This window comes from Salarias fasciatus, chromosome 2, assembly GCF_902148845.1.
Source record: "Salarias fasciatus chromosome 2, fSalaFa1.1, whole genome shotgun sequence".
Taxonomy (NCBI): domain Eukaryota; kingdom Metazoa; phylum Chordata; class Actinopteri; order Blenniiformes; family Blenniidae; genus Salarias; species Salarias fasciatus.
The window spans coordinates 18268943-18324440 of NC_043746.1; the positions used below are offsets into that span (position 1 = coordinate 18268943).

General features: G+C 44.0%; 3 protein-coding genes and 1 non-coding gene across 4 annotated transcripts; 2 read left to right on the plus strand and 2 right to left on the minus strand.

The window, feature by feature from the left end:
- The first annotated feature begins 645 nt into the window (after nt 1-645).
- nox1 (NADPH oxidase 1) lies at nt 646-7705 on the plus strand. The gene is made up of 13 exons (XM_030105783.1): nt 646-778; nt 917-1012; nt 1669-1779; nt 2259-2343; nt 3415-3560; nt 4065-4258; nt 4345-4471; nt 4558-4650; nt 4730-4971; nt 5351-5513; nt 5680-5826; nt 5926-6050; nt 6786-7705. The coding sequence occupies exons 1-13, from the start codon at nt 734-736 to the stop codon at nt 6910-6912; spliced, it is 1701 nt and encodes a 566-aa protein (XP_029961643.1). The 5' UTR covers nt 646-733; the 3' UTR covers nt 6913-7705.
- Nucleotides 7706-7707: 2 nt separating this feature from the next.
- cstf2 (cleavage stimulation factor, 3' pre-RNA, subunit 2) lies at nt 7708-20557 on the minus strand. Its single transcript, XM_030105798.1, has 13 exons — nt 20443-20557; nt 20126-20204; nt 19312-19481; nt 19109-19245; nt 18054-18173; nt 17765-17887; nt 17432-17543; nt 11403-11502; nt 10322-10521; nt 10014-10138; nt 9637-9720; nt 8250-8392; nt 7708-7953 (listed from the first exon to the last, which is right to left on the minus strand). Exons 1-12 carry the CDS (start codon nt 20537-20539, stop codon nt 8267-8269), a joined length of 1473 nt encoding a protein of 490 aa, XP_029961658.1. The 5' UTR covers nt 20540-20557; the 3' UTR covers nt 7708-7953; nt 8250-8266.
- Nucleotides 20558-25618: 5061 nt separating this feature from the next.
- Nucleotides 25619-25691, minus strand: trnav-uac (transfer RNA valine (anticodon UAC)). Its single transcript has one exon. It is a non-coding gene; the product is annotated as a tRNA-Val (tRNA).
- Nucleotides 25692-25824: 133 nt separating this feature from the next.
- bcorl1 (BCL6 corepressor-like 1) lies at nt 25825-54896 on the plus strand. Its single transcript, XM_030106774.1, has 12 exons — nt 25825-25895; nt 41285-41368; nt 41470-44061; nt 44285-44414; nt 44751-45242; nt 47867-48054; nt 48284-48550; nt 48644-48810; nt 49380-49525; nt 50338-50415; nt 52843-53017; nt 53296-54896. Exons 1-12 carry the CDS (start codon nt 25854-25856, stop codon nt 53654-53656), a joined length of 4722 nt encoding a protein of 1573 aa, XP_029962634.1. The 5' UTR covers nt 25825-25853; the 3' UTR covers nt 53657-54896.
- The last annotated feature ends 602 nt before the right edge of the window (nt 54897-55498 follow it).

Sequence of the window (55498 nt, forward strand, 5' to 3'; positions counted from 1 at the left end):
ACTGCTTAGAAGTGACTAAATAATTTAACCTTTTTGACAAAAAATGAGCAGACCTAACTCAATTAAATTGGTTTACACAGAATAATTCAATTATGCTTGGATCTAAAGGACCAAAACAAGTTGGACAATCTCAGATATATTGCAATGTACAGATGTACTTGATATGAGTTGGGACCACATTTTTGAATTGAATTTGAATTGTACTCATCCAATGAGCTTTTTTTTTTTGAGTGCAAGGTTCAAAAACTTTTTTTTTTCCAGGCTGATTATTGATTATCAAATCTTCACAATGTGTATTAATAATGAATAATGATTATCTAATTCAACCGGCTACACACCCACACATAATCTGCTGGTATGGATGGAAAGGAGAAAATATGACCCACAATAAATGAAGATAAAACTTTATTCGTCAGTTGAACGTTGTTTCATCACCGTCCATCGGAGCTGCCCAGTTTCCTGTACGCCGTGATTCTTCCTCATTCCTGGAGAAAGCGTATCCACCCCTCGGACTTTCCAGCCTGGAGGAATGCCGTCGTTCAGCTCCGCGAGGGCAGACTTCCTCCACAGGTGCAGTCTCTCGCTCTCTGCGGGCTTTGTTTCCTCGTGGCTCATCATCACGTCACACCTGTGGAGGGGGCGTGGCCTGAGCTGCAGCTATAAGGATCCTGCACAGGTGTGCTGGAGACACGAGCAAGCCGCAGGCGACGGGAGAGAAAACACAGCAACCACCATGGGAAACTGGATTATCAACAATGGATTCACATCATTTATGTTGGTGAGTTGTTTTTTTTTTTTTTTCATTAATTATTGTTGTGTACTTTAAGAACAATGACAAAAAAAAAAAAGCAGTGAAATGATTTAAGCTCGTCCATGGACTTTATGTGACAGAATCCTGCTCCTGTTGTGTTTGCAGGTGGTCTGGATGGGCATCAACATCTTCCTTTTTGTCTGGTTTTACTTGTTCTATGATCTGGGGGATCAGTTCTTCTACACCCGTCATCTGTTAGGAGTGAGTACAGACTGGTGGTTCAGTCATTTCCTTAATTTACTGAAAAATCAAAAAGAAGCCAGAATACAAGTAGAAGGTCTGAATTTAACATTTGCGCTGAGGAAAACTGTTATACTTGACATTTGCAGTGGGGAGATGTAAACATACATTGACTTAATTTAGCTGTACCAGCTGGAGTTTAATGATATCCACACATAAACTGCCTAAATTCACATTAACAAACATTTTCTAAATGTCAGTTTTGGGGCTTCCACCAATAATTGCCTATCTTCCAGTTATTGGGGAGTTCCATACTCATAACCCCTGTGATTTGGTGCCATGCTCTGAAAAAATGCATTTAAAGAGAAAGATCCGTTTTTATGTGATCACACATAGTGTGGTGGTATTCTGAGGAGGGGAAAATCCTCCTTGGATCAGAAGCAAATTACAAAATTAAGGGAGGAACACTTCCCTTAAGAGTTAAGAGAATTGACCCTAGATACTGCTTTCTTTCTATACATCTGAGCAAACGGCTTTCCAAGTTTGATCTTAAACCACATCATCATACAAATGACTTCTTATTGTTAGTGAAGCAATAAAGCCCTCAGTGCAGCACAAGTTCGCATTTCGTTACTTCAGTGGTTTCCCTCCTGAACGTGTCTCCTTGTTCCCTGCAGTCGGCTCTGGCCTGGGCCCGAGCTCCCGCCGCTGTCCTCAACTTCAACTGCCTGCTGATTCTGCTGCCAGTGTGCAGGAACCTGCTGTCTCTGATCCGAGGCAACTTCGTGGTATGTTTACTACTTTACTCACATTCACATTTCCCGGCAGGGCGAGGCTCATTGAATTCACTATCATTTAAACATCAAGTCAGTTGAAGGCTCTCAACCTGTCTGACTGCCCTTTAGGAAATATCTTATGTTTTCACCAACAGTTTTTTTTTATTATTGTACAGTATTCTTATGCTTAATGTGCACCTGTTGTACTAAATTCAACCTCCTGTGTTGCTTCAGTAAAGATTTTGACTAGTTTCCTTTACTTTTTGGATCAAACTTTTTTCTTTTGTTTTGTTTTTAATAAACGACCTGACTGTAGTCTCCAATGCTCACGGGATAAATAGTGATCTGGGTGATGCTGTGAACTGCACAGCTCATGGTTTCCACCTCACCACTCCCATCACTCAGGTCTATCGCCTCACACAGGTTTGGTCGGTTTTGAAAAGATGTCTTTGACTTGTTTGACTTTTCTCCTTTCCCTTATTTGTTTTCAGTGTTGCAGCAGAACAATGAGGAAGCAAATGGACAAAAATCTGAGCTTTCACAAGCTGGTGGCTTACATGATCGCCCTGATGACAGGTGAACTGATGCATGCATTTCTCACCGTTTCGTTTCCAAAACCTTTACAGGGTATTTTAAAAAAAAAAAATGGTGAAAGATTTTAACACTGATTTAACACTGATACAGAGTGATTATTGGTTTTTTCCTTTGTGTTTTGATGGCGGCAAACATGTCTATTTGTCTGTAATAAAACACATTTGATAACATTAAACCATTTAAAATCACAATTTTTAGCTTGCAAGTTTTACTAAAATGCAAATATACACCTGAGTAGATGTTGATCCCTCAATATATTATATGTTAAAGGCCTACAGAGACACTGGTTAAAGAAAAAAGTATTAAAAAGGGACACTGGTCACTTTTGTGTACAGTGCATATATCGGGTCTGGTTTAATAAATTGTTACCCAACTGATGATGGCTAAATGTGCACGAAGGCAAAGTACACCCTGAACAAACAGGCTGATATTAAACCACAGGGTAAATGCACAGATACGGACAACCACACATACACACATTCTCGCCTATAGCCAGCTTTACCAGTCAGTCTAACACACGTGGCTGAACTGTGTCAGGAGAAAACACACACATGCAAGAAATAGAACCATAAATCTGTATTTTATTTAATCTTTTGCTATTATTATGGCTGTGTGTGTAGTAGTAGAGAAAAAGAAGCTGAAACCATCCACAAATGCTGCTTTGCAGAGGTGCGTCCGCTGCACTTTACACCGTGCGGGTCTGTCAGATCATGAGCTTATCAGTGTGAGGAGAGTCCACCGGTCACTTGAGAAAAGAAACATTTCCCTCCAAGCTGACTGAGAGGAAGTGTAAAGGAAAAAAATGCAAAGAGATGGAGTATCGGGCAATATAAAGTTTTCAATTAACCTCAAATGCATGTTTTTGGACTGGGAGCAAGTGTGCACATACCAGACAGGCTGGACTCGAACCAGGGACTATATTGCTGTGAGGTAACAGTGCAAACCACTGAAGTGACCTTCAGCCTCCTTTATTCCGTGATGACTCAAATGTTGTTAAACTTCTTGCTTCATCAGTTGAATCGCAGCTGAAGTGACGCGTTTCTGTCCTGACAGCCGTTCATATGATCGCCCACTTGCTGAACGTGGAGTGGTACAACAACAGCAGGCAGGGCGTCTACGACGAACTGAGCACGGCCCTGTCCAACCTGGCGGACACCGACAACACCACCTACCTGAACCCCATCCGCACAACCGACCTCGTAAGTCCATTCACAAGAAAACCATTGTGGTGAATTAAAGAGAAGCGCCTGAAGGAGAATTCAGTGGAAGTGAATGGTGTGTTGTAAAATAGTATTTCAAGTATGTGTTAGAGTGCAGAGCTTGGCACGCTTGTGCTTTTGATGAACTGAAAAACAAAGAAGCTACAGATAATCTACATGATTGCAATTAACTTCTGGATTTGGTGGAATGTTAATTATTTAAATATAAAGACTTAACTTGGTGCTTTGGAATTTAAAGTATTGCTCCAGACAACTGAACAGTAACAGTGCTAACCTGCAGGCGTTTGAACACTTAATTTAACAGAATCTACAACTTGGTTGTTAAAATTCCCACAAGAAATTGCTGACAAGTCAACCTCAAGAAACTCTGCTGATAAGGGAAAACTTAACACCTAAAATCGGCATCAGCAGAGTCCAGGTCTTCTCGGTTTGATCGTCTTCGGCCTCCAGCGTGTCTCACTCTGGCGCTCCCGTGTCTCTCAGGACCCGCAGCAGATCCCCACATACTTCGTCTTCACCACCATCGCCGGCCTGACGGGCGTCATCATCACCCTGGCCCTCATCCTCATCATCACCTCCTCTATGGAGGTCATCAGGCGCAGCTACTTCGAGGTCTTCTGGTACACTCATCACCTCTTCATCATCTTCTTCGCTGGCCTCGTCTTTCACGGAGCCGGGTACGGGACTGAATTTGAGTTTCTTTCCTTAAATTCAGGCTTTGTTGTTTATACGGATAGGTTTCACTCGTGCCTCTAATCCGCAGACGCATCGTGAGGAGTCAAACGACAACGGATCCGCCGCACAACGCCACCTTCTGTAAGGACCGCATTCAGGACTGGGGACGTATTCCTCAGTGTCCCGTCCCTCAGTTCGCTGGCGGTTTCCCACAGGTTGGTCCTCTGAACTGCTCGGAATCGAAAAAGCTTGACTTCACCTGTTGAAGCTCGATAATCTCGGGTGTTGTCGCTTCTTTCAGACCTGGATGTGGGTCATCGGTCCGATGATTCTCTACATCTGTGAGCGTCTGCTGCGTCTCATTCGTTACATGCAACACGTAACCTACAGGAAGGTGCGTGCGATGGCGGTCGGCTGCCCCTTCAGTCCTCCTGTTGATATCCCCTCGCCAACTTTAGACGCTTTGCTTTCAGATCGTGATGCGGCCGTCCAAAGTGTTGGAGCTGCAGCTGGTGAAGTCCGGCTTCAAAATGGAGGTGGGGCAGTACGTCTTCCTGAACTGCCCGTCCATCTCGCAGCTGGAGTGGCACCCGTTCACCATGACCTCTGCCCCCGAGGAGGACTTCTTCAGCGTCCACATCCGCTCGGCCGGGGACTGGACCGACAAGCTCATCGACATCATGAAGAACCTGCCAGAGGGAGCGCAGGGCCCCAAGTGAGTGCTTTCACGAAGACGATAACCTGGAAAGCATTTGAAATGTCGGACAAGGCCAGAATGCATATGACCCTAATCCAAACAGCTTCACACATGAATCCATTCAGACTTTGTCATGTCCCTCAAAGAGCTGGAAGCGTCGTGGCGTTGCATTTTCTCGTAGTTAAGTCAGTGACTTGTAGTAGTACTTGTAGTACTAGTTGATTATCTAAAACACACACGTGGCAGCCGTTGGCAATACCGCAGTACTTAACGTCTTTACATGTTTTTGCAACCTGTTTTCTTCTCGGGACGCCGTGGTGTTGTAGGTGCCATTCATCTATTGTCTCCTCTTGTTTACGTGCGTTGATAAACGGAATAATGGACTGTCTGTTCTCAGGATGGGTGTGGACGGGCCTTTTGGCACCGCCAGCGAGGACGTGTTCGATTACGAGGTCGGCATGCTGGTCGGAGCCGGTATCGGGGTCACGCCTTTCGCCTCCATCCTCAAGTCCATCTGGTACAAGTTCAAAGACTCCAACCCTAAACTACGCACCAGAAAGGTAAGACCCAAGAACTCATCAATCTGTCACTCTGACACTTGCCGCCTGTTGATGGCTGTCAGATATGACCTACTTTGTTTTAATCATCAACCGCTCGCCAGCAGCGCGGCCGAGCCCCTGTGAGAGATGCATCGTGAACATATTTTCCTCCGTCTGTTTGGTTCAGATCTACTTCTACTGGCTCTGCCGTGAAACCTACGCCTTCGAGTGGTTCGTCGATCTCCTCCAGGGGCTGGAGAGAGAGATGGAGGAGCGAGGACTGGGGGATTTCCTCACCTACAAGCTTTTCCTTACCGGCTGGGATCAAAATTTCGTAAGCGTGTGACTCAGCGGTCAATGCTCCGACCAAAGTCTACAAAGATGAAGAGAGGAGATTTCCTTATTCTCTCTGTTCTGCTTGATTTCGTCACAGGTGCCTTACGTTGGGACTCACAATGACGAGGACACGGACGTGATCACCGGGCTCAAACAGAAAACTCAATACGGGAGACCCATGTGGGACAAGGAGTTCGAACAAGTCCGCAAAGAGAACCCCACGTAAGAGAGCGTCTTCAACAAGCCTTCGGCCCCCTGCTGAATATCCACACCTCTCTTCTCCAGCACACTGTCACCAGCACCACTGTACACACTCGAGCTGCAAAGGATTAATCAGATTATAAACGACTTAAAGTATCTTTGTGTAAAAGTAAAATTAATTTCCCTCCTGCAGTGTTTAGTTACCTCATGACCGAATGAAGAGAATACATGAAGTGTATCTTAAAATGTACAACGAAGCGCAAAGTGGGGTAAAACATGTACCGCACGTTTCTCATTTGCTAAGGAGTGAATTTCTGAAAGGCCCTTTTTATTTATTTTTTTAACGAGTTGTTGGAATCCATAAACAGAAGTGTGCCAGTATGTCCGTACATACTGGCCTGTACCTGTTACTTATGAATTGGCTATTTGTTTTTAGAGCATTGAGTACAATCGTTCTGTATGTATGTTTAAAAAAAAAACCTTTTTTTTTTTACGTAACTAAGCCACATTTTTATTTAGGTTACTCAATCATTTGATTAGCTTATAAAACTTGTACAATGTGAAAAGCTTTTTTAACCCAAACTTGTATCTGAAATTTTCATTACCATTTTTTTTTGTTTTTCCCCTTAATGATTTTTTTGTTTTGGAAGTTCAGAATCAGTTTTAAGCAAATTGTAATGGTTTAGAAGACTCTAAATGATTTTGGACAAAATGAGCTGCTTGTTCTAATAAATGTTTTGTCTGTGCTGTTCTCAGGTCTGTGGTGGGAACCTTCCTCTGCGGACCTGCGGCTCTGGCGACAGTCCTGGAGAAGAAATGTGCCAAGTACTCAGACATGGATCCTCGTAAGACCAAGTTTTACTTCAACAAGGAGAACTTCTGAGCAGAGTCGATACGAAGGCACCGTTTACCGTTTTTTGAAGGATGGCTGTTTCTATGACTTTACTGCGCCTCTTCTGAAAAGAGAAATGGCTTGTTTCTTTATCAGCACTGCTCAGGGACAAACCAACACGGAACCATGAATCATACCAGCTTTACCCTTTGACCATTCATTAACTCAGACTTTACCGTTACTGCTGTTCTGTTCTTTTCCGTGTAATAACAGGGTTTCTGTATGTCAATGTTGCTTTTTGCACATATTTTAAATGAAGTACAACTGCACTTAAATGCACTTCCATTTGGAAGACTTTTTTATACAATTAGTTACTATTAAAATATTAAATATCGACTTTATATCTTAGTCTTTTTATTCAACTACTCATCCAAAATATACTCCGAAGAGATCAAATCATGTATATTTGTTTTTTCTGTCTTCAGAAATGACAAAAACTTACTATGGAAATTCTGGAAAAACGAGAACAAACGATATGTAAATAATGTACAAAGCTTGTGAGTGCAATGCTACTACTGAACTGGAGAACGTTGGAACAAGACGATGCAAACCTGGTTTTACGGGATGACTAAACGCCTTTCTTGGAAGGACACAATTAGTCATTCTAACCTGTCGAGCTCTCGAGTATTTCCTTATTGGAGTGATAAAGGAAGACCTGCGGTCACGTAGGCTGCGATGAGTCACCCTGTGGATACGTGACAAAGGCTATTTTATTTCCAAAGTTACTGTACCTGTTTTACTTGTGTCTAATCTGGAACTGTTAAATAAACGAATGATAAATGGAGACATTGAGTGTGGTTTTTATTGACGAAAAACTTTTTCCATCACTGTAACGATGACAGGCTGGTTTTGGTGGAGGAAAGACTTGAATCCGTTCGAGACCAGCATAGCATCCTCCCAAATGTGTTATTTTTGACACTGAACCAGCTTCACACTAATACAAAACAAATTATTAAAACAAAACTATACACTATTCCGGGCTGAGATGTTTTCAGGCTGGTTCGTGGTGCTTTTAGCTCGATCCACTGGCTCCTGGAAAATGGGGAGAAAACAATGTTAAAGCTGCTCGATTTAAGATCTGAATTCTTCTGATGCGACAGTGATTAGCAACCTGAGCCCCCTCTCCAAACACTGGCATTAATATATGAAGTGAGACCCTTCAAAATCTAAATAATAGACTGTATCATGGGTTTTGTCACTTTATTCAGATTTCATTTCACAAATGCAATATTGGACAACTTTGGAGCAGGCAAAGCCCTCGGTGCCCACATGAGAGGGTCCTGGACCTCAAGTTGGAAACCACTGATCCTAGATGTGAGGAACTCCACCTTTGCTGCTCGGAGCGTCACGGCGCTCCTCCTGCGGTCTTCTGGATCTGCTCTTTAAGGATGAGGATGCTCTGCCGCTGCTCCGGGGGCAGCATGGCGATCTGTTCGGGGGTGAGCTGCAGGACCTGCATGATCAGGGCAGCCTGGGGAGCAGCAGATGAACGAGTGTGAGAAATGATCCGGCTGATATTTGTTATGTGAATTGAAGAGGTTTAAAAAAAAAAACTGATAAAACTGGAAATGTGTTTCATCTCTTACAAGACCATTAAAGGGCAACTCCGGTTTTTTGACACCTGGACCTTATTTATAGGTGTGTGCATGCTCATATACTCACTCAGACAAACATTGTGCAGCTCGGAGTCCTTCAGAAGTTATTTAGATCCAAACGATGTAGCCGCACTAGCGGGGGTGCCACAGCAATGGAGCGTTAGCGCGGGACATAATCTCTGCAAAGTCGCTCATTTCGGCTGTATTTCTTCATCCATCGCCAGTGTTATCATAAAGTCAGCTCATCTACCGTCTTCAGGTGGGTCAGCTGAAGAGCTGACAGTTTTCGTTAACTTAGCCACAATTAGCTCGGATGGGAACGTTGCGGCGCTCCTCTCCCCAGCAGAGAGGCACTTTGAGTCGGCCTCGGCTGTCACGGTGCCCCGGCGTCTGACTTCCAGGGGCTGAGTTGGAAAACGGCCCTCAGCTGCTCCACGGAGGCTCCGGACACCCGCGAAGACGCACGGCTCACACGCGGCCGCTGGGCCGCTGGATGTCTCTCCTCGCCGGGAGGATGCGAATCTCTGCTCCCCGGCGGATGCACGCTCCACGCCGGCCGCGGGACGCACGACGGCCCGCCACGACGGCCCGGAGCTCTCTCCTTGCCGGGAGGAAGCATATCTTTGCTCCCCGGTGGATGCACGCTCCACGCCGGCCGCCGGACGCGCGACGGCCCGCCGCGGCCGGAGCTCTCTCCTCGCCGGGAGGATGCGTATCTCCGCTTCCCGGCGGATGTGCACTCCACGCCGGCCGCGGGACGTGCGACGGCCGGAGCGCTCTCCTCACAGGGAGAATCCAGATCTCCGCCGCCCGGCGGATGCGCGCTCCGAGCCAGGCCGCGGGACACCGCCGGAGGTCCCCCTTCCGACCGAAAGGCAACCCAGCGCCGATGGAGGAAAAATACAGCCGAAATGAGCGACTTTGCAGAGATTATGTCTCGCGCTAACGCTCCATTGCTGTGGCACCCCCGCTAGTGCGGCTACATCGTTTGGATCTAAATAACTTCTGAAGGACTCCGAGCTGCACGATGTTTGTCTGAGTGAGTATATGAGCATGCACACACCTATAAATAAGGTCCAGGTGTCAAAAAACCGGAGTTGCCCTTTAAGGTGAAGCCTACCTTCTCCTGGTCTTGAGTGGAGACCTGCCCCTGCCCCGGGCTGAAGCCCCCTCCTGATGGGGGAACACCAGCGATACCAGGACCCTGCAGGACAAACAGCCTCATTTATATCTGGATCATGGTTATCCAGTCTGAACAAAGAGCACTTTTATACTTCTTCAAGTCACATTTTCACAACATTTCTGTAGAATCTGATTAACGACACCTAGATATTTTGACGCATGTCTCAGAAGGAGAGATCGTAGATAATCAACACGTTTGATATTCACGACTAGAGAGAACTGAAGTTCTGCAACAGTAAAACTAAAATGTAAAGATCCCGACAGTAACTCCACCATGTGCGTGCGGTGGACGGAGGATGTTGGTGGAGGGCTTACCGGCCGTGCGGCTGGATTTGCGTTTGGACCCAAGTTGTGAGGGACGGGTCCCGGCATGCCCGCCGCAATGGGAACCCTCTGCACCGCCACCGGGCCGCGGGCGTCCATCGCTCGCGGGTCACGACCTGCAGGGGGAAGGAAACGGACACCGTTCACACTCCAGCTCCTGCGAGTCACTGTGTGAAGGAAGCAGGCGGCGTGGATGGATCGTTTGACGTGAGGAAGTGCATTTTTCCAGCTCAGATTGCTGTGAAATCTAAACACACACACACACGCATACACACACGCATTACACCACCAGTGGCTACCTCTGGTCTCCATGGGCGGGGCCCGCGGCTCCATCATCGGGGGCCCTCTGGGGTCGCCCATCATGTTCCGCGGTTCACCCATGGGTGGGCCCCTCATGTCCATCGGGGGGCCTCGCATGTCTGGAGGAGGGCCTCCTGCCATCTGGGGCATGTGCACGGGGGGAGCCTGATGTGGCGGAGGAGCTCCCATGTATCCCCGGCTACGGGCACACACACATTCTGAGCATCAGAACTTGAAATTTTGATCAAACACACAGCACAGTGCAGAAGTTTTTTACACACGCCTTAACAAGATCCTACTATCCCATCATGCAACACTAACAAGAGAATCTCTCACTGCCTCCAGATTAAAGGTGAACACATGCAAGCACTAAAAATGCGTCGCTAAGGTGACAAGAATGAAGTTATTTCAGGTCAGGAGAAAGTCATCGGCAGAACTGCAAGAGGAGATGGACGTGCTATCACCAAATTTAACTATTTAAAGGTTTAAATAGGGTCTCCCAGCCTGCACTGAGGCTCTTTTGTGTAACTAATGATTTCTGGTACGATGAAGTGCTGAATAAAAGCTGTGAAAACGTCGAAGCTGCGCTGAAAGTGACGAGCCACGTCGTTCAAAATGGGAAACAAACGTCTCTTGTCTTGCAGAGGATGTATAAACCATCAGTGCAATAATCCCAATCATGAGCCCGATGCCATTAACTATTAATTACTATCTTAAGATGAATTAGGAGTCCTGAAGCAATGGCGCCGACCGCAGACTTCTTATTTTAGCGCCACGGAGTCTGTTTGGGATTTCCAGGACGATGAGCGTCAGAATACATCTCCTCTGTTCTTTATCTTCGGGGATGGAAATCAACCTTTATCGCTCTTTTCGTCACCGCTGTCCCGACTGTTTGTGTTCAATAAAGTGTTTGTCTGGCTTTAATTCGAGGATCTGCAGAATAAACTCTACTTGTTACCTTTTTAACCACCAGTCTCAACAGACTGAGCTTCAGGATTACAGTCATTGTCTTGAGCGGCACTCCTTAAAGGCACACCTTGTGCAATTATTATGCTTAAGCGATTGTTGGGAACGCCTTACTTGGGGTCTATGACCTCTCCGGTGACGGACAGCAGGGTCCCTCCTCGGGGGTCATTGGGCCCGTCTCCCAGCAGGCCTCTGGGGGGGATGCCGCCCGGTCCTGAGGGGAGGACAGCAGACGTTCAGCTTAATCAATACAGGCGCCGCTTCGTCTCACGGATCTGAAGTGTTTCCTGAGTAACGCAGTGAGAAACTGGCTGAAAGGTGAACGTCTGCTCTGAGGAGATAGGGTCGATCAAAACAAGCTAATCACAGCAAACTCAGCAGAACCGTAACAACGTGGTTTGTAACGTAAGAGTGAAAACATGACGCTCCAAGCAGATCCGTGTCTCCATGCAGACACAGGAAAGATAAAAGGATTATCCTATTTGTGTCTTGTAAATCTGAGTTCATCTGAAAAGGAGAGCAGCACGGACAGGAAGCATGTAGAACACATGTGGCACGTGTGCCGAGGCTCACATGTATTCCTAATGACAACAATGGCATCATTAGAAAACAATAGGAGGCGATCTTTGCTTGGCTGAAACTTAAACGAGCAAATAAACAGCTTCAAGTGGTTCAGTTACACACAAAGGCTTGAAGAAAGAAAACAAATACACTCAAAGTTTTTACTTTCCCACAGCTATTGCTTAATAATGGGTGCAGCTTAATTCACCGTTTCAGTTGAGGGCATCTTTCTGGACTTTGCAAAATCTGGGTTTTTAACCACCTTAGAAAACTGGCTAAGGTGATTTGATTTTAAATCCCTGAATGGTCTCGACCCGCCTTGACCTCTCTGAGCTGCTCCACCCACACACTCCTGCCTCGGGTCAGCTGATCCGCTGCTCCTGGAGGAGCCCCGGTCCAGATGGAGGCTCAGAGGGGACAGGGCTTAAGCTGTGGAATGAGCTGCCACTGCATGTTATTGTTTTATTGTATTTTTTATTTATTCTATTGCTCACACAGCAGTTTTTAGGTTGTCTTCTCTATTCAATTTCAGCACTTTGTTGCACTGGTGGATATTTTCAAATCGTTTCTAAATAAAGTTGAGTTGAGAGAGGGTGAAGGTTTAAAGACTGAAGCACACTAAAAGCTAATAGGTGACTCTAAATTGTCCGTAGGTGTTAAAGCGTCCGTGTCTTTGTGTTTGCTCTGTGATGGCTCGGAGACCTCTCTGGGGTGTGCCTTGCTTTTGAACACAGTCAGCTGTGATTGGCTTCGGCCAATCGAAGGTGAAAAAACAAACAAACAAAAAACTACTGGTAATATGTTATTATGGGAAATAGATAAGATGGATCACTGAGCAGATTTACAGCGGCCATGTATTCCGGACAAGGAAAACATTTACAGCAGATATAAGCAACTTGTTTCAGATAAGGCGGCGCTCGAATCAAAAGGAGGGAAAATCACTTCCCTCTTCCCCCTGAAGTCTCTCAAGGTTGAACACCGGAACTTAAAACTGCTTCCACTGGGGGTAAAGTACTGGGCACGGCCACTGGTGTGTGAGTGTTTGAATTTGTGTAAAGTGTTCAGTTTTGTACCGTTACTGTTATTCTAACACTACAGTTGGAGATTCCATGAGATCTTGGGCAGATATTCTGAGACTGGTGATAAAGTGATGCCAAAAAGCGTGACTTGACAGAATTCCTGAAGACTTTCACATTGTTCGAAAGCAAACAACCATTTCATGATATAATCTGAATTTAAGCCTTCTGAGCAGAAACAATAGAGTGTGAGGAGTGTCCTGTATAACACGCGTCATTTCACACGCTGTGTCGCTAATGACTGATAAAGAGCTCTTATTATACATCAAATGACGGGATTTCTCTTTATCTTGGCAACATCCCAGGTTTTAGCCAACTACCTTCATGCATGTCTTAACTGGATGAGACACAAGGGAGTGCGTTGGAGAAAAATCACCTCTATTAAAGGGACTACTAGCATTTTCATATTTATCAGCAAACTCCTCCTATTTAGTAGTTAAAGTCAAATGTTTGCTTTTCACTGATTTAAAAAAAAAAAAACCTCACAATTTTTGTACAAGTGCACATGTATGATGAAGAAACAGCTCTCCTCAAGCTCCATGACCCAAATTTACCCACAGCGCCATGGCAACAGCGCCAAGGCTAAAAACAGAAGAAAAACACGGAAAATGAGAATGAGAGGGTCTTCTGGGGGCAGAGACTTGACACCACCCGAACGTCTTCGAACGGGCGTCGGGATCAACGCGGACTCAAGTCTCATCCAGACTTGACGCACATAACTGCACACATGCAGAAAAAAAATCACTGGAAAAACCGAACACACGGAGGCTTTCATGTCTTTTGGCTGCTGTAGAGTGAATCATCTAGAAAGGATTATAAGAAAAATCAATCGCCACTAACAGTGTGACGGTAATTAAATGTTGGCCATTTCAGCTTTTGACGCCTGATTTGTCTTTAGGTCGTTCAGTTTTTCCCTCAGCAGCACCGTTAAACCCTAAACTCTCACATCCAATCGCACCTGCACGCTGACTTGCAGAGCTGATGAGGCTGTGGAAGCCTTTTAAACCTCCTTCACAGCACCTAAAAGTGCACTGCGGAGCGTCTCGAGTGTGTCGTCGCACTGATTGCCGTGTAGCTGTACGGTGCAGGGCTGAAGGAGGAACGCCTGCACAGCCTGCACCAACTGGCTTCAGCACAATTGGAGCTACGCAGGTCTAAAAAAAGAAAACGAGCATTTTGCCCACATCCGACCAGCCAGCCTAGTCAAGGGAGCAGAACGATGAAGCCAGTTGGTTAAAAAAAAAAAAAAAAAAAAAAAAAAAAAACACTCGTGAATGCAAAGTGTATGGACAGATATAAAAGCGTGACTATGATTTGTATCCAAAATGGCATCAATCCGTCTGGATAAATGTGAAATATTTAAGAAGTCCTGCAGGAAAGGCTGTCTCAAACACTGTCTCTTCATGTCGTCCCAAACAAACCCTGTGGTGTAGAAATTCTCATAACACACAAGCAATCCAGTAACTGTGAGCAAAGACGCATCTGATGTGGTTTTTCCTTTTGACGGTCAAGTGCCTGAAGTTTGTACAAACCTGCTTTTGTAATTTCAGTATCGGATCATTCCTCAGCTCTGCTGATTTCGGAAGCATTCATGCTCAATTAGATACAGAAGAAATTACTGAAATTCAACACTGACACTCTGGTATCAGTAAATATATATATTCATTTATTTATCTATTGTTGCTTTTCACCATTTTGTTTTTATTTTAAAGCATTTTGTAGCCATGATTTTGAAAAGTGCAATAATTAAAAAAAAAGTTACTATTAATAACTAATCTGTCCTTTTCTCCTTTCTCTCAGACGTCAAACATCTGGAGCTGAGAAACAAATTTAACCCTCAAATATAAAGAAATTGGATTGAAAGGCTAGGTTAGACATACGTTCACTAAAACTGTATCACGTTTATTTATGAAATTGAAGAATTGCAATTGAGACCTGGAGAAAGTTCAAGTATTTAGAAGCTTTGATTATTTCGGCTTTCAGTTTTTACTTCTTGGACAGTTTGAGCCATTTAAAAAGATTTACCTTCTTTAGCTTTTAGCAGTTTTAACTATCTGAACTATTTTAAGCCGTTGTGGACATTTTAAACATCTGACCATCATTTATAGCTTTTAGCAGTTTAACATGTTTCCATCACACCTCTTTTAAAAGAACAAACGTGCACACTACACACTCCTAGATGAGCTGCAGAGCTACCCGGTGTGGCTCCTCGACAGAGCCAGCACCTGACTGGAGGACTGACGGGAGTGCAGGGATACCTTGAGGCCGCTCGATCGCGGCTTGGCCAGACGCTCCCGTGGGAGAATGCTGAAGACTTCCTGAGCCAGCATTAAAGTGGAAAGAACAGGAGACACAGAGACTCAAGCGGGCAAAGCGGCATTTTAACGTGCTCGTGAAATCATCTCACTCATGCACACGCAGAGACTCAGACAGGTGAGCGGGAGAAAGGTGTTCCAAACGGAGCAGGGGTAAACAAACGGCGGCACAGAGACGATGCGATGTGACACATTTAAAGAATCCTGAGGCACAAGAGGGATCGCTGCCAGTCAAGATGAGCCGACTGAGCTTCATGCATGAGGAATCTCTTCTGATCAAAAGGCTCTGGTGACACCTAGTGATCACAGTGAGCCATGGCATCTGCAAAACTTTGATCTTCCGTGGACAAAGTATTTCAGGACCTCTAGGATCTGCTAAATTTGTCATTTTATTTTAAAGGGCTCTGGAAGCGAAAGAAAAAAGACTCTGGAATGTGAGATTAGATAAAATTTGAACTCGTGACACCTAACTTTGTGTATTATAACTGCAGGGTTCCTGCAAATTTCATCGACCAAGACCCCACCTATGTGATTCAACCCAGTTTGGCCTGGTCTTATCGACTCCTGAAGAGTCCTGGTGACGCCAAACTTCTTCCAAACACTCACAACTTCTGAAACCTCACAAATCCATCACTTGACATACTTTAGTGGTAATTCAGTCTGAATTATAGAACCTCATAGAGACAGTTGTCCTCTTCTAAACTACACTCATTCACTATTTGTTTCAGGTGATTACAAAACTAACAACCTAAACGAGTGGTCAAAAAAATACAAAGGCCTCTACCAAAATTTACTGGGATCCAAGTGAGCCATAAGTAGACTCTAACACCTGATTTCCCCAATTATAACAAAGAATATAATATCAGCCTAATAGTTTAGCTTAATATGTCTCATGAAGAACAAAATAGAGAAGCACAAAAAGCTATTTTCATGACAAATTGGTGAAGTTGTCATGTGCTGAATGAAGATGTATAAAAGATGAATGAATGTTGGATATCGTACACTTATTGTGAGCTTTGATACAACAATTTAATTCACAAATTTAAATGATCACAACGGCAGCTGATCTTTCCAGAGTGCACATGACACTCAGCCAACCTCGCATATTAAAAGGAAAAAAAAAAAAAAGGGGGGGAAACCACTAGGGGTGTAACAATACGCGAAAACCTCGATTTGATACGTGCCTCGGTTCTGAGGTCACGGTTCGGTTCGATACAGTAGGAGAACAAAATGCAAAACCTAAATGTTCTTCTTGTTGTCCATGCTTCCCATGTCCGTGTGTCTGCGTCTGCTTTGCCGCGCACCACCGACGCGCACGTGCTTTCTCTCATGCTACATTGGAGCTCACTCGGTGCGCGTTCCATGCAGGCGCTCTGATCCACGCATCCTCGAGGAGCTTTTCCGGCTCTCTAGACTGTTTATCTGCTCCTTTATTATATATCCAGATCATTTATAGGAAATGAGGCACATACATTGTCAGTACGTTATCATTTAGTATCAGAGTTTATTTAGCTTTTTTTTCCTGTCTCTGAATCGCGGGGGCGGCGCCCCAGTGATTACATACTTTCATTCCTGTCGGCAGACTTTCACATCCTTCCAGACAGAGTCTGCTGCCTCCATCCACCAGATTTTCACTCTCTGGGTGTCTTTGTAGACGGAGCTACAGCCTGTTCACTTCACAGAGTCACTTTTCAAAGTTAGCGTCCGTCATGTTTTGTTTGCTGTGGTGCTCTGGAGCATGCGTATACCGTCGCGACCTGCGCATACGCGGAACGCGGTCACAAAATCTGTCCTGCGCGCGGACGTCCGCGGACAGGAATTCATGACGATTTTTGCGTCCCAGGAACCAATGCGCACCCACGTGGACATGTGAAGCATGGAGGAGGCTGCTAGCAGTAGCCATCATGCACGGGCTGCAGGTGTAGCTGCACATGTGAGCGGCAGAACGTAAACACACGCAACGTACGGCCCATGAGCCAAAGAAAAGAAAAGAAAAAAAATAAATAAAACTTCCGGCCCGTGAACTTATCCATGCACAGCCCTACAGCCCTGTACCAAACCGTTCAATACAAATACGTGTATCGTTACACCCCTAGAAACCACATGAGACATGACTCAAGTAGACTGATGGAAGGGAATCTTATCCACCAACAGATGATGAACCAAAGTAAGCGTGCCGTGAGATATTCACCTGGTGGCCCAACCGGTCCGGGTCCTGGCCCTGCTACGGCCATCGGTCCGGGAACCACTCCCATGTTGGGGGGCTGCATCATCTGAGGGGCTCCGTTGACGTGCATTCCAGGCTGATCGTGAGAATAAAAAAATGAACATCATAGATCAGCTCTAATTAGCGGATCATCTTCTTCCAAAACTCTCAATCTAAAACAGAGACCACCTTCACCTCACACTACGACCATCATGAAGCTGCTCTTTCAGTTCATGATAACTCCACTTAAAAGTCTGGGAACTTTCAGGGAACAGTAAAGTCTTCATCTGTTACAAGGTAAAAGAGTGTGTGACCCACCACAGGCTGCGGCTGGGACTGCGGCACGGTGGACTGCGTTTGCGGCGTGTTCACCGGCGGCGCTCCTCCGCCCTGTGCGCTGGGAATCAGAGGCTGAGTTGCAGTTTGACGATGGAGCATTTTCTGAAAGCAAAAAAGAAAACAACCTTAAAAAGCATCTCTTAAAAAACAAAAACATATTCTGACTGCAGGAGATTTTTCACATCTACTGACAACTAACAATGTCAAAGTTATGAATAAATTACTGCTCTGAATAAATGAAAAATGTCAAGAATCGGCGTCCTCTCACCAAGGCGATCTCGGGGTCGACAATCCGCATCACCACTTGGGCCTGCAGCAGAGCGTAGGCCAGCTGCGGGTTCTGCAGCAGCATGTTTCTTGCCTCCTGCGGACTGTTTTGCACGCACAGCTGGAGAGAGAAATCACATTCCTCGATAAATTCTTCAGATACAATGTTAAAACTGAAACAAAACGAAAAAGAGGAAGAAACTGATCTACAAAATCAATGCCAAAATATATATATATGTGTGTAAGAATCCACTTCAAACTCAAATACATAACCAAAATCTCCCAAACGCTGGGACCTATGAACAAAAGATCACTGAATGTACAACAATATGCATCCTAACTAGATCTGAGCGGCACGGATACACTGATCAGCATATGGAGCTGTCCTACTGACACAAGCTCTGGTGCAACACAACACTTTCCCAGTTGGGGGAAAAATGTCTGCAGCGTGGTGTTTCTTTGAGCTTAATGAAGCAGACTGCCAGCTGTGCAAAGATAAGGCTCCTCTGACAGAGCTGAGAGAGACGGGCTGCGCAGCAGAGCCTCCGCTAATGAAAGGGAAGGAAGAGCATCTGTGTACAGTTGTCAGGTTGGAGGTGATTCAGACTGAGGGAAACATTTGTCGTCACTTTTTCCTGGAGACTAAAAAGTCTAAGCAGCATTTTGCGCGCCGTCTGAGAAGATGTTGTTTGTGTGCGCTGTGACGGCGGTGGGTAAAGCAAAATCATCAAAATGCAAAAACGCTGCAATTTGTGAAATAGAGACGCTCTATTATCTGTCCCAATTTAGGGAGTTGTACATCATAAATGCAGTGAATGCACCACCTCCAGAGATAATTACAAATACTAATGACTAAATGTCATAAGTGCCCATTTAGCATGTGGCTCTGATGGTGAAGTAAACCTCTCATCAACAATACAGCACAAAAAATTGAAAGGAGTATCAGCGGATGTGTTAAATCCATCATGATAAAAAAATCTAAAAAGAAAGCAAAATCTGTCCAGCCGGTTAAAATCAGAGTGATAACTTATTCCTTAGACAAAGAAGTAAACCTACCTTCATCTGTTTCATGAGTTCAAACATCTGCTCCGGGGGCAGACTGGCCACAGCTCTGCTGATGGACTCTGGAGCTTCCTCTGGCTGGACGTTGTCTCCGTACGGAGATTCAATAATGGGTGCTCCCGTTCCCAGACCTAATCAAAAGACACAGCTGTGAGGTCCACGGCACATCTCTCAATCAAACACAAACCGTGACTTACTTTTGAGCTCCTCTTTGTTTTTCTCGCTGGCTGCATTGTCAACACGGAGGGCTCGACCGCTGAACTCTCTCCCGTTCAGGTTGCGCATTGCGCTGAGGGCTGTCTCCTGGTCCTGATATTCACAGAAGCCATATCCCTTCGGCTTCCCCGTCTCCCTGTCATATACTAACCTGGGAATAACAAGGAACAGAATGATTGGCACGATAATAAACCACTAAGTACTGGCAAACCACATTAAAATCCTTACAGTAAAAAGAAAGGATATGAACACCAATGATGGAAATGACAGTATATTCTCAACAGACACATGGGTCGAACAGTAGAGTAGTGGTTAGCACTCTCACATCATCAAAGGTCTCAGGGGGAGTTTCTGCATGGGGCTACATGTTTTCCATGTGTATGTATGAGGCTAACCGGCAAAACTAAACGTCCCTTTGGTGTGAGACGGTCTTTCTGTGTTGGCCCCACTCAGAGTATAACCTGCCTTTGCACATAGTCAGGAGCTCAAGTAGATTTGGATGAAGCTGTAGAGAAGATGGCTGGGACACCGCTTCATCAACAATCTAGTGTGAGTTTCAATGACCAGACTATAAAGAGAAAAACATACTATACCTGATACACTGTAACTACATGTGCTTTACCTGTTTAGCATCAATGGTTACTATTACAATGGGACTGTTATCTGTGTTCAAGACCCCAATCTACTGTTCAGACACTCTAATTTGTCTCAATAGACAAAAATCCACAGAAGGGTACACAGCTTGGTGGATCAAGCCAGCAGATTTTACACTACATCTTCATTTATCTCACTTACCTGAAGCTAACGACAAGTCCCACTTCAGAAAAGATGTCTTTGAGCTGCTCCTCTGTGGCTTCATAAGGAATGTTTCCCACTGGAATGGCAAGCACAAACAAAGCAGCGGCTAAGAATAACATCAGACCAGCTGCGTCATTTTAATCACAGTCTACTTTTACATTTTCGGGGAGTTTTCAGTAAAGTTGTGTTCAGTCGGTGCCTTGCTAACGGCAACACCATCAGCTCGCGCGTGTTCGAGAGATTTCATTCATCCTCCTCTATCTTATGTAACATAAAATGGAACAAAGACAAATAAGAAACTTCCCCAAACGTACCGAATACTGATCGCAATGAGCGGTCAACAGCTGGATCTCGGTTCGCAGCAGCGGCCGCAGCTGCAGCCACAGCAGCGGCGGATGCAACGTTCGCCATTTTGGGGACAGTGAAGAGTGCGACACACACCCGGATGTGAGAAGGGAAGATTCCGTTTGTGGCTGCAGCCAATCAGGTGACAGGAGGGGCGGCGCTTAAACGCAAATTCCGGCGCGTGACCTTTATCACCCCTCGAAAAACCATGCGAAAAACGACGATTATTATTATTTTTTTAAATTTAGAATATTTTTTCATTTTCTGATAGAATTAATATTATTTTTGATTTTGATTTAACTTTATCAACTTTACCAATTAACCAACTTTTTTGTTCATATAAGTTACAAGTTTTGGTTCCGATATATATTATATTAGACAAAGAATGAGAAAGCCTCTGACAGTGGGAATTCCACACTTTCCTCAAGAACAAATTTTCTGAAGTTGGTGATTAATTCCTGACAAGCTAACTATTTTAAAATTGATGACTTAATGGTGGATGTGATATTTTAGACTGGTGTTTACCGTTAGTGGTTGGATTAAGGATTAAGGGTTTTAAAGTTGTTGGAGCACATGGATGTTTAAAATGACATCTTTTTATGAACTGTTTCTGTTTCTCTGTTTCTCTAGGTCATTTGATGCTTTATATATTTGTGCCGTGCAACAATGAACAAGATCAGTGGATTTTATAGTTTTTCACTTTAGGAATAGTGAATTTGTGTGATCTCTGTAACCGGTATTGTGAATGATCATTATGGTCCTTTTCTTGGTATGTAGACATGAATGTCGTATCATGAAACTCTTCCTAGATAGTTTGTTGTGTCTGTATTTGCATTGCCAAATGGTACTCTGAAATGATGCAACACAACGTAATCAGGATTTACCACAACATAAAGGCTTTCATTTTTCTATTTGTTGACTCAAGTCATGTTAAGTCTAGCTGAATGCATAAATGTTTAACAAAGACTTTGCTCTTTGTTGCTTGCTGTTGCTGCGCATGTGCCTTCTGAGATGGTGCTGTTTCTCATCCCGTGGAGTCACTCTCTCAGCGACTCTGGTGTTTATACACATTCATTTATGCTGAAATGATAATGGAAAGGAAAACACAAATAGATGCACCTGTGCTATTGAACACACATTGACATGAGGTAGATTTTTTTCTTCAGTAAGGACTGCTCAAACTGAATTTCCATCATGACAATTGCGGTGATGTATGATCCAGTTGTAATGGGTGATTATTCAAACAAGTCAATAAAGCTTGTGCAGCTTAAAAAAATCTATATCAGAAATATCAAAATCGTTTGAGATTTTTTTATGCCAATTAATAATGTCAAAATGAATGTACAAAGCTTGGAGAAGGAACAACTAAGGAATGTGTGTTTGTAGCAAAAACATTAACAAAAAGGAATTCTGGTTTTCGTGCCACAGAAATGCAACATGTTACCTTATTCTACATATTGTTGCATCCTGTAATGTAAATAGTTCCCTTCCTTAAAAAAGGTTCTTTTAATGCCAAATAAACCAAGGCTCTCTGGAGAACATATCATTTCATGAATTTTTCTTTTATTTCTCATGTTTCATCCTCTGACTGTGTACTGTACATGCCACAGAAGCAAGATGAGATGGTTCGAGTTGCTTTACCCGTCCTGCACCACAACAGTAGGCCAACATAGGGTTGTCAGCCTTCATATTGTAGGATCTGAAACTGTGTCTTCATAAATAGAGGAGCAAATGCAGCAACGACACACACACACACACACAAACAAATGAACTACACATTGTAACTGTCTCACCTCTATTCAAGGAGGATGGTTTGCAGTATGAAATCACACATCTGACTGCTTCATGGCACCTCTGCTTGGTTCTGTGTAAATGACTGAATCACTATCACATCTGAATACACACTGAAGCTGTCTCTCCAGCTGACTTGAAGAAGTTCTGCATCATTTTGGCTTTTTTTACAGCTTTGTTCTCATTTTTTCACACTGTGTGTGAGTAAGTATTGAAAGTTTTATTTGTTTTATTTTAAACTGTAAGTTTTATTTGTGTTATTGGTTCCATTGTTGTACATTCTTGTTAAGATTTTGTCACGCAATTTTGGTTGTTTTGCAGCGCTGCCCATTTTGTGTCGATTGTTAGCCTTTCTTTGCCGTTTTGTGTTTCAGTTCAATCCTTTTGCATTTCTTTGTGATCATTTGCATGTAATTGCGGCCCTTTTCTGGCTCTTGTTGACTATTTTGCATCTCTTGACAGCCATTCGTTATCTGCGTCCTATCACATTTTGGTTGTTTTCTTTTCCCTTTGCAGTTAAGACAAATGTAATTTTAGAAGCTGTGTGTAACATGAGTCATTTAAAATGACATGAAAGTTGTAATGTTACCTAAAGGTTGACAGTGTATTCAAAAATCAAGTGAACCTTCAGTGATATAAAATGAAAACGTTGTTGTGTAATATAATCACACGCAAATATAGTGTGCCACTTGTGGTTCTCTCATTTCCTCTTAAGTATTTATTTTTAAACATGTACGTTGAAAAACATATAACAAGAACAAATAAGTAGGTTGTTATGAGTAACTGGGCTGCTCAGGGTGCAGTGGTTAGCAATCTTACCACTGGGCTTGAGGTCCTTCATGAGCTGAGTGTGCATGTTGTTGTAGTTTCCTCCCATAGTCTAAAAACATGTGTTTGAAGCTACTAGATGACTCTAAATCGCCTGGAGGTGTGAATTCCATTGCGGACCTATTGATGAACTGATGTACTCACCTAATCAGCAAGAATTGAAAGTTTTAATAGAATATAGGTGGATCATATTTTTGCAGTTATGGTACTAGTAATCCTTTTACCCCTCATGCTTTCTCACAATAAAAATAATAATATTAAAAACTCATTAAATTATGTCTTTAGAAAAAGCAATGCAAACTTTGCTTTCATGTGTAATATTTATTTTATGGTTTTTTTGTATTTGTTTGGTGGTTGACAGTTGCTGTAGGGTCCAGGGTTGGGGAGTAATGGATTACATGTAACGGCGTTACGTAATCAGGATACAAAAAAATATGTAACTGTAATCCGTTACAGTACACGCAAAAAATATGTAATCTCGTTACAGGTACTTCTGTTAAAAACATGGATTACTGAGCGGGATTACTGTTGAAAATCAGACAGAATCAACAACAGACATCCACGCCGTATACAGACATTGTGACACTTTTCGGCACTTTATAGCACTTTACGGCACAAACCGCCACATCATAGATCTATAAACAATAGACACCATAGCAGATATATAAATGATAGACGCCGCATCGACCGCCGTCTTGGAGCAGCCTCCCGCTCTACTGATATGTTTAAAGCTAGGGTCGACGATCTTGGAAAACTAGCATGTAGCACGAATGTATTATCTCCCCAAGGCTCCGCCCAGCTCCCACTCCATTGGAGGAGCTCCCGTTGGGAGTGAGCGCACTGGACGCAGAAGTGCCGCGTGCACGGAAGCGCCACACGCACGGAATTTGTGATCGCCTCCAATGTTATTAACCATTCTGACTGCCAGCACACAACGCGCATAGGAGCGCAGTGAGCCCGCTCCGCTTCCTTCTATTTTTCACACAAGCCGAGAGCGCCTTGGAAACGTGCGCGCGCATTGAACCAGGGCCAGTGCACGCCATTGAAATGTATGCGCAGGGGGCTGGTGGAACGGCGAAGGGATTTGATTGGTTCCTGAAGAGCGGTCCGCGCCTTACGATTGGTCGGAGTTTTTACTGTCCTGTGGCCGCTACAGTGGTCAGATTTTTTCCGCACCTTTTTCCATCCACATAATGTATTGACTTCTCCCAGGGGGCAACTAGCATTTCACTCAGTATGACAAAAAGTGCTTTTGGACAACATCGTCTACCCTAGCTTTAACCATGAGTGAAACAACCCGTGTTGCCATGGATTTTACCACCTCCTGCTGGAGTCATGGCTGCTCCCAGGGAGAGAAACTCATTCTTTGGCTGGAAACTCAGACATCATTTTGTATTTAAGTCAGGTGAGGCCCAGAACTTCTCTGTACAATGTAAATTCTGCCTCCCAGTTGTGAAAACGGTCTCAACATCCAGGGACTCACCATCAAACCTGAAGACTCATCTACAGGTATGAAACACACCTGAACTCACAGTGAAGCTAAAGTGTAATTAGCCTGCTAACCTGTCAGTAACCTGCTGCTGAGAACCACAGCCTCACCAGGCTGAACTCAGAAGAATCTGATGGAGGCAATAATATCTTCAGCCTGTATGGAGGATTTATTGGAGACTGCATGTTTCCTTCTGTCACTGAGGAATGAATCAACTCTGAAGTCTTGAAAAAATACTGTGCATGGCATACCTGAACACAAAACACTGCTCCTCACTACAGCAGTACAGCTACACAGCAGATTGAGTATATATAATATAAATGTTTCTTAACACTGTCAATGTGGCACCTGGTGCTGCTGCTGGACTGTAGAACTACTAGAGGAACACAGTCTGAACTGATGGAGTTGATCCTGAGTCAGAAAGACAGAAAGTCAGATTCTCAGTAGGTTTAGAGGATGTCATGTTGTTGGTATTAATTGGGGCTGAGCACACAGAGTTCAGCAGAGTTCAGAACACTCAGAGGTTTAGTGTTTACTGTGTAGAGTTGTCAATACACTGTGAGGATGACACATTGTATTTGTCTTTATTTTTTATGTTTGCTGGTGAAGTAATCTAAAAGTAACTAAAAGTAATCTGGTACGTTACTTTTTAATTGAAGTAATTAGAGTAAGTTACTGATTACATTTTTGACAAGTAACTTGTAATTGTACCAGATAGATTACAATTTAAAAGTAACCCTCCCAACCCTGGTAGGGTCATCATTACAATCAGAAAATGTATCTACAACATTTCAGTAGTGTAGATGAAGGCTTTTGTATTATATGACTGATCATGTGTGACAGTTTTGAACAAATTTCACATGATCCAAATATAATATTACAACAGCGGTTTATTTAAAGTTGAACAGGATGTTATAGAAGGCTGTTTAAAAATGCATGCCATATATTTAGCCTCCTTTCCATGTAGGCTGTTTATTGATTTAGTAGAAATATGACGGTCAACTTAAAAGCAGCATTGAAAAAGGAAAAAAAGCGAGTGGTTCCACTGGGGCTCGAACCCAGGACCTTCTGCGTGTAAAGCAGACGTGATAACCGCTACACTATGGAACCTACTGTAAGCGCAAGATGTGGCCGAAAATCTACTTATCAATACTGACATCCAGCGCAGCGCTGACTGTGTTCGGCGGTTTCGTGGTATGATTACGGAAAAGAACGCTGGATGTCCGCTGTCGTTCACCGCGCTTCCCGCAGCGAGCTTTGTCCTCCACACCGATGCTAAAGGCTCCGCTTCAGCGCAGAACCTCATCCTCCTCCGTAAGTCGTCCCGCTCGGGTATTATTAATGTGGCGTTACGTCTTTAGCTGTGGGTGGTGCGCTTCAGTTAGCGAGGCGATTCACTTTCGGACGTTTTCCTTTCCCGGCCGATCCTCACATGATGGAAGCTAACGTTAACTTGGGGGACTTGTCTACATATGTGGCTGTGTCCGGACTGTGTTCGCAGCGCAGATTGCTCGAATGGTTAGCAGGAATTACAGGATCGAACCAGTGACTTAAACAGCTGAACAGGACACCGTCTCGTCCATGTTTGAAGCTGTACTGTAAATCACCAAAACGTCGGATCAGCTTGGAGGGATCAAAGCTGATAGTGAGACCTCAAACATTTGAAATACAAAGTTTACAGTCAATAGTTTCAAAGTATTCCAGTTAAACATCAAAATAGAGACTGTCAAGTTGCTTGGGCTTACCTTTATCTTCAGCTTTCGATGGATTACTGTTATTGTGTTTTTCGATCATGTTACTAAAGGTGATCATCACAGCTGCCTTTCACCTTTCTTACCACAAGGCCAATTACCTCTGCTGAGAGTGAAAGCTGTAAAATGAATAGTCCTTTCACTACAGATCTTAAATACCTATTAGATTTTCAAAGACTGACAAAACACTAGTATAAAAAGAAAAACCCTGAGCTAGAGAAAAACAACAAACACAAATTGCACATAAAGCATAAAGCAAACAAACTAACACCCACATTTCTTGTTCCATGTTTCAGAATCCAAATCCTCATTTTTATAAGCATGGAAATGTATTACACAAATAAGATGTATTTAATTCATTTAACAGTTTATATCTCACTCTCTTATATCTAACAACTGTCCAGATATGAGCAAAACTCTGTAAAGGCTTAAGTTTCTTGTCTTTTGCTGCTGCATGGATTAAAGTTAATGATTGTAAATTTGTTCTTTAAAATAGTTTGCGCTTGTCACAAAGGAATTTCACATGTATAGCACTTTTCTTGCTAAATTTCCTGCTTTCCGTAGCATTCAGCCATTTTTAGCCATTTTGCCTCCAGCCTCCTAAGGTGTCAATGAGGGCAAGGCCGTAACGCCATTCTGGAAAACGTGGGGATGACAGCTGCATCTGTTTATCGTGTGGGGTATAATGGTACACTTTGAGATCCAACATGGCAAACAGCAAATCAGGACTAACATATGGATTCATATGTGGGGAGGATTCACATTACTGAGAGATGACTCTGTGTCCTATCAGTAATTTTACATTGTGTTTACATCAATTGAGCTTTAGTTTAAACTGTATGCTAAACTTAAATTTTCCCAAAGAAGTGGCAAAAATAAATTCATGTTTTTCAAACAGGGCCTCATTGTTCAGAATTTGGGTCTTCCAGTTACATTTGTGACACAATACAGTGACAGTGTGTGTCAGGAATAACACTTCGTGCATGTGAGTACTCTGAGATGTCTCAGCCATTTGCGCTAATTGGTCATAAAATGCAATTTAATCTGCATCTAAATCACATACAGACGACTACACCGCACTCAACCTAAAGCCAGACTGGCATTGATGATATCCAGTGTATTTATTGATCACAGTCATTACAGTGTTACTGGGAAAAAAAGGTAAACCATTTAGGCAAATGACTCTGAAAAGAGTTAACTGAGTTCAATCAATGAAACAAGAATCAACCCAAGTTTGTAACTTCTCCAACCTTAAAAAAACACAGAAAAAATTCATGTGATTAATGCATCACAAAATAAGACCTGTAATCACATATCATAAAGAAAAGAAAGAAGAGGGGGTTATAATTCAATGTCAAAGACTATGAGCTTTCACCAATCCTTGTTTTTGCAAATGAAAATGCTTTAATTAAAGAAGAGATGCCCCCTAGAAGTTGCACTTATCCAAGTTGCACATTGCAAAATACTGAGATAAAGTAATCCTCATTTTATCAGATAAAAGCCTGGAAAAGTAGTTTGATGGCAATAATAGCTCTATTCATAAGGCTGCTAACTGTATGCAAAACACTGAACAGGTAGAGTCTGCATGGAGATGAAAAATGAAAAGAAAACCCAGACATTTATTTAAAAAAATACCTTGACCCTTATAAAACATAAAAAAACACCTCAAAGATTCTACTGCTTGTGAATAATATTTGTATATGATCGGGAAAAGGCACACCATAACACAAATTCTTAATGAAACAGGTTTGATGAAGTATCCTGATTAATGCTGCTTTCCTGTTTCAGGAACTCGATTTTTCACAGTCACGAAGGTGAGAATGACTTCCGCAGCTCATCCAGGTATTCCACAAGATAATGTCAGACTGGCTGCTTCCCAGCAGAGAAATGAGCTTAAACATTCTAGTAAGACTTTATCACTAGAATCAAGCTAAAGTCTACTGGTTTGGAAGTGAGAGTGCTCACTTTTACACTTCAGTGCAGCTTCAGCAGTTATGAAACATTATAATGGTTTCTTACATTAGATAAATTGCATTTATTTATACAAAATATTTTCATTTTAATCATTTCACAACATTTAATTATTTCAATCTGTGTATAATAAATGGACTGGGGGCCTGTCCAGGGTGTACTTCGTCCTTGCCGATTGTTAGCTCCAGCAGCCCATAGAAGATGGATGAATAGTATGAAAAACATGTTGTCACCAACCATAATAGATTGATCCTGCCCATCATTCATCTGTCGATCCATCCATCCATATCTTTCAACCCATCTTCATACCCTATGGTCTGTATGGAGAGCAAATAAGCTCAGATATCTCTCACTCTCTACTTCCCTCCCAGAACAAACCAAATATGTAGTCTCTCCAGCGAGTCCTGGGCTGACCTTGGGGGTCTCATCCCATTCATACATGCCTGGTAAACCTCTAATGAGAAGCGACCAGGGAGCATCCTAATCGGATGACCGAATCACCTCAACTAGCTTCTCTCAATGTGGCGAAGTAGCAGCTTGACTTTGATTCTCACCTGGAAGGCTGAGCTCCTCATTCTCTCACAAAGAGTGTCGCCCGCAACCCTGCAAAGAAAAGCCATTTCAGCCGTTTGTATTCAGAGTTTCATTCTTTTGGTCATGACCCAAGGTTCGTGACCTTAGGTAAGAGTGGGAATGTAGACCAGCCAATTAACTTTACAGTTCGGCTCCCACTTTACCACAACATTTCGGTGCATTGACTGAATTATCACCTGTCCCTCATGAATAAGATCAGAAGATACCTGTACTTCCAGCCCCTATCCTCCTAGCTGAAGAGTGCATACCCTTCATTCCCATGAGAAAACCATGAATTCAGATTTGCTAAAAGCTGAGATTCTCTATCTTTTAGATAGATCAGATGACAAGATTTTAAAATTGTCCATTAAATTTATCAAAGTGAGACTTAGTTTTAATATTTTTATCCAAGCTCCTTAAAGGATGCCCTGTTTTTCGTATGAAACTGGCCCATTCGCAGTGAATGAGAAAATTCTTCCAATTTTCCCTGAGAATGTCTCATTCCTTCCATTAGATCTCCTAAGCGCTGCTCTCTAAACCTTTAGCTGTTCTCCATGTGGCCCCGTTTACACCCGTCTGTTTGTGGACTTGGTGTTGTCTTTGTTGGCTCATTGCTATGTTTGTTGGTGGGTTGTTTTCAGCAGCTGTCAGTCAGTTTAGTCGGGTGAGACCAACCAGCATGTTGTAGTTTTTGGCGCCTGCTTCTCAAAAAGTATCCCCAGTTTATTTGGAACATAAACAAATGGCACATACCTACAAAGGCATGACATTTTATCCCACTAGTTTGATACTGTATCACTGTTCTCATTGGATGTAAACACAGCAGGATTCAAAATATTACAAAAAAGACGACGATTCAAACTTAACAGCATGTTAATCCCTCATTCCGGCTGATGCATTTTCCAAATATCTGAATGGACCCTACAAGTTTCCAGTTGAATCTCAGATTGACCAGGTCCTGAGGAGTCTCACCAATGAGAAAGTTATAGGAATAGAAAAACTTCCAGACTTTGGTAATGGACAGAGGGGAATGTAAACGCACATCTGGTGGTCACTCGCCATAAAGTTAAATGTGCTGAGCTGCTCAGGAGTCTATTACTGTTAACACCCAGAGTGACTGCTGTCTCATATGAAAGGGTTCAAGGCAGGTCAGAGTCTCTTATGAATTAATCTTGGCTGCTTGTGATAATCTCGGCTTCAAAGAGGTGAAATATTTTATTCCTAATCCCCCAACGCACAATATTAATAATGTGCGCTGACTTATCACAAGTAAACTACCTTATGTGGTGTTCGGCAGAGTTGTTTTACAATTAAAATCCTGCGAGTTGGTCATTCAGCCTTTTATGTGCACAAACCTTACAAGAAAATACAGACAAACCTGCTTGTTCTCTGGTGACACAGACAATACATTTCCAATAGTGGTTTAGAAAGATCATTTTGTCTCTGCTTTATCTGTTGTTCGTTAAAAAAAAAAAGTGGTGTCACAATAATCCATTTTGGAACAGTGAGATTATCAGAATTACAGTAAATCCCTTTCTGTTTGCCCATTGAAATTGCTGGATTGCCACAGCAGAAAATAGATAAATACTCTTATAGAAAGACTGATAAATTAATTTAGCTGCGGTGTGGAATGCATTTAGAATACTGTATCCTAAGATTGTCGGCCAGCAGCTTCTATAGGATCTGTTCCATCAGTAGAAAGCACGCTAATTCCAGTGACAATCGCTTGCAGCAAAGACTGTCAATCATCAGCGATGGCTGCTGTGTTGTCTCCACAAAGTCAAAAGTTTTTATTGACTCAACCTGGTTGCATGGTGGTGTAGTGGTTAGAATTCTCACCTCACAGAAACAATATTGTGGGTTTGAGGCTGAGCTCGGCTCACTGAGTGTGGGTTTTTTCCGGGTACTCTGATTTCCTCCTACTGTACAAAGGACATGAATTTGAGGTTAATTGGTGACCCTCAGTTGGTGTGAATGTGAGTGTGTGTGTGTGTGGTTGTGGTTGTCTGTGTCTGTGTGTTTGCCCTGTGATAGACTGGCGACCTGTCCAGGGTGTATGCTGCCCTCTCTCATTGTAAACTGGGATTGGCTCCAGCGCCCCGCGACCCTGAACCGGATAAGCGGTATATTGAAGACGGATGGTTGACCGGTCACCACTGGCCTGTGGTAGAGTGACAGCCTGTCTGGAGTGGACCCTGCCTTCACCCGCTCCTCTCCATCCACCACAACCCTGAATCCTTCCTGTCGATTTATTTCACTCAGGACTTCAAATTCCATCAATATTTAAAACTTGTTTAACAAAAATACTCATTATTTTTTAATCCCGGGAGGGAATTCCTGACAGTCCTCCACACAAAATTGAATATTAGTAGAATATTAAAATATCAAATAAGTATAAAGAATGACATATTCATTATACAAAGAAATATTCAACTATATTCCACCACGTTAGAACATAGACAATACCGAAAATGCTGAAAATAAATATTTTATAAAAAATAATAATTTTATTCAACATTTATGAAAAAAATAAAGCTAAAAGAACTTTGGACTATGAATAGCTAAATAATTAAAAAAAAAAGTGGATGGCATTACCAAAAAAGCTGTGGAGCAGCTTAGAAACAAATCAAGCCAACAAAGGATCCGTTACGAAAGGGGCAAAATCTATAAAATCAATATAAAAATATTGCAGATTTCCTTTCAATATGGAAAAAAAGACACATTAAAATTGTGGAATAATCTCTGAAAAATGCTCCTCAGGGTGAAATTGAAATAATTTTGTCACTTTTGTGGTCCAACCACTCACTCCTATGACCAAATGTAGAGAATTTGAAGACATTTCTGTAGCAGAGAAGCGTGATCGTCATACCCACCAGCAATGCATTCACAACAGACACGATCTGGAAAGCACTGCATTGGCCCAGGATCACTTGTGTTGTCTGTGAACAAAGATCTTATCTGAATACAATCTACAAATTCTACTCCCTGACAAACTTACTGAAAATGGACTGAGGCAAAATAGAAAATCGCTCGGTGGTCAAATAGATTAAAAGTTGATTCCATTCAGTTTTAGGGACACACAGGTTTTATTCTGTAGACAGAAAAAAGACCAATCATTTTGCTGGTCCAAAACCAACTATTGAGATGGCTTGGAGTTGCCACAGTGTCCAAGTCGCAGCTCTGTCAGTTTCAGAATGTGCACTGTATCATAAGTCTGCACGGACACTTGATGCACGAAGACCGCCTCTCCTCCGGAACCTCACATACTGCTCAGGTCTTAGTCCAAAGGAGGGTTTTAAAGAGGCAAATATTAGCTTTTGACTCTTCAACAGGACTCATCATTTGCTCACTGACTAAAGCTTTTTGACAAGCCTCACATAAGTTATCAGGATGTCCTGACCTTGAGTGTCCAGCGCAGGTCCCTCTGTAAGAGATCTGTTTGTAACCGATGTGGGGGGGGATAACATGACGGCATTGAAAACGAGACGTATAGCCCACATTTTGTGCATGTATACGTCGCTGCTTTAACTCCGATGTCTTTCCCTACATCTATATTTGTACTTTTGAACATGTAGTTTGTCTCGTCTCGTCCCTCTGCGTCATGTTGCCAGGAGAACAAGGAACTGCCGCTTCTGATCTGTTAACCATGTATGAGCTCACTTCAAATACTTCAACACTGTGTTACTTGCCAGTGAAAGTGTTTGCCTCCCTACAGGTTTTACCTATAACTTCACCGCTGGTCGTTTGCATGGACTGGCTGCTGTGTAAACAGATAATATGAGACCATTATGGTTTGGGTGCGTTTGGTGACTATAAACACAAATGGATTGTGTGAAATTTTGGGGCTGGTGCACATTTCACATCCTTTTAGTTCAGTTTGTCACTTAACAGTGTAGTGGTCTAAAAAGACACAGGATGCAGACTGAGGGGGAGTGATTACATGCAACAAAGGTAAGCCAAACAGGAATCAAATGATAGAATAATGTGGATTTAGTAAAGTGCATATTGCCTTAAACCTTTTACATATTGACCATGACAGAATGTGCTTGCTGCACACAAAAAAACTACATCTGAATTTCAGTCTTTCTTCTAAACAAGCAATGTTTTTTTGCTCCAGAGACTTAAGAACACAGGGAACATCTCAACCCCAAAAACGTTTACCATGATAAATTAGATTTCTTTTCCAAGAGTACTTTTATAAACAATGAGCAGATATCCAAAATATGACTTAAATAACTGTATAACACATTTTTTATTTTTAAATGCAAACACATTTTATCTTTATTTCTCTTTACACTTTCTATGACATGTAGAATTTTTATTGAAATAATGTACAACCGTTAGGGCAGTTGATCTGCTTTAAAAATATTCTATCCATCATCTGATCTACATATATTTGTGACATAATGAACTGATGTTCAGACATAATGATCCACCGCAACATGGCATTACTGTATATTTTCTGTAAATGCAACTTTTGTCCCAAATTTGTTACCTATTGTTTTTAGTTTTGTAAGCAAATAGACTCTATATGCAAAACAGTAGCATCAAATGAAAGACAATTTTGTGGACATTTAACTGTATTTTCACCAGTAAAGCTGAGCTTATGTTTTTCATTTTCAAGTCAACTGGTTTGAGTTGTGAAGAATTATGTTTCCCTAACATACTTGAATGTCTTTGCACTACACAAACTGAAATATGCTGATATGCTCTAGTTTTAGTGGCCCGGTCCACTCCAGGTTAAACTGTGCTGCATGTGGCTGCTGGAAACGGGACTATCCAGAGAGAAACTGGGTTGTTACTGCCACTTCAGGCAGATGTTCCTATAGTTTGCTTGTGAAGCTGGTCCAGCCTCTGTTACACAACCATATCAAATGAGTCTGATTGTTGTCATTGTTTGACTTTTAACCTGAAGCTTGATCGACTTAATGGTGATGTGAGTGCTTTGGGGAGTTGAACCTTATTCCGCAGTTGAGGCAGGACATGAAATGCATTTGAAGAAACTTTCTATCCCATCCTTTTCGTGCGTAATGTGAAGTAGACCTGCAAAATATGTCGCGTGCTTGCGATCAAAAAATGGGAGAGCGTCTATTGTATTCTGACTCTGTATGTGTGTGCGTGTGCTCCCGCATCATATCCTACCGTGCAATTAAAGCTTGCAGCCCATGGAGCCCCGCTCTGTTTGTTATTCACCTGTAGGGCTTTACCCGGCGCTAGGACCCAGGGTGCGCGATTTTCATCTCCAGCTGCTGCAGACCGAAAACTGGCAGTAAGGGAAGATCGCGAGGACAAGCCAAAATTGCATACTGTATTCGATCTACTTCAAAATCACATCCCTGGCCCCCACAGCCGAGCCCCCGTGCAGACAACAATAGCTTGTTGCGCTGTGTGCAGGCTCTGTGGCCGTAGACAGCTCGGAGCGCAAGGTAAGACGGTGCAATACCATGCGATTACTAATAACAAAGGCGTTACGGGCGAGCAGGGGGCATTAAAGGGGGCATTGCACAACGCTATTGAGGGCGAGTAAAACTCTGCCAAACTTTGACCTGAATATGTGCATTTTCTCGCTGTCGGCGTCTTGTGCGGGCTCCAGTAGTTGCGGCGGGGTTCCGCTGTTATCCCGCGGCGTTATGTAGGATCGTGTCACATGTATGGGCAGCCAAGTTGTGTATCGAGATGACATCCGTGAGTCCGCTTGTCCGTGCGTGCCGGCTGGGGATGCAGTCCGCCGATTCCGACGCTGACACGGTAACTGGGCACGAAGTAGGGGAGGCGCGGGGGGGCAAACGGAATTTCAGACAGAGATCCAACATCATGTGGACGGCGCATCGGGCCATCCATTAACCTGAAAAACAAGAACATCACCCTTGGCTGTTTTCTGTGATCCGCTGCCACCCTCCCTCCTCTTTCTGTAGAATAATTCATTACTTCTACCAAGATGGGAGAATAATGCGCTTGATTTCGGATTCCCGGCGTCCAACCCCCCCGCAGCTCCCCCCAGCCTCGACGCTTCAGCATTGACCAGGTGAACCACCAACTTAGACGGGACATCCTCGTCGCCGTGAAGCATGGCGGCCTAAATAGGGTCGATAATCTCCAATATGACTCACAGATAGATGACCACACATGTCCACTTCGCAGACGACAGAGTTTATAAAAAGAAAACAGAGCAAGGCCTCCGATATAAACACTCATCTGCGCTATCGCAGTTGTCATAGTGCATGTGCCGAATACCACGTCTGTCCTCGACATGATTAGAATTGCACGCAAAACAAGTTTTTCAAGCCCACGAGCCGCCAGACATCCGAAGTGGGAGCCCGGGAGCCAAACTCGTGTGTGATCGGTGAAGCCCGGAGCAGCCGGTCACTACCGGGATAGCTCCCGCTCCCGCTCCGGTCGCTGAGGTCTCCGGGTTACCCCCGGCTCAGACACAATGCGATGTGTCAGCTGCCCACTTTGTGTGACTCCTGCTGCACACCGACACGCTCGTCTCCAGCGTCCCTCCTTTTTTTTTTTAACTGATCGGCGTTTTTTTTTTTTTTTTTTTTTTTTTTTTTTTGTTTCCCAATTTCACATTTGGCCATCTGTCAACGATTTGGCTGCTTTGCACGCAGCCATTACTGCGCGAATGGCGAAGGGCATGTAAAGAGGCTCCTCTCGCCTCGCACGAGCCTCTCCGCGAGAGGAACGCGGGGAAATAGTTTGTGCTCGCTCCGCGATCAGCGGATGGACGGGATCGCTGCCTGATGCACCGCCGTGAGGAACCACGCACACAGACACACACACACACATCATGTATGGTAGTAAACAAACTCCCGATAAGTCTCAGGACGGTGTCAGCCTCGCTGCGTGTGCGTGTTTATTTCCTCAACCACCGCAAAGTGCTGAGAAAAGTCGGAAATTTGTTGCCCCGAAGGAGAGAGAGAGAGAGAGAGAGAGAGACAACCTCTAGGATCCAGGTAGGACAAGTGGCCTAATTACAGCAGGGTAACGTGCACTGTTTAACCACCGTGCCAAAATGTGATTACAGAGTAAGAGAGCTAAATATCCTGTTTATCTTTGGGGGGGGGGTACAAACGTCCTGCTCTACATACCATTTAAAAGTTTTTGTTTGCTCGTGTGCAACTGGGAGCTGCAGATGTGTTGTCATCACCCCAAACATCATTTTGCTGTTGCACATATTTGAGCTGTCTGCTCCCCTGTCTTTGTTTGGGAGCCTTTCAGCCAGGGAAGGTGGGGAAGCTGGCCTTGTGGTTTAATGTGAACAAAAAATGTGGATGATTTATCAACAAACTGTGTCCAAAAGGGGTTTTGATGGTGTCTCTTCAGCTCAGTGCAGTTTCTGTATGAACTGTGTTGTCACCAGGTGGAAGGTTGTTGTCCACATGTGCTGGCTCAAAATGGGATAGAAAACGAAGGAATATTATTCAGAATTCAAAGTCAAGCTTTGCTCAAATTTCAGTTGTGCTTTGATCTGCTCTGAAAACCACTTCTGTGTGTGATTCTAGTTCAAGCCTGGCCCAGCCTGATAGTAACAGGAAATGTGATGTTGACACACAGCACTGCAAGAAATATATGGCAGGGAACTGAAGATGCACCACAGAAGGAATGACACTGTCTTTGTTCATATATTCATTATAGATGCTTATTTTCAGATATGTTTCTCCTCACACCATCAGTGCTGGCAGGTTGGATTTGAAACAAAAGAAAATATGAGTAATGGTTCTGCTGGGATGGATGAGTGCAACCATATAGAGTGAAGGCAAAATATCCTACGTAAAGGCAATGAAATGCACTGAGGGGTAAAACGTTTGGGGCTCTACAGTTCAACTATATTCACATTTAGCTTTTCATAGGGAAGTAGAAATAGTTGTAGGTTTGAGTCAAAATAATACAGAACGAGTGAGCAGAAATGAACGAAACAACACTTGTTAACTTAGAAGTGAAGGTTGTCTATTTTGGGGACTTTGAAATAACTGAAATGTGGATATGTTTTACATTTTAACCTTATTTAAATAGACTAATTGGAATAATCATTTTCACCAGGACCACAACTTGTTTCAGTATGGTTTTATACCACATCACCCTTAACAGTCAGTGAAAAAATGCTTCCACATTCATACATCCTTTCCAAGTTAGTCTAGTTCTCAGGAAACCAGTCTGTTTTCCTCGTTTTAATTAATAACATTCAGTCTTTATATTAGACAGAATGTTTTTGTTTATTTCGTTTTGAAACCATCACTCACTGCTGCCTGTTAATTGACCTGAGAACCACTGTCGTGCTCAAAGTCTCTCATTGATAACCAGAGACCGCTTTGGCTTGAAAAAAAATAATAATTATGGATTATTACTTGGTTACCCAGATAAGCCCTTTTCAGTTTAGCGCACCGTTACACTCTGGTCGCGATCCCCCCATTCCCCTTGAGCGGCTGGAGCGCGCGGTGCATGCCGGTACCTGTAGTCCTCACCCCTCCCAGCCTCTCCAGCGTCTAATCCTGGGCGTGGATAGCCGAGCACTACATCTCCCATGCTGTCCCCGCGCACCCTTCTGCCCCTCTCTCTCACACTAGACTGGAGATACGGAACGGACTGTCTTGACGACCCCCCCCCCCCCCCCCCTCCCCACCCACCCCCCCTCCCTCTGCCCTCCTCCCCTCCTCCTCCTCCACCCTCCCTCCCTCCCGCCCCCCGGACTTTTAGAACCGAAAACCGTCGAGATTAGTGGGCAGCCACGGACGGCGGAGGCGAACGGCTGGACGCGGCCGTATCCACAGTCGTGGCCGTGCGTCGTTCACATGCCATCTGGACGGACGGGTTCGTAACTGTTTGTGTCATTACACATCTTTTATCTCGCCCGCTGATTAGCTTTAGAATTATTCAGTATTTAGGATAGAGGGAGAGAAAGAGAGAGAGAGGGAGAGAGAGAGAGAGTAAAAGCGGGGCCGGGGAGCGGAGCAGAGGAGAGGAGAGGAGAGGCTCGGTGGGTCCGGGGCTCGGCGAATGCCTTTCACCGCCGGAGCGGGTTCAGTCAGTCCAGCAGAAAGGGCCGATAAGAGAGACGGGAGCACTCCACGTTAGGTCGGCCGGGGATAAATAACAGTAGCCTGCCTCAACATGTAAAGCAGCAGGAGTGTAGTGCGAGGGCTGCGCTGGGAGCCTACCCGTGCCGGAGGAGGTGGTCAGCGGAGTTAAATATATTGTTTTTCCCCCCTTTCCGTGGCCACTCCAGCAGCGCAATAAGTTGGGTCACCCAACCCCCCTGGTCGATCTCCAGCAGGCTACTTTTCCCCCGGTAACTCGACGCGACCAGTTTTTCTGTGTTATCAGCGGAAGAAATTGGCAGTATGTTTGTGACATTATTGTGCACCGACCGGGTTACTTTTGTCGAGCATTTCCGTGGCCGATGAGCTGGGGTGATGGTGGTGGTCAGAAGTTTAGTTTGTTTGGCTCTGTCTTCGTCCCCCCCCCCTTGAGGCTTTTGCATTGATGTTGACTTACCTTATCGGGCGGAGATGTGACACATTGCCACATTGTGCTTCCTACGTCGCAGCCACCCGATGGGGGGGAATCTCTCCTGTCACTTGCTATAATTTCCCTAAACATCTGCCTTTCGCTCCCAAACATCTCGATCCCCTCTCTTTCGCGATCCGCGGACGGATCGGGCGCCTGGAAGCCGCCTGTCTGCTCAGTTGGAGCCCGTGTTTGTGTGCAGATGGACCGATCACCTGAGAGCCAGTTGCCATTCTCTCATTATGGTGACTGCTCGCCATCTCCAGCGAAAGAGAGCGCGAGAGGGAGAGAGAGAGAGAGGGAGCGACCCGGAGCTCTCCAGAGTTTTTCCGTGCTGATATTTATAACAGAGGAAACGTGTTGTTTTGCGAGTGCCCCCGTCCCACAACACGCATGTGGTCTCATTGTGCACTTTTCCACATGTGACATTGGGACGTGTGTCTTTTGTGCCGTGGGTTGGACACCGAGCTGACCGGGTGGAAGTGGGGCTTACTACACAATCATTTGTCCGCTTCGAGGCTGTTTTTCTCCCCCCTTCAAAGGGGTCTTTCCGGGCTGGACTTTTTGTTTCGTCTTGTTGCCCACGGGGTGTGCGCGGACTGCTGCATACATTCACCGGCCTACATCGGAGCGGATGAATTCAAATGTTGTGGCGGAGCAGACCGCGATCGCAGCACAAAGACAAACTAGCTGTAAGCAACTGTTGTTACGGTAATGTATGCAGACCCTCCTTGCACAGAGCGGCATCTGCATCGCAGGATCCCTTTCAGTCCCTGCTCGCAGATTCCAGCGGAGATTGGCGTGTCAGTCAGTATGTGCATCATCTTATTTAGGTTTCACTGAAATATGGCCAACCCCCCCCCCCCCCCCCCCTTCTCCAAAGCTCCGACACACATTTTTTTCTCTTTCTCGCATGGTCTCTTTTGTAGACGTCTCATTTACTTGCAGATGCGCTCGTCTGCGCTCACCTCTACCTACATGCTGGTGTGTGTCCTCTCTGTGTGTACATGTGTGCTGCTTCTTCACATGACACAAAGCAATAGTAACTATTTCCCTATCATTCGCGTTTGTGTGCCTGATAATGATCGGTTTGTGCTCTATTGTGTCAATCTCTTGTGTCAGTTTTCAGTGTGAGAAGCAATGGGTGGGATTTCACGTCTAATTTTAGATGAGACTGATGAGCATCGAGCTCTCCATGACCCCACATTAAAATCATACATAATTGAGTATCTCGTCTTATATAGTCCTTCGCCATATAAGCAATCGGGAAAACTTTTGATATTTCCTGTCCTCCAGCGGTGTACATGACCTGATCACGACGAAACTTCTGTTCTTTAATAGAAAATCATTGGAGCAGTCACAGCTGACCGCCTCATGGACAAATTACAGAAGGATCCGACTAAGGACAGGCCCCGGGGTCTGAAGGGTCATGAGTTCTGTTTGAAGCGACCCTCTCATTGTTAAAGGGCTGATGCTGCGCTCTCCTCTCACTGTCCTTTAATATTGACAGTGATGTTTCATGTAGTCTTTATATATCATTATTTAATGGCTATGTTAAGCCTGTCAGGTATGTGTTTTTAGATTTATTTTTATTTATCATGGTTTTTTGACTCAGTGTATATGCAGAGTTTGCCATTAGAAAGCTGTTTTTTGAGATGCAGAAAGAAAAATTCCAGCTTAGAAAGTGTCTGTTGTGTCATTTGGCACGTGTTTGTGCCATTATTAGTAGTTTGAAAATCATAATGTTGGTCCAAATGTAGTGTTCACTCCTTGGATCAGTTTTCATGGTAGAACTCACTCGCTGTACTAATTAATTTTTTTTTTACACCAGTAATATAACTGTTCTCGACATTATGCCACACTGTTGTTAAATGGGAATTAGAGTATGATTGTAATCAGTGATGTTCTGTAGATATCAAACAGAAAACATCAGTAACATATCCCTAATTGTTTGTTGATTGTTTACATTTGTTTTTTAGCGATCTATGTAAGTTTTGTAAAGTCAGTCTGGTACTGTGTTTAGCATTTGTCTTTAGAATATATTGCATTTTTATGCCATTAAATTCTTAAATATTTCATTTTGGGGGTTAAAAACAAACAAATCATTCATAAATTACTTCTGTCAGGGTCATTTTTTTGTTTTAGGAACAGATCTGTGAATATATTTGACAGAGGAGTAGCTCCTCTCTGAGTGTAATTCCCTTGATGGTGTCCTTTAGTAATCTTTATGTGTGTATATATATATATATATATATATATATATATATATATATATATATATATATATATATATATATATATATATATATATATATATATATATATATATATATTGAGAGATGTAGACTCAGTCTTTTGATTTCCAACAGAATCTCAGCTGAATATCAGATGTAAGGTTAACTTAAAAAGTACCGTGGGGGAAAAAAAAAAAGAACGGCTGTGAGCAAGCAATGTGTAACAGGTAATTCTGCTGTCTCTTGTAGCCTCTCCACATTGTGACTAATGCTTTAGGTCTCATTTCACTCTCTGAATATATACTTTTCTGTAAAGACCGTTCACATTGTGGTGAGACGAGTGCTGACAAATTGTCTGTTTTCCCTGAGAGGAACTACAGAAAAGTAAAGGGAGCAACACAATGAATGTGTTCCACCAGTTTGTACGCTTCTCCCTGCTGCCCGAAATTGTTTCCTTGCTATGAGGAAATTGTAACATGTCTGACCTCCGAGCATGTCTCGATGAAAGGAAGTTTTCCGCTGCCCAGGGATGCTTACTTTGATTTTACTGACTGGCACATCGACTTTCTTACGTTCATTTGAAAACATATTTACTGTCACTCAGAATAGAAGGTTGCCATGATGATCACGTCAGTTGTTTTTTCTCGATTCCTATTTTCTGCAGCACATCACTGTCTTGCAACGCAACAGTCATCTGAGTGACTCGCCGACCCCCAAGGCATGTTGTGCTAAAGAAACACCTATGCAGGTAATTATATTTTTTTCCTTTTGCTGTTAGTGTACTTGATCAGAGCATTTTGTCCTCTTATCTAATTAACACAGGCTTCCTACACTTGTCTTATTACGCAGGTGGATCCCACACTAATGAATGTAGGGGATGGAGGCACGGTGAGCAGAGAGATCAGTGCTCCTAATAAAGCGTCTACTAGCATGGTGGGAAATCCCCCCCAGACGCTACCCCCTGAGTTTAGAGGAGATGTTACCCTCAGTCAGCAAAACAAGACCACTCCAACGAAAGACTGCAAGACGGTAAAAGCCTGTCTGGACTCCAGCAATTGCAACCACAGTGCTGAACTTTCCCCACCTCAACAGCCCAACAATGCTCCAATGTCCAGCTCAGTCCTCACGAGCTCAGAGAAGAGAACTGACAAAAGGGCAGAAGCTCCCAAACTCAAGGCAGACAGTGCTGGGGTCTTCCCCACTCCTCAGTGGTCAGGCGGTTTAAAAGTCAACCGGGAGGACTCCCTCAACCCCTGTCACAGTAATGTGACATCCAGCAAGAAGTCACACCCACAGACTCAACCCATGCAAAGCGTTTCCCCTGGATTTCAGTGTCCCACCATGTTCAAACCAGCCCCGCCTGTTGCCTTTCTTCCTTCCTCAAATTTTTCTTCTCCACTTTGCAAAATTACCCTTCCACCAGCATTGGGTCAGATTGCAGCATTGAGAGAAGCCACAGCCACTCAGTTTCAAAAGGAGACTCCACCTCAAAGCTCAGGTGTTGGAGGGACACCTCTCATGCGGACCTATCCATACTCGCTGTCTGTTGGCCGGACTCCGGCCGCAGAGAAAAAAACAGGAACAGCAACTCCAAAACTCAAATCCAACCACTCATCCACAAAGAACACCATACCTGTAGGAGAACATAAATCTCTAGCCTCCGTTGTGGCCTCACCAGCTATGGCCCTACCATTACAGCACCCATCACTAACCTCTGCAGCACCCACCCACTACACCTTGTCTCCAACTGCTGCTATTTGCTGCGGCTCTGCACTGGCCAGCATCACTTCTCAGAGCAGGCTGCTGAACCATGTGGAGAAAGGCAACAGCATAGACAAGGCAGTCATGGGAGCACTTAAAACACCGCCACCGCCCCCCTCTGCCCCAGAAGATAACACGGCTTGCTCTGTTGAACCCAGAGATGTACCTCTTGATTTGTCTGCTAAGTCAAAACGTCTGAAATCCTTAAATGACGCCCCAGGTAATGCGATGGAGCCTCATAGCGTTGAATCAAATCAGAGGGATTATCTGAACTCCAAGAGGACTCATACAACAACTTTTAGTTCTGCTGTGCAGTACCCAGTCTCACCAAATACCCACAGTAATGGTTCTCATCAGAAGCAATTAAACAGGTCTCAGAATCACCAGATTCCAGAATCCAAAACAACCTGGGGAAAGGGATCGTCACAGGATCCAATAAAAAACATCCCCGGAACATATGTAGGTGTGGCGAGCCCCATACTGGCTTCTACTCTACGAGGAAAAGATGGAAAAGGGACTTTTGCCGATGAGTTTCAGAGTTTTGCAAAGCAGGAATTTATATCCATAATTGACCAAGGAGAACATTTGGCCTCAGGAGGGAAAAAGCCTTCCTGTTTAATGAAAGGTAACCAACACGCTCACAGTGTCAAGCATATGAAAAACACCAGCAAGAACTGTCCCCCTAAAGGAGCCTTAACGACTGCCCTGTTGAGCCCCTCCAATGCTCAGATTTATTCAAAAACTGGATCTGGCAATACAGCAGTGCCGTACTGTACCACTGCCGTCAGTCCAGCCTGGCAGCAGCCTTCTCCTCTTCCACATCAAGCTCCTTCTGCTCAGAAAAAAATAACACAAGGATCTCCAAAGACCAAGGGCACCACGATTACAGAGGGATGTAAGTACCAGAGTGGCCATCACTGCCCTTCCAAAACCGAGGATGACAAGTGGGACAGGATGAAGTCCCCTTTGTCAAACCTTGCGTCCATTGTGAAGCAGCAAGGTTTTGAAACACCTGGACTTGGCGAGGCCAGCGCTCCAGTTCCTTCTGTTGCATCAAGAAAGGCTGATTCGAAACCACTCATCGACACCCAGTCTAAACACACTTCTGCTTTTGAATACCAACCATACTGGTCTGCAGAGAAATGGCCCAGCGCGCCATCTCAGGGGGATTTGACTAACGCCATGAGAAGACATGAAAAGGCGAACGCCACTGAGCCTTTGGAGAATAATAGTGACAAACACACTAGTCAAGGCGAGCATATGGGAGTACAAGCAAAGCATGGCTCTTCAAAACCCGTGAGCCAGTCTCATCTCTTTGGGAACAATGCATCAACAAATGGGAACAGGATAGAGAGCAAACTGGCCCAGGTGTTGGAGGGGGAGACACCGAGGAAAGAAAGTGGAGCATTAGACAGTCCTCCCAATGAAAAATTGGAGGGTATGGTCACATCTGTTCTATCGGGCCAGTGTGTGCGGGGAGGCGACAAATTGGAGAACGAAACAAACGGAACCAAAGAGGAGTCCCCGACCAAGACAAAAACTGCTGCCATCAAACAGAAAAAGACCAGTCCGAAGAAACTAGCGAAGGAGAAGTCGACAGTAGACTCATCTAAGAAGACTCCAGGAAAGAAAAAGCAAGATGCAGACAACGATACAGCCAAAGTGTCCTGCAATAAGAAGGTAACCTATCTGATCGTCTCTTTAACTTTAATCTTTTTGTCTGTTAAGGTATTTTCAACTCTTTAATAGACTGTTCAGACACATTTTCATATTTGTCTGTGACTGATGATTTGACTTTCTTGGGTTCATTGTGAGTTTGTGACGTGTTCTCCATCACCCTGAAAGCTCTGTGATAAGTAGCTTCCAATACACCGTGCTCACTCCGTCCCGTGTATTTCAACAGAAGAAACCATGCGCACCTGCGCTGGAGCAAAGTCTGTCTGCGGAGAAACTTTCCCCACAGAGGAAAGACACGAGTCCAAGGGACAAGATAAGTCCCAACAAAGCTGAGCAGCCAGTCCTCAACAAAGCAGGTAGAGCCTTTCATTCTCATAATTCTGTGACATTTACTGTTCCTCAAAGTTCTCACATCACAAATGTCTGATATCTATCTGAATCTGAAATGTAATGGTGCCTGCAGTTGTCTCAGAGACGCTGTCTTTTATTGAGTTCATGTTGGATTACCCTGGGTTTACAGTTTTAGTTGAAGAGATAAATAGCCTGCAGTCAGCTCGGGTCGCAGGGTAGCTCGCGTGTGAAAAAGTAAAACATTTCACATAATGTGTGGCTTTTTTTTTTATCTTTATGTCTTATTCATATTTTAGGACCGACGCTGGTGTGAATGTAACTGTCAGATGTGATTTAATCAGTTTCAGATAACAGCGCCAATCCTCAGAGCGTAGAAACTTCCACGTCCCCCAATCCCCCCGCCGCATCCGCCAAGGAGGCCGACACTACTGAATGCTCCTTCCCGAGACTGAGGAGAGGGCGGCGGCGAGCCGACGACGCCCGCCTTGACCTGTGGGGCTTTGCCACGCCTTCCCCTCCACCTCCACCGATGCCTCCCCCCGCCGCTCCTCCCGCACCTGCTCAAGCCTCCAAATCGCCGCCGCTGACTCCCGCCCAGCCCCCCCGTCGTCCGAGAGGGAGGCCCCGATCGAACCCCCTGCCGGACCGCGCGCTGCAGGGCAAGGGCAAGACGTCCGGTGCGGAGGGCGACACGCCCCCTCAAAAGAAGCGCCGGCGGTGTCGTAGCAAAAAGTACCAGACTGGCGAATACATCACCGAGAAGGACAAACTCGAAGAGGGAGAGCACCTTGAGGAGTCTAACTCCCTGAGACAGGACACGGGAATCCCAGCAGGTACGCAGCTTTCCTCTCGAGAGCAGCACTTTTTAATTTAACTGTTTCCAGTCCAAGCTTAACTACACTTACAGCTCGCATTTTAACATTATTTTACAACATTTTAGAATATGTTAAATCTTTTGACAATGGAATTTAAGTGCCACATTTTCAACATCTCTTCCGGGAAGCCTTTGCTCAAATAAAAGGTTTAATTGAATAGGTGGAGTTATAGTGAAAGAAAGTCATTGTGATACAGTTTTTGTAGCAATTTAGAGTATGATCGGCAGCATAGTCGTCATTTTAACATATCAAACATTTGTTGGTAACAGCCTCACTAACAAGCCTGAATCACTCCGTCTTAATATCCTTATACATTAATCCATTTATTGGCCGCTGACCACAAAAAAGTGACAAAACATTTGGCTCTGTTGGCTTGCGATCGGTATTTGTCATCATTTGACGTTTCTTGACGGAGTAATTATTCATTCTTTTAAGAAATATCTGGTGCATGAATCAGGGCTGACAACTCATGAAAGCCTGTTTCAGTCCAAAGCTAAATGTGTACATTTGCTATACAATTCTATAAAGGATTCACTGATTTCTACAGCTTTTATTTAGAAATAATATCTCCTTCAGCTGCAGCATGATTAGTCCTGATTGTTTATTTTGCAACAATAAATTAACGACTGTTTTCATGTTTATGTATACAATCCCCAAAAAGTTGAGATCACATAAATCCATATTTTATTCCTAAAAGAATAGAAACAAAATACCCGATGTCTAAGCTGTGGCATTTCAATGTTGTTTTTTATTTAAATGGAGATTTTAGCTCAGATTGAATCTGATGACATGTTTACTGTTAAAAGTGAAGTGAAGAGATCAGTTGCTTGTGTTTTGGGAGAGGAATTCTGTTTCATTCTTGTCTGATGCAGGATTCAAGCTGCTTAACAGTGTTTATTGCATATTTTGTTTGTTTCATGATTCACAAAATGTTGTACTGGTGAAAGCTTCACTGCAGGCAGGCCAGCTCAGCACCCGGACCCTTCTCCTGGTGTTGTGATGGATGCAGATTGTGGTTTTTGTTTGTTGATGGAACAGGGAAGATCTGAACCGTCACATATTTTAAGATGTGAGCAGATGTTCCTCAGTATCAGTGGTGCATTTCCAGATGTGTCGGGTCCCCACACCGTTCCTTCATAGATTCAGGTTTTTTAATGGATGCAGACAGCTCTCATATTTAGTCGGTACAGTTTCTAGAAAGAATTCTGAGCCTTGGCCCGGAGAAGAGCGGATCGTTTTTAGACTTTGTTTGCATGTGAGATCTTCAGTGCAAGATGCAGCTTTAAGTTGAATCTGTGGATTATACGGCAAAGTGCTGCTGAACTCATATCCAATAGAGTTTTGTGTTTGAAACGAAGCATAGCGTGGTCACTTGGTCGTTTTGACTGTTGGCATTGTCCCTCGGTTTCTCCTGTTTCTCTGAATCTTTCGATGATGTTATCTCTCTAGTTGTGAATTGATCCTCCACTCATTTTTGATTTGTCCCGGTGGCTTCTTCAGCCTTTTTGTTGCCCCCCTTTCAACTTCTTTGAGATGTGTTGCTGCCATCAAATGGTAAAACGTTTAAGTTTTAACATCTGATATGTTGTTTGTCCTCTTGGGGATAAAACATGGATTATGTGATTTTGCAAGGAATTTAAATTTGTTTTCATATATATTCAAAAGAGTTGCCAAATTTGAATTGTATTTTCATTTGCCCATCCAGAAACTTCTGTGGCTGAACCGTATTAGGAAGATATCGGCGCATTTATTTTACAAACTACATCTTTATAACCGATACACTGCGAAGCTGTAATAAAAATTGGTAGAGCTGTTTATGGGACCGTTTATACGGAATACATAAAGCCACTGCCGACTTCATAAAGTACACTTGTACAATCTAGCAGCTGTGCCAGAAATTGTGCTTGCACATAGCAAACAAGTTTTAGTATTTTTTTTTTTTTTTTTGACACAGAGAGGTGATAATTCTACTTCATGTTCATTCTGGAGGTTTTAGTGCGTGCTGGTGCATCAGACTTCATCATGTTGAACGGCATTACTGACATTCTGCTCCTCTCTTTTGTCACTGAATTGGCCCAAAATTCACAATGTGGTGAACGTCACATTCATGAGATTGGCTGTTCATTGGCTGGAATTTCTCAAGTCCTCACTATGACTTATCCCAGAATTTCACCTGGAAATACCTGTTATTGTGGATGTGACCGACGCGGATCTAAGGTGATTTTCACCAAAAAATTGGATTTGTTTATATGGATTTATGAATGAAACACAATCTAAACTCTGAAATCTAAACACAGGATGTGTTTGTGTATTTTATAGGCCACTGTGAGATGTTACCTGATAAGAGTATCATCATGAAGTCCAACGGGTGCATTTAGATCCGCACACAGACACGCTACAGTTGAATTACATAATATGCATCATCAAAGTGTCCAATATGGTGTCTGTTTACATCTTTTGGTTCGATGCTAAAAATGCCAGCGTGGGTTCAGAGCCAAGAATAATTTTGGTCAGAATCAAGAATTCTCACAGTTTTCTTTTCAAGGCTCAGTGTTTATCTTCAGTCTAATTTGTCATTGCAGATCCGCAGGCAGACCAGTGTCCCAGTCCCGCCGCCTGCAGTCCAGAGCCCCCTCCTCGGAGACCCTCATTCACCCGTTCGGGATCCGTCCGGTACCAGGAGAGCGAGGAGTCCCTGGAGTGCGCCGATAAGCCTTCGGGGAAGAGGAAGTTCAAAAGCAAACACTTAAGTGACAGTGATGAGCACAAAGTAAGTTCCTGATGCTGTTTGCTGTTTGCTCCAGAATCTATCAAATCATCAAGGTTGAAAGGAAACAGGCGCCGTGATTATTTAAGCTTATAGTGCCCCCCTGTGGCCTGATGAAAAGCTATATTTGTCACATATATGTGGGCAGCTGGGATTACATTGCACAGGTTCTTGATTAGTCGTACCAAGCGCCCTAACTTGACACTGCTTTTACAACGATCTCTATTTTTAGAATAAGAGCAAGCGCAGCAGTTTGGGCAAGCGTGGCGCCTCGCTCGCTCTGGACGACGACGACACGCCCGTGAAACGACCGGTTAGTCCGACACGCACCCCGAAGAGTCTGACATCTTCTCCATCCAATAAGAAAAGCTCCTCGGGGAGAAGCAGCGGTTCGGACTCCCCCACCAAAAGGCCCGTCCCCCCAGAGGTCCGGCGGCTGATCGTCAACAAAAATGCCGGAGAGACTTTGCTCCAGCGTGCCGCCCGTTTAGGTTATCAGGTAAAATCCCTCCCGTCTGCTGGAGCAGCGTTAAAACTGAAGGTACGAGCAGTGTTACCCATCTCCTGTGTGTGTCCTTCCTCTGCCGTGCAGGACGTCGTCCAGTATTGTCTGGAAAAGGACGTCAGGGAGGTCAATCGGAGGGACAACGCCGGCTACACAGCTCTGCACGAGGCCTCCTCTCGAGGCTGGACTCAGATCGTCCAGATGCTGCTGGAGCACGGCGCAGATGTCAACTGCAGCTCGCAGGACGGGACACGGTGAGGCTTAATGCCGCGTGATGGGCGAGGTTGTCAGATTTACTGCTCTAATAACATTTTCACTCCGAAAACCGAATCAGGAAGCTAATTTTTGAGAAACGTTGGAGTGTGTCACTCATGGGCATTTGACAGATTTCACGTTGACGGCCAGCCTGGGTTCATTTCACAGACGGGCGGCTCAGACCAGCGTAACATGCAGACCAAACCTTCTCCTCACACCTCACCAGAAAACCTCTTTTCTCACCATTTCAGTTCAATTTTTTTCTGAACTCTTCACACAATTTTCTTGCTGTTTAGTTGTATTTCTATTCACAGCAGCTGCGCGTTCATTCTAATGATATTTTGACAGCATAATGTGTTCACATTTACTACTTTCACTATTTACACAGTTGCCGATGATAGTCCAGCGACTCTTTTGACTCACTTCTGTGAGAGAATAAGCTGTGGTGAAAGGTCAGAAGTCTGTTAGAGACTTAGATAGCGGAGCTCTTTTTTTTGATGGGGTAATTGCGCCGTCCTTGTCGTTTTCACTCGTACAGTCCCTTAAAAATCGCTTGCTCTTCCCCCAGGCCCCTTCACGACGCAGTGGCGAGCGATAACCTCCCGATAGTGTGGCTGCTTCTGAACCACGGTGCAGACCCCACCCTGGCCACCTACTCCGGACACACGCCGGTGAAACTGGCGCACAGCTCCAGCATGAAGATTTTCCTCACAGGTGCCACCAGCCTTTTGTTTTACCTTTTTTTTTTTTTTTTTCTCTAAACTCTTTGCCTCCAAGTTAATTGAACATTTATTTGCCAACTTTGCAGCCACCAGTCAAGCAGTTCATAAGATTCATCGATTGAGTTCCAACAAAAGCGACTACCTGCGATTTACTAGATTGGATGAATGTTTGAATGGATTTGAGTTTCAGTCATTTCCATGATGCAGGAAGAAATGCAGAAGTTAACAGATATGACGTCTTACCTAATAAAGGGTTAATGACTTTTCAATCACTGGAAGACCAACAAGTAATTAAGCAAATTGCTTTAGATTTGCATTCTTGTCATCACAAGGTGATTACTCACACAGGCCTGCCTTCCTGGGAAACATTCGATCCACACGAGTGCCTTTTGCCTCTGATTGTTCAGTCGTCTATTCAGCTTCGGTTCTGCTGGATCCAGTTCAGGGTTCCGTCCTGGACACGCCAGCAGTCACTTCTCATGGGAGACAACAAAATACAAGTCATACGTTCTGTTGGTTTTTCTCATTCACGTTGCTGCAGTTTATTAGTCGCACACCGTGTGTGTGTGTGTGTTTTCTCTTTACATTGGCAGACTGCGCACAGCTGCAAAGCAGGTCTTATCACAAAGACAGGCTACAGCATCAGATTGTTCCGTTGAGCTCTCCGTGCTGTCATGCCATCGTGAGCTTTGCTTGTTTCTGTCAGCGAGACGAGTGTTTCCATCAGTGTTTGTCCACGTGTTCTCATGCTAACTGCCACTGTCGTGAAAAATAAAACCTGTTTTTTTTTCTCTTTCCCTCCAGAATATTTCACCGACCTGGAAGGCCGCAACGAGCAGGATCCAAGTGTACCCTGGGATTTCTACAGCAGCTCACTCTTTGGTAAGAAACATCAGTGTTCAATCTGTCACTGCGTTAAATATTTTGCGATTGAAATTTCCACTCCGGAAACAAAAGCTGGAGTGTTTGTTGGCGCGGCGGCCGGGTTGCTGCCGGGAGAGGAAGCCAGTTTGTAGGCTGGGCTCACGCTTGGCCACTGGGACATGGACGGGTGTTAGCGGAGAGTACCAGCATCCGCGCTGTGTTGTAAACAGCCACAGGGAGCCAGTTATCCAGCAGAGGGAGAACAGGATTAGAGTTGCATGGAAGAATCGAGGGAGACTTAAGAGAATATGGACTGAAGCTCTTTGAATAAAGACGAAATATGACAAGTTTTCTTTCCACAGATTGATTTTGTCCCCACATAGAGATTATTTATCTTTGCATAAGTTTTATTGAGAGAATCTGATCATTACTTCCTTTAATTTACTTCCAGGTGATATTCAGAAGACGTTTTGTGACAGGGAAGCGGGTTTTGACTCAACGGGGAAGTGAAACTTCACAAAGCATTGTGTCTGTACAACTGTCAAAAGTATCTGTATTTTCGGTTTGTGAGGTAGAACAGTTAAACTGCTATAGAGCTCTTTAAACAGGAGATTTAGGAAGATCAATCTAAGACAGTTTGCAGATGAGAAGTGGTTTAATTGATGGGTTGTATTGAATAGTTATTTGCTGGTTAACTGATAAATAAGATTTCTCGTTAAGGCACTGGGTGTGGTGAGGATGAGGTGTTTTATTAACTAATGTGTGTCCTGACTGGGGACAGGATTTTATGAATATATATATTTATTCCTGCTTTTTTTTGAGCATTTTTTTAAAATTATGTTTAACATTATTTCACTACAGTGATGCATTTCTCTATAATGTTAGAATATAATTCTATTTTTCACTGTGATTTTAAATGTGACGCCTCAATAATTAAAGGGGACATATTATGCTTTTATCACTTTGTGAAAAGTTTCTTATAGTAGTGTGTGTTGCTGTAGCATCATTATGACGTTCAAAATTGAAAATCGTCTGTTTCCTCCCTGTCTTGCTGCACCACATTTTGTGAAAACGAAACGGAAGCTGAAACGGTCGAGTTTGAGTTGGGTCTGCTTATCCTGAAATAAGTGAATTCAACTCCTCCCCCTGTGTGTGTGTGTGTGTGTGTGTGTGTGTGTGTGTGTGTGTGTGTGTGTGTGTGTGTGTGTGTGTGTGTGTGTGTGTGTGTGTGTGTTCTCGTATTTCTATCCTTGTTGGGGCCAAATGTCCCCACAAGGATAGCAAAACGTGAAACGACGTGCCTTGTGGGGACCTTTTTCCAGTCCTAAGTAGGAGAAACAGTGTTTTCTTGACCATGTTGTTGTTACTGAAAAAAGTAAAAGTGCAAAAACATTTCTTTAGGGTGAGGCTTTGTTGTGGTGTGGGTTAGGGTTAGGGTAAGGGTCAGGGTTAGGGGCTAGACATGAATGGGAGTCAATGGACGGTCCCCACAAAGATAGAAATACAAGACTCTGTGTGTGTGTGTGTGTGTGTGTGTGTGTGTGTGTGTGTGTGTGTGTGTGTGTGTGTGTGTGTGTGTGTGTGTGTGAGAGAGAGTGGGCATAGACAGACGCGTTCAAGTGCATACTGGGAAGCAGGCTCAGAAACAGCCTTTTCTGAGGAGGATGACTTTTTAGAGTGCTGAAACTCCGAACAAAGGATGAATTTGGGGCGGACAAACTTAAATATTATGTTTTTGGGCTTCTGAGTCCTTTATGTGACGTGACTGAAAAATAGCATCATATGTCCCCTTTAAAGTTCAGTTAGAAACTACGACTCCATCAACCTTCCACCTTCAACTGAGACAGTTCGTTCTCAGTCTACATCTGCTGCATCTGTGCTACACAATTTTACTGCTTTCTCATAATAAAGTCACTTCTTCAGCAAGTGCTCACTTTTTCAATAAATAAATTTACTATTAATTAATACATTTACTTTTAGAAAGGATCTGCAAATTCTTATGTCTTTATTTTCTATTTTCTTCTGTTGATGCCCAAATAAAAGAGCATAGACGCTGCAGATGTTTTAGTATGAATGCTGTAGCTTGATAATGTTTTTACTTTGCATTTTACTGGAGATATTGATATTATTTAGCTGTTGGCACAAGCTGCTAAAAAATGTTATTAACATGTTCATCTTTTTCCCCCCGGACGTTTCAGTCTGATTTTTGTATAAAGGTGTCACATCAGTTTATATTATGCCCATAATTAAAATGTGTTGAGCGTTCACAGATTTCCTAGCCTTTCTGAGCATCTGCTGCTGGTGTAAGTTCACCTCAGTGTCCGTTATCGGTGTGAGCGCTGCGGCCCAGCAGAGGGCGCTCCGGCCTCGTGCCTCCCAGCAGCTCAGGGTAACCAGACAGACTCCGTTCTCGCTCTTCTCATTCTGGTGAACTTCCCCCGGCAGAGAGCGACCAGGAGCCATGCTGGGACTTCCTGCTGTCCGAGCAGAACCAGGAGCTGGAGGACAGATCCCCCTGGAAGACGGAGCAGGACTCCGGGGACAAAGACTGCCTCATGTTCGAGTTCTCGGACGAGCCCCTCCTGCCCTGCTATCATGTTCAGATGTCATTAACACAGGGGTGAGTGAGCATTCGGACCCCCGTCAGCAGATGTCACATTTCATCTCTTGTTTTTGTGACCATGCAGACCAATGATCAGTCAGTCCAGATTCTGTTTGCAACAAGAAGCTCCCTGACAACAGTCACCTCATAGCACCCCTTTGTTTTCCTGCTGTTGACCATTTTTTTTAGCCCCATCACTGCTCGATTGTTATTACGAAAATATAAATTACTTTGTAGTTTTCGGTCTTGTTTTGCCCTTTAACCCACTGACAGTGTCACACTTTTCTCTTTTTTAGCTTTTGCAACTGGTTCCTCCTGACGGACGTCCTAAAGCGTCTCAAAATGTCGTCGCGAATCTTCCGGGCGCGCTACCCACACTTTGAGGTGGTGAGTTTGTCGCGCGCCGAGCTCTGGAGGCAGGTGTCGGTCAGCCAGGTGAGCGCCGCTCTGGCGTCGCCGCACAGAGGCAAAATCAAGGAGGAAGATCAGGACGAGGAGGAAGAGGGGCTCGTGGATCTGGTCCGGTGTGTGCCAGAGCTCCAGAGACTACTGGGCTCCTCCATACACATTCTGCAGGAGGAGGATGAGGACGAGGAGGAGGAGGAGGAGGAGGAGGAGGAGGAGCAGACAAACACTGGGAAGCCTCGCAGCCGATAGCCTCGTCCTCCCCGCAGACAGACTGCCGTCGCGGCGTCAGCCCGCGTCCTTCCTTGCAAGCAGCAGCTCAAAGGAAAACCTCTCCGTCCGTTGAAAACGAGGATCTTGGGTTTTAACTCCAGCCACACTAATGACTTCACACTCCACCGATAACCTTTGACCTCAGACGTGATCTCAAGGACCTGCACACGGGAGTGGTCAGTGCTGGAAAGCAGCTTTCAGGTTCCTACCCATAGGTATATTTGAATACACTAGAACTATTGAACAAACCTTTTTGTATGGATTATGTATGTACATGGTAGTGTATATGTATATCTTGCCATCAGGGTTAACACATTTGGTTATATAAATGTATTCTTGTGGCAAGGGACGGATATTGTTTAGGACTTTTTCGTTTGAGTTTGTTCCTGAGGGAAAGCGATATGTTTTTTTTTTTTTTTTTTTCCGACGGGATAATCCGAGGCTTTTATCTTGGTGAACTCTTGCGTAAAGCTAAGATGCTTAAGTCAGGGAGGCCATTGGCCCAGATGGTTTCTCTGTCGACCTGGGAGCCGTGGAGACCTGCGGAGAGGAGACCACAGCGAGTCATATTCACACGTAATCGCCCGCCCGGCTCACAGCCTCACTTCCAGTCCCTCCCCACTTTATCGCGCTATAGAGATCATCACTGGACGGACCTAATTGCTCACAGTGTTTATTTTTCCTCCACATTTCACAAAGTAAAGCCTGGGCGGCGGCGGCAGCGGCGGCCGGCGGCGAGCCGCCCCGGGTCCCCGCGCACAGTTTGACATTATGTTGGACCTTGACATTGAGGGTTTGTTTACAGACATGGACAGATCGTGTTCTCCGCTCCTCCTGAACTCATGCAGAGTCCTGTGGATCTCTCTGGGAGGAGACGCCGCGTCGTCCCCGGAGACGCCCACCCCACTGCCCCCCCCCCCCACCTCCCACCTCCCACTATGGTGTTTTCAGATCCCAGAGTGCTTTGTGTTGCAGTGTTTTATTCACACTGTTTGTTGTGCTTAATTTAATAGTCATTAATATATTTGACCTCTTGTGTATCTGACAACCTTATCGAAGAGAAATGCTTTCTATGGTTGGTGCTTCATTCTGAAATGTACTTATTAGGATCCCTTTATTCTGAGATTTTACTCCCTCATTTGAAAACAGTATTTCAAAAAAAAAAAAAAAAAAGAAAAAAAAAGAAAAAAGAAAAAAAGGCAAAAGTACAGTTTTATTGTACTGGTGCTAACATAGATTTTGTGTTGACAATCAATGAAGTTTTTGGTTTGAAGTCACAAACTAATAAAAGATATTTAAGATGAAGAGGTGTAAAGAGAAGTATAGTTTAGTTAAAGTGGGATACAGCAAGACTGAGAGACTTAAGACGCGTGCAAGATCTCGAAAGAGCCTTTTATTTGATTCTTTTATAAGAAATCAACAAGAATAAAGCATGATTGTGAATCATAGTTTAATCTCCTCGTTTTGTTGCTTCATATTAAATTATATGTTAAGGGTACAAAGTCACTCTCATGTATAGTTCTGTCGATTTCCTCTTTTGACATGATATCTATACCGACGAGACTTTTTTTTCTGGCATAATATGGAAAAAGCAGAGTTGCTGTTGCTTGTTTGGAAGCAGGTGTGGGTCTCATTGGGCCTCAAACTGTTTCACACTGCTGTACCATGTCTGTGGTCATAAATTAATTATTGCCAGAACAATTACCATAAAGACTTTTTCTACAAATCCATCTTTTTTTTCTTTTCTTTACTTTCCTTTACCCGAGTTCCAGATGAGAGTGGTTGAAGTTACAGGCGTACGCACCCTGTACATGTCATCAA

Bases quoted from the DNA above. Each gene is read 5' to 3' on its own strand.
- bcorl1 (XM_030106774.1), top strand. From the start codon at position 25,854: ATGCTAAAGGCTCCGCTTCAGCGCAGAACCTCATCCTCCTCC. The intron at 44,415-44,750 runs GTAGAGCCTTTC...TGATTTAATCAG, and splicing joins GCCAGTCCTCAACAAAGCAG to TTTCAGATAACAGCGCCAAT. The intron at 53,018-53,295 runs GTGAGTGAGCAT...TCTCTTTTTTAG, and splicing joins CAGATGTCATTAACACAGGG to CTTTTGCAACTGGTTCCTCC.
- cstf2 (XM_030105798.1), bottom strand. From the start codon at position 20,539: ATGGCGAACGTTGCATCCGCCGCTGCTGTGGCTGCAGCTGCGGCCGCT. The intron at 19,246-19,311 runs GTAAGTCACGGT...TCTTTTGATTAG, and splicing joins AAACAAAGAGGAGCTCAAAA to GTCTGGGAACGGGAGCACCC. The intron at 9,721-10,013 runs GTAAGCCCTCCA...TTTGTCCTGCAG, and splicing joins CAAATCCAGCCGCACGGCCG to GGTCCTGGTATCGCTGGTGT.
- nox1 (XM_030105783.1), top strand. From the start codon at position 734: ATGGGAAACTGGATTATCAACAATGGATTCACATCATTTATGTTG. The intron at 4,651-4,729 runs GTGCGTGCGATG...CTTTGCTTTCAG, and splicing joins AACACGTAACCTACAGGAAG to ATCGTGATGCGGCCGTCCAA. The intron at 6,051-6,785 runs GTAAGAGAGCGT...TGCTGTTCTCAG, and splicing joins GTCCGCAAAGAGAACCCCAC to GTCTGTGGTGGGAACCTTCC.